This window comes from Glycine max, chromosome 20, assembly GCF_000004515.6.
Source record: "Glycine max cultivar Williams 82 chromosome 20, Glycine_max_v4.0, whole genome shotgun sequence".
NCBI lineage: Eukaryota > Viridiplantae > Streptophyta > Magnoliopsida > Fabales > Fabaceae > Glycine > Glycine max.
The window spans coordinates 37103969-37172708 of NC_038256.2; the positions used below are offsets into that span (position 1 = coordinate 37103969).

The 68740-nt window shown below is 32.6% G+C and overlaps 10 protein-coding genes across 31 annotated transcripts in view; 4 read left to right on the forward strand and 6 right to left on the reverse strand.

Moving 5' to 3' along the window:
* Positions 1–559: 559 nt before the first annotated feature.
* Positions 560–7664, forward strand: LOC100810387 (alpha-L-fucosidase 2). Of its 7 annotated transcripts, XM_006605916.4 has the most exons (12): positions 560–726; positions 819–1092; positions 1448–1657; positions 2498–2643; positions 2967–3868; positions 4034–4166; positions 4401–4559; positions 5219–5443; positions 5528–5629; positions 5791–5926; positions 6414–6609; positions 7177–7664. In XM_006605916.4, the coding sequence occupies exons 2-12, from the start codon at positions 1056–1058 to the stop codon at positions 7493–7495; spliced, it is 2565 nt and encodes an 854-aa protein (XP_006605979.1). In that variant the 5' UTR covers positions 560–726; positions 819–1055; the 3' UTR covers positions 7496–7664. The 7 variants fall into 7 exon arrangements, with proteins under 7 accessions (XP_006605979.1, XP_006605980.1, XP_003555281.1 ...); XM_006605917.4 differs by lacking the exon at positions 819–1092 and having other exon boundaries at positions 561–726; XM_003555233.5 differs by lacking the exons at positions 560–726; positions 819–1092 and having other exon boundaries at positions 1096–1657.
* Positions 7665–8823: 1159 nt separating this feature from the next.
* LOC100808977 (alpha-L-fucosidase 2) lies at positions 8824–16838 on the forward strand. 5 transcript variants are annotated; one of them, XM_006605921.4, is made up of 11 exons: positions 8824–8963; positions 10959–11291; positions 11708–11853; positions 12178–13079; positions 13272–13404; positions 13639–13797; positions 14371–14595; positions 14679–14780; positions 14940–15075; positions 15563–15758; positions 16168–16838. In XM_006605921.4, the coding sequence occupies exons 2-11, from the start codon at positions 10985–10987 to the stop codon at positions 16220–16222; spliced, it is 2361 nt and encodes a 786-aa protein (XP_006605984.1). In that variant the 5' UTR covers positions 8824–8963; positions 10959–10984; the 3' UTR covers positions 16223–16838. The 5 variants fall into 5 exon arrangements, with proteins under 5 accessions (XP_006605984.1, XP_014628327.1, XP_006605983.1 ...); XM_014772841.3 differs by having other exon boundaries at positions 16245–16838; XM_006605920.4 differs by having other exon boundaries at positions 16273–16838.
* A 1144-nt stretch (positions 16839–17982) lies between these two features.
* On the forward strand, positions 17983–20436 carry LOC100809521 (uncharacterized). 4 transcript variants are annotated; one of them, XM_003555925.5, is made up of 4 exons: positions 17983–18326; positions 18495–18601; positions 18924–18993; positions 20145–20436. In XM_003555925.5, exons 1-3 carry the CDS (start codon positions 18169–18171, stop codon positions 18944–18946), a joined length of 288 nt encoding a protein of 95 aa, XP_003555973.1. In that variant the 5' UTR covers positions 17983–18168; the 3' UTR covers positions 18947–18993; positions 20145–20436. The 4 variants fall into 4 exon arrangements, with proteins under 4 accessions (XP_003555973.1, XP_003555970.1, XP_006605986.1 ...); XM_003555922.5 differs by lacking the exon at positions 18924–18993 and adding an exon at positions 19575–19592; XM_006605923.4 differs by lacking the exon at positions 18924–18993 and having other exon boundaries at positions 18495–18643.
* Positions 20437–23773: 3337 nt separating this feature from the next.
* On the forward strand, positions 23774–25348 carry LOC100811125 (zinc finger protein 4). Of its 3 annotated transcripts, none has more exons than XM_041013282.1 (3): positions 23774–24875; positions 25026–25115; positions 25210–25348. In XM_041013282.1, the coding sequence occupies exon 1, from the start codon at positions 24147–24149 to the stop codon at positions 24720–24722; it is 576 nt and encodes a 191-aa protein (XP_040869216.1). In that variant the 5' UTR covers positions 23774–24146; the 3' UTR covers positions 24723–24875; positions 25026–25115; positions 25210–25348. The 3 variants fall into 3 exon arrangements, with proteins under 3 accessions (XP_040869216.1, XP_040869215.1, XP_040869214.1); XM_041013281.1 differs by having other exon boundaries at positions 25081–25115; XM_041013280.1 differs by having other exon boundaries at positions 24999–25211.
* A 10-nt stretch (positions 25349–25358) lies between these two features.
* On the reverse strand, positions 25359–31089 carry LOC100811660 (TIP41-like protein-like). Of its 3 annotated transcripts, none has more exons than XM_006605316.4 (8): positions 30919–31089; positions 30584–30769; positions 30273–30363; positions 29963–30073; positions 29540–29599; positions 29395–29436; positions 29009–29137; positions 25359–25689 (listed from the first exon to the last, which is right to left on the reverse strand). In XM_006605316.4, the coding sequence occupies exons 1-8, from the start codon at positions 31059–31061 to the stop codon at positions 25684–25686; spliced, it is 768 nt and encodes a 255-aa protein (XP_006605379.1). In that variant the 5' UTR covers positions 31062–31089; the 3' UTR covers positions 25359–25683. The 3 variants fall into 3 exon arrangements, with proteins under 3 accessions (XP_006605379.1, NP_001240980.1, XP_040868998.1); NM_001254051.2 differs by lacking the exon at positions 25359–25689 and adding an exon at positions 25770–26127 and having other exon boundaries at positions 30919–31076; XM_041013064.1 differs by lacking the exon at positions 25359–25689 and adding an exon at positions 27175–27198.
* Positions 31090–32978: 1889 nt separating this feature from the next.
* Positions 32979–40913, reverse strand: LOC100811458 (homeobox protein HAT3.1). 2 transcript variants are annotated; one of them, XM_003555234.5, is made up of 9 exons: positions 40745–40913; positions 39344–40266; positions 37282–37447; positions 37070–37193; positions 36871–36983; positions 36265–36786; positions 35751–36029; positions 33790–33879; positions 32979–33704 (listed from the first exon to the last, which is right to left on the reverse strand). In XM_003555234.5, exons 2-9 carry the CDS (start codon positions 40201–40203, stop codon positions 33396–33398), a joined length of 2463 nt encoding a protein of 820 aa, XP_003555282.1. In that variant the 5' UTR covers positions 40204–40266; positions 40745–40913; the 3' UTR covers positions 32979–33395. The 2 variants fall into 2 exon arrangements, with proteins under 2 accessions (XP_003555282.1, XP_025983369.1); XM_026127584.2 differs by lacking the exon at positions 39344–40266 and having other exon boundaries at positions 40745–40905.
* Positions 40914–45123: 4210 nt separating this feature from the next.
* LOC100812190 (uncharacterized) lies at positions 45124–49161 on the reverse strand. 3 transcript variants are annotated; one of them, NM_001254165.2, is made up of 7 exons: positions 48828–49087; positions 48420–48625; positions 47822–48101; positions 47435–47542; positions 46079–46323; positions 45732–45851; positions 45124–45604 (listed from the first exon to the last, which is right to left on the reverse strand). In NM_001254165.2, exons 1-6 carry the CDS (start codon positions 49008–49010, stop codon positions 45734–45736), a joined length of 1140 nt encoding a protein of 379 aa, NP_001241094.1. In that variant the 5' UTR covers positions 49011–49087; the 3' UTR covers positions 45124–45604; positions 45732–45733. The 3 variants fall into 3 exon arrangements, with proteins under 3 accessions (NP_001241094.1, XP_025983063.1, XP_006605382.1); XM_026127278.2 differs by having other exon boundaries at positions 45214–45577; positions 48828–49161; XM_006605319.4 differs by having other exon boundaries at positions 45214–45604; positions 45727–45851; positions 48828–49161.
* Positions 49162–51608: 2447 nt separating this feature from the next.
* LOC100812734 (thioredoxin domain-containing protein 9 homolog) lies at positions 51609–53086 on the reverse strand. Its single transcript, XM_003555929.4, has 3 exons — positions 52613–53086; positions 52312–52470; positions 51609–51962 (listed from the first exon to the last, which is right to left on the reverse strand). Exons 1-3 carry the CDS (start codon positions 52910–52912, stop codon positions 51780–51782), a joined length of 642 nt encoding a protein of 213 aa, XP_003555977.1. The 5' UTR covers positions 52913–53086; the 3' UTR covers positions 51609–51779.
* Positions 53087–60249: 7163 nt separating this feature from the next.
* On the reverse strand, positions 60250–60848 carry GASA36 (gibberellin-regulated protein 36). The gene is made up of 2 exons (NM_001250396.2): positions 60710–60848; positions 60250–60621 (listed from the first exon to the last, which is right to left on the reverse strand). The coding sequence occupies exons 1-2, from the start codon at positions 60795–60797 to the stop codon at positions 60437–60439; spliced, it is 273 nt and encodes a 90-aa protein (NP_001237325.1). The 5' UTR covers positions 60798–60848; the 3' UTR covers positions 60250–60436.
* Positions 60849–63617: 2769 nt separating this feature from the next.
* The window catches only part of LOC100811988 (uncharacterized), a 7487-nt gene continuing 2364 nt past the window's right edge, over positions 63618–68740 (reverse strand). The window contains exons 5-10 of one of the 2 annotated variants that reach the window (XM_006605927.4): positions 67073–67699; positions 66198–66638; positions 65687–65878; positions 65312–65368; positions 64472–64534; positions 63618–63844 (exon numbers count right to left, since the gene is read on the reverse strand). In XM_006605927.4, coding sequence (XP_006605990.1) covers positions 63758–63844; positions 64472–64534; positions 65312–65368; positions 65687–65878; positions 66198–66638; positions 67073–67699 — 1467 coding nt within the window. In that variant the 3' untranslated portion in view covers positions 63618–63757. Of the gene's footprint in view, positions 63845–64471; positions 64535–65311; positions 65369–65686; positions 65879–66197; positions 66639–67072; positions 67715–68740 lie in introns of both variants that reach the window. The other variant, XM_014773026.3, reaches the window with a different exon arrangement.

Genomic DNA, 68740 nt, shown 5'->3' on the forward strand with positions numbered 1-68740 from the left:
TATATACGAGTTCTGTTATTAAATTATTATTTTTATTATGTACTTTAGGATGATTCATTCATTTGACTTAAAAGAGAAATAAAATAAAATTCACATTTTTTTCATCTACCTTAATTTTAAGTTAACATTTTATTTCAATTTTTTTATTTTACCGAACAAATCCTTAATCCGAGAGTTGAAGGTTTTTTAAATCAATTATTATTATTAACAACATTAACAATTTTAATAAATTTCATATAATTTAATGTGTAATTATTTGGGTTTATTTTTAAAATATAATTACTTTTTTACCCTAAAAATTTATTTTAATCTTTTTAAAATTACTAGTTGCATTACTTAATTTTTATAAAACATCTTTAAATAAAACCATTGAATAATTAATTAAAAATTAAATAGTAATTTTAAAGATTTAAAAAAATATAAATTAACGATAATATTTGTTAGATGCTGAATACTTGCATTGCCTGGTTCCTAGAGAAAATGGCGTGAGTGTGGGCCTGCAAATGCGTGTCGAATTTAAAGCAATGTCTGGCGCTCTGCTACTTCATTTTCATTCACTGCCAATTTTGATGGGTTGCTTTCTCATTTTATGTCATATTAGCAACTTGTTTTGATTAGTTACTCGTTGCTGCTTTGGCCATTCACTTCAAGCCACATAGGAGGACCAAGATCTAACCACACACACCTACAATTTGAACCAAGCTACACATCATGTTTTGTTGTTAGGTATCACTCTTTCTCTTTCTCCTCTTGCTATGGGGTTATGGGCTTTTTGCTTGTGGAAGCACATTTCTTTATTGGAATCATATTCTTCTTAGATCTAGGTGGTTGGGACCGCTCTAGGTCTGCATAGTGATGCTGCGAGACTGGCCGCTACAGGGATGGCACGTGGGCCAAAAGGAGAGTGGGGTCAGAGGAGGTGGAGAGTAGAAAAGGACCCATGAAGTTGTGGTTGGAGAAGAAGGAAGAGAAACGACAATGGCAATAGAGAAACAATGAAAAGAAGAAAAAAATGAAACATTGTCGTCAATAATCGCCTATGACAACAACGGTGAATGCTGGTCAAAGGAGAAGGGTTTGAAATTAAGTGTGGTATGACCTACAATAATAAGATCAATCTAACTGTTAAAATTTATGGTACATAATGGATAACTTATTAGAAACAGAGCAATTTAAAAAAACAGGGTAGAAAAAACATGAAAAATCTGTGTAATTTCACATAATTGAAGTATAATTTAATTTACTCTTTTCATGCAGGCAATAAAACTTAGAATAGTAAGGAAGAAGTAATGTCTTGTAAAATGTTGTGTTGTATGTAAAAACTCTTAACTATTGCATTGAGAGATGCCAACAGCTAACAGGCACAGCTCTGAGCTTCTCCTACTCCACAGACTTCTTCTTTACTTTGTCGTCTCATGCTCATTATCATTATCATTATATTGGGCAGTGAAAGATGGAGAACGGGTTATGGTGCGCAACACCCCACAAAAGTACTGGTGGAAGCCAAGTTTAACGAATGACGAGCCTCCTCCAAGGCCATTGAAGGTTACTTTTGCTGAGCCTGCAACTCACTGGACCGATGCCATCCCCATTGGTAATGGCCGTCTTGGTGCCATGGTTTGGGGTGCCGTACCCTCAGAAGCTCTCCAGCTCAATGGTATTGAAAAACTCTCTGTTTAGTAGCTGTTACTTTGATCCAAATGCTAATGAAAGAGATGTTGTTGGCATATGCTAGTGATTACACAGAGTTAAGTGCTATTAATAAAAATAGAAATATACTATATTTTTTCATTCACCATTTTGTTTTATATCCTTTATCACTAAGTTTGACTGTATACAGATATATTCTTTAAATTCATTGAGTTTGTGATTAACAATGTGAACGACACCGGACCTGTAGATGTTGTTCTTAATTCCTTCAAGATCTTTGTTAGGATCCAATTGTACGGTATGAGACTTGAGTCCCAATTAGAAGTATGGGATTCTGGTTTGTGGTTCATAAGGTCGTAGCTTCTGTATCTAGAATGGCTAATTTTGTTGGTATGGTTTTTCTAAAGTTCTTATCAATCTTTGTTGGAATCAATGGGAACCTGTTTGGATAAACTACTCAATAAGCACTTCCAGGATAAGAAAATAATGAAGAAAAGTGGATTAAGCTTCTCCCATAAGCCCAAATAAGCTTCCTTAAAAGTTTATTTTAACTTTATGTGTAAGCTAATTTTAGCTTATGAGATAAGCTTAATTCACTTTTTCTTCTCCTATGAATGCTTATAGAAAAGTTTATCCAAACAGGGCCTAGGGAGAAATTTGTGGTCTGAAAGTTCTTTTTATTTTTTCATAAATGGCGATACTATAGGCAATTGGATTTGTAAATTTTTATAATTGAGATGTCAAGGACATGGTCATGCTGCACCATGTTATGAATAGCGAAACCAATCAGCTATGTCTTTCTCTTTCATGAAGCATGCTAATGTGAAGATTTAAATTTGTTTTGTAGAGGACACACTTTGGACTGGGATTCCTGGAGACTACACCAACAAAAGTGCTCAACAGGCACTGGCTGAAGTCAGAAAGCTGGTTGATGATAGAAAATTCTCTGAAGCTACGGCAGCAGCGGTCAAGTTGTCAGGAGATCCTTCTGATGTATGTAATATATCACAATTAATATAACCATCTTTGCTCCAAGTTTTAAGAAATTATGCTATTTATTAATTAGACTGATGTTAGGGGTTGTAAACCCAGCAATATAATATATGAACAGAGGAATCTCAGTAGGTGCTATTTTCTACAATACAAATCACATGATTTTATTCAACTACTATTCTTATTCATGGTTCCCCCCTCCCGCTTTTAAATATGTGCTTATTGGTGTTCCTTTGGATTATGGAGTTGGTGAATGAGTTAAGGAAGCTTTATAAAATGTTGGCACTCATTCCTAATCTTAACTGTTATTTCTTGATACGAAGGTATACCAACTTCTCGGAGATATCAAGTTAGAGTTTCATGATTCCCATCTTAATTATTCAAAAGAGTCATATTATAGGGAGCTGGATTTGGATACTGCAACAGCAAAAATAAAATACTCTGTGGGTGATGTAGAATTTACCAGAGAACATTTTGCTTCTAATCCGGACCAAGTGATAGTGACAAGGTTATCTACAAGCAAACCTGGGTCATTATCATTTACAGTGTATTTTGATAGCAAAATGCATCATGATTCAAGGGTAAGTGGCCAAAATCAGATAATAATCGAAGGGAGATGTCCTGGCAGTAGGATCCGACCAATAGTGAATTCAATTGACAATCCACAGGGAATTCAGTTTTCTGCAGTTCTTGATATGCAGATTAGTAAAGATAAAGGGGTTATACATGTTTTGGATGACAAGAAGTTAAGGGTTGAAGGTTCAGATTGGGCTATTTTGCTTTTGACAGCTTCTTCTTCCTTTGATGGCCCATTTACTAAGCCCGAAGACTCTAAGAAGGATCCTGCTTCTGAGTCCCTAAGTAGAATGGTGTCTGTGAAAAAAATTTCATATGGTGATCTTTATGCACGCCACTTGGCTGACTATCAAAATCTATTTCACCGTGTCTCATTGCAACTCTCTAAAAGCTCCAAGACTGTTTCAGGAAAATCTGTTTTGGACAGAAGGAAATTGGTTTCCTCCCAAACTAACATCTCTCAAATGGGAGGGGATGATACCATTCCAACTTCAGCAAGAGTCAAATCTTTTCAAACTGATGAAGATCCTTCCTTTGTGGAGCTTTTGTTTCAATATGGTCGATATCTTCTAATCTCTTGTTCGCGTCCTGGAACTCAGGTGGCAAACCTACAGGGTATCTGGAACAAAGATGTTGAGCCTGCATGGGAGTTTGTCTTCCCTTCTCTTTTCATCCCTCTTCTAGCTATAGTTTTTACGTTATAAGGTGGCTTAGGGTTTTCAAATGGCTATGGAGAATTAATTATACATCTAGAAGTAACTTCATGAAGAATTCTTGAGAGTTTGTAATTTGTTTCTTTTTTTATGTCGTCCAGTGGTGCTCCTCACTTGAACATTAATCTTCAAATGAATTATTGGCCATCCCTTGCTTGCAACCTACACGAGTGTCAAGAGCCCTTATTTGATTTCATTTCCTCTTTGTCAGTCATTGGTAAAAAAACTGCAAAGGTATTTTGTACTTTTGCCTCTTTCTTTCATATTATTCTTGGCATTTTATTTAAGAAAGAAATGCATCATTTATGCTTGTAACTTATTAATAACGTCATAGCCTGCTCCCCATGCCAGAAAATCTATAGCAAAGCAAAAAAGCAAAAGAAAATATAGTCTAGCATATTACCATTTGCTCAACGTGTCATGAATTTTATATGTTCAATCCAGATTTTCCTTTGATTTTGCATACAGGTGAACTATGAAGCAAATGGCTGGGTTGTACATCAAGTTTCTGACATATGGGGTAAAACATCACCAGATCGAGGTGAGGCTGTTTGGGCTTTATGGCCAATGGGTGGAGCTTGGCTTTGTACCCATTTATGGGAGCATTATACTTATACAATGGACAAAGTAAGTTCTGGTTTTTGAGTAAATTATCTAACCCTTGATTTAAAAGTATTGACTCAAAACTGATCTTGTGAAAAGAGCTGTTTGGGGAGATTCAACAATTTTAGTTTTCCTCTAGTTATCGAACGTTCTGATGATGAACTGTCATAGTTTGTAGAGTTGCCTTTCATGCATGCCTAACTGATCTGCTTCTATTTTCATGGCATAACTATATGTTGGACCTGAAATATTGGAAGATGTTATTCATCTTCGTGTTGTAATAGGGTTCTATATAACTAGTTGATATATTTTTCATTTTTATGTTTCATGTACACAATAAGATTTGAAAATTGATACTAATTCATACAATGCCTTGTTCAGCTATGATGATTAATAATTCCAGGGAGCAAAATGCTATATAAATATTATAAGGTTCAAATGGACTTTGAAACCACAACCAGAAAATGTAATTATAGATTTGGAGTTTCATTTAAGGATGCAACTTATTTACTGTCATTGTTACCAATGAACCTTTGGGGTTATAAATATAGACTAGCTGTTAGATACGTCTACTGAGGGATGAAAAATCTGATATTTTATCATCTCATATATCTATATTTTTATTTGTGTATATTATATTCATAAATTACTGTAATTAATGATTGAATTTTCTTCTATAATAGGTTTTTCTTAAAAATAAAGCATATCCTTTGTTGGAAGGATGCACATCATTTTTGTTGGATTGGTTGATTGAGGGCCGTGGTGGATTATTGGAAACTAACCCATCAACTTCACCAGAGCACATGTTCACTGCACCAGACGGAAAAACTGCTAGTGTGAGCTACTCATCAACCATGGACATTTCAATCATAAAAGAAGTTTTCTCTATGATCATTTCTGCTGCTGAGGTGAAAAATGATCTTAATACTCGAGCCAATACTAGCTTCATATTATCGTAACTTTGTCTTGGTCACTAAATTTCTCAAAACCAGGTTTTAGGAAGGCATAATGATACTATTATCAAAAGAGTCACCGAGTATCAGTCTAAACTTCCTCCGACAAAAGTTGCTAGAGATGGTTCCATTATGGAATGGGTATGCATTTATATTTGATATATGTATTTTTTTCCTTCCATCACTTTAATGTCCACTTGGCCAGTTTTTGTCAACTGAGATCTTTTTCTGATTTGCAATGACCAAGTTCTACTGTAGGGTAGCAATTACAAGTAAACTATAACACCTTACTCATTTGGTAGGCAGAAGATTTTGTGGACCCCGATGTACATCATCGACATGTTTCGCATCTGTTTGGACTGTTTCCAGGACACACAATTAGTGTCGAGAAAACTCCAGACCTCTGTAAAGCTGTGGAAGTTAGTCTAATTAAAAGAGGTCTTTTATGAGAACTTTAAGAGCTACACTCTTTTCAGAGATAATTGTTCTTTTTTCTTGCAATATGTATGGCACTACAGCTCTTATTTATTATGTAGAAATTTCATATTCTTAGATGAACTGGAACAGCCATATCTAATTATGTAGAAATTTCATCATCGACTAGTATAAAACACTGTCAAGTGGTACCATGTGTTTGTTGCTTATGAATAGCTGAAGTGATTTTGTGTGTTGAGACTTGAAAGTACATTCAAAGTTGATAGACTATGTGCTGTCTTAAAAACCTCTAGTTAGTTTAGTAGACAATTATAATGGTACTCCACGAATTATGTATACCTTTATCAAATCAGGGATTGCTATGTTTATGTTTAACCTTGTATATATGACAGCATGACTGAAATCTGTATTCTTTTTCCTCTTGAATACTAAAAAGTAAAAATAAATAATACAATCCAATAGTAGTTAACATTCTTGCACTGTATTACAGGAGAGGATGGTCCAGGGTGGTCAACAACTTGGAAAGCTTCACTTTGGGCACATCTTCACAATAGTGAGCATTCATATCGCATGATAAAACACTTGATTGTCTTGGTGGAGCCTGATCATGAAAGGGATTTCGAAGGAGGACTTTACAGCAACCTGTTCACAGCACATCCCCCTTTCCAGATTGATGCAAACTTTGGGTAAGATCGATCTTTATTAACTGTAATAGCTGTGTATCTTGCCTATTTCATTTTCATCATTTAAAAGCTCGAGCTAAAGTATATTTATCCTCATTTCTGGGGAAGGATGGGGTAGTTTTGCTATTGCAGAAACTGTTAAGCTTAAATATCATGAAACTCTTAGTAGAATTTCAATTTCTATACGTCATGCTAAGGCTTCAACTTTTGTTTCATGAATTTCATTGTTATTGATAAATCATTGCACGGCGGATGCAAGAATTTTTCCTTTTTCTGATTTTAAACATTTGTGCAATTATCTTATTTTGTTGAATCTATTGCATCTTATCCACATTATAACCCCAAACTTTTGGTTCTTAAAGTGTGGAGAAATTCATTGCATTCTAAATTTTTAATTGGACCCTTGACACCATAGTATTTTTTTCATTAGTTCACCCACATGTTTGCAAGTTATATGCAGAAATAGAAACCTAGTCTGTGATGAAACTGTTGCTTTGGCATCAACAACTTGGTGACATGCTGATTATTCTGAGTTAGCTTGGCTGAGAAAAAAGCATTGTTTGGTGTCAGTTTTTCAGGAGCAGTTGCAGAAATGCTTGTTCAAAGCACAATGAAGGACCTGTACTTGCTTCCCGCATTGCCACACGATAAATGGGCGAATGGTTGTGTGAAAGGATTAAAAGCTCGTGGTGGGGTGACAGTCAACATTTGCTGGAAAGAAGGAGATCTGCTTGAATTTGGGCTTTGGACAGAAAACCAGAATTCCAAAGTGAGACTACATTATAGAGGAAATGTGGTCTCAGCAAGTTTATCACCCGGCAGAGTTTATTCATATGATAACCAGTTGAAGTGTGCGAAGACATACTCCCTTAGTGAAGTGAATCCTTGAATCTTTTGCAATAAATCTTCTGAAGAACATACATTGCTTTTTGCAATGTTTGATGTAGTTTTGTGGAACAAGATACATTTATCTTGTTTCCTAATATTATTCTTCCAGAGTCATTTAGTCACCGAGAATGTAATTTTTACTAATTTAACGGATAAGTTGTTTTATTGAAGCATTTGTTCTACGGTTTGCGGTGTAAAACCCGTGTAATATTATTGTCATTCTGTAATTCAACTTCACACGAATGAATCACGGATGTTCTGTCTGGCATAAATATGTTTTTGACGTTGTTCTTTAAAATTGAAAGTTCTTTTATGGTAAGGTAGCGATAACAAAACCTAATTCTTTAATTAAAAGTTCAAGTATTGTCTAAGTAATTTACACAAACTATTAAGATAAAATTTTAATGTTTCGTTTAGATGTGAAGAGTAGTAAAAAGGAAAGATGTATAAAGATGTATAAATTGATTGAATTTAGAGAAATAGCAAAGAAAAAATAGAAGAAAAGGAAAAAAAAAGTTGAATTTTTAAAATTTGTTTGGATAAAAGAAGAAAATAGTTTTTTCCTTAAGACGTTTTTTTATAAAATTCCTCATAAAGACGATATGACTTTGTTTAACTGATTTATAAATATATTTATTTTTGCTTCACTAAAGGCAGTTCTAGCTGAACGGGATAAAATTGTTATAGCAACAATATACAAATTTATTTTCATGTTATGAGTTGTTTCTACAAAAACATTCATCTTTTAGGTACATTTTCTTTCGTGAATATTACTCCTTTTTTGTTTTAAAATTAGCATATTCCTTTATTTATGAATAAATAATATATATTGATGGTATTAACTTTTTATATTGTTATTATATATCACTATTTACAATACATTTGTTAATTTTTATAATAATTTTTTTTAAAATTATATCAAAGATGATTTTTATTGATAGTGTAAAAACGTTTATATTGACATTTATTAGTTTATTTTATTTATTTCTTAGCATTTTATACATTTATCATTGAAAATACTAGAATAAAATTTTAAAAGGATCAGCCTAATAAGCATTACATCAATTACAAGGAAGTAATTTTATGAATTTAATCATAAAAAAAATAGAAAAAGGAAAAGAAAAGTACAGGCTTAAAAGATTGAAAGTAAACTAAAACAACATCATTGTAAACTAAAACAATATTCACTGTTCTTTTCCCCCTTGGGTATACATTTTGTCAATCCATTGCATGTGATACTTTATTATTAATTTTAGCATTGATATCTATGTCCAGCAGTTATTGTATTCCTGCTTATTTTGCTTTTGCAGGAATACAATAGAAACATAGACAATTTCCGGTGGAGCATTAAGATGCGTATAGATTGGGAATTTTCGACTGAGTCGACATTACACTGAGAGACAAAAGCTAGGGGAGCCAATGGGATTAGCAATCCAGGCTTTAATCCACTCACCCATCTCTCTCCCCAAGTAAGCCATCTCTCCCCAAGTACTACATTCCTTTTTGATTCCTGAGGTGAAGTTCTAAATCCCCATTGATTATCATGGTTTAACTTAAATGACCTTCTTGATCCAAACTACAAATCCTTTGCTTCTGAACGATGTAAGATTTTTATGCTAAAAAAGTTGCTGCCTTGATATTCTTCCCACCAAGACACATTGAAAGCCCAGTGAAACTAAGAGTATAATTAATAGCCATGCTTTCAAATTCTATGGTATAGAGGTTGAATTTTAATAGAAGAACTCTTAAAGAACTGTATTTTAAAAAAATAATTTTTTTTAATGTCTTTTTCTTTAATTAATTTGTAAAATATATTTAAGGGATTTATTGTGAGACCAATAAAAGTATTTGAAGAACCTAAAATTGAATCTATCATTAAAATAAAAGAACAGAATTTTTTTTTTTTACATCTTATGTGAGATCTTATGATAAAAAAAAAATCCAATAACCTAAAATAGGTTCAATCACTGGAGAGGCTACAATTTGGCCTCTTATGAGAAAATGCCATCAGTGTGGACCTGCAAATGCGTGTCAGAATTTTTAAAGCGATCTCTGGCTCTATGTTACCTCATGTTGATTCACAGCCAGTTGTAAAGAGTTGCTTTCTCATTTTATGTCATATTAGCCACTCAGGTAACAATTCCTAAATTATTAGAAACAAAGAAGTAAAAAAAATTAATAGATTGTGGAAAGAAATAACATGGCTTTTCATTTTTTGTCCTATTTATACTTTAATGTCATTGCTACTTCGTGTCCATTCACAGCCAATTCTAATGAGTTGCTTTCACATTTTATGTCATATTACCAACTGGGGTAACAATTTCTAAATTATAAGAAACAAAGCAATTAAAAAATAATAATAGATTGTAAAAAGAAGCAAGATTCGCCTCTCATTTTTTGTCCTATTTATACTTTAATATATTATAAAATACTTTTTAGCATTAAATTATAGAATTTTAAAAAAATATTTGAGTTAACTAAATTAATAAAAATAATATCACATTGCAGAAAAAATATAAATATTACAAAATATATTAAATTATTCATTTGATTTTTTTAATCGTTTTCATTTGAAATTATAGTTCTTACGAGAAAATTATAAATTTCAGTCTATATATCTATAAAAAAAAATTAGTTTAGTCTTTTTTATTAATCTCAAATAGCATTTTCTAGCTGTGTAAATCGGCGGTTAAGAAATATATAAACTATCACAAAAAAAGTGTACATGAAATAAACTTTACAATTGATTTAGAGTAAATTGCCTAAAAAAATTGATTTAGAGTAAATTACATCATCTATCTAAGAGACTTTTTTTTTTATTAATATTAACACACAATTTATTTTTAAAAAAATAATTAAGAATTTAGTGTAATGAATAAGAGGTGTTGGTATAATGTTTTTGAAAAAAATTAAAGAGTTAATACAAGAGTAGAAGAAAAACATGAAAAAGTTGTGTAATTTCAAAATAAAATTTACTCTTTTCTTTACTTAGGGATTAAAGGTTAAAACTCGAGGGAGTTGTTTGGTAAAACAATTTAGATGGGAGTTAAGTTTGCAAATTCTTTCTTCACAAACAGTAAAAATCGATTTTTTCCCAAAAGAAATCAATTTTTTAGATAAAAAAATTCTTTGATTTTTAGGGAGAAAAAACAAAATTTTAGCACAAAAAAGTCAATTTTCTTTTACATAAAAATATCATTTCTTAACTATTTTTCTTAAATCAAACAATAAAACATCATTTTATTTCCACTCTGTTTTTTTTTATTTTAAAATTATCTACTAGACATTAATTTGTATTAGTCTTCTTTCCTCAAATATGAATAGGAGGATTAAGACAATTTTTTTTTATCTCTCTTCTACTCTCATTTCTCTCTATTAAATCAAATACAGCCTAAAATAGTGAGGAAGAAGGATATATGAGACGACAAAATAATGTGTCCTATAAAATGTTGTGTTGTATGTAGAAACTCTAAACGAGTTGCATGCAGAGATGCCAACAGCTAACAAGTACAGTTATCAGCTTCTCCTACTCCACCGACTTGTTCTTTACTTCATCGTTTCATGCTCATTATCATTATCTTGGGAAGTGCAAGATGGAAAACGGGTTATGGTGCGCAACACCCCACAAAAGAACTGGTGGAAGCCAAGTTTAACGAATGGCGAATCTCCTCCAAGGCCATTGAAGGTTACTTTTGCTGAGCCTGCAACTCACTGGACCGATGCCATCCCCATTGGTAATGGCCGTCTTGGTGCCATGGTTTGGGGTGCCGTACCCTCTGAAGCTCTCCAGCTCAATGGTATTGAAAAACTTTCTGTTTAGTTGCTGTTACTTTGATCCAAATGCTAATGAACGCGATGTTGTTGCATTTGCTAGTGATTACACAATGTTAAATGTTATTAATAAACAGAAATATACTATATGTTTTCTTCCGCATTATTTACGTTTAAGCGATGTATTTTATACCCTTTATCACCAAGTCTGTATAAGGGTATATTCTTAAAGAGATATAGGGTGAGTTAATTGTTTAAGAGAGAAGGGAAGAGGAGAAAAGTCACGGGTTCGCTTCCCTTTGCTAACAAAACTAACATTCTAACAAACTAATATTTGCCGGAAAAAAAAAGGTGTATTCTTAAAATTCATTGAGTTTGTAATTAGAACTGTCTTTCTCTTTCATGAAGCATGCAAATGTGAAGATATAAATTTGTTTCGTAGAGGACACACTTTGGACTGGGATTCCTCGAGACTATACCAACAGCAGTGCTCCACAAGCACTGGCTGAAGTCAGAAAGCTGGTTGATGATAGAAAATTCTCTGAAGCTACTGCAGCAGCTGTCAAGTTGTCTGGAGATCCTTCTGAGGTATGTAATATATCACAATTAATATAACCATCCTTGCTCCAAGTTTTGAGAAATTATGCTATTTATTAATTAGAATGATGCTAGGGGCTATCAACCCAGCAATATGATATATGAACAGAGGAATCTGAGTAGGTGCTATTGTCTACAATACAAATCACATGATTTTATTCAACTACTATTCTTATTCATGGTCCCTCCCCTCCCCCTTTTAAGTATGTGCTTATTGGTGTTCCTTTGGATTATGGAGTTGGTGAATGAGTTAAGGAAGCTTTATACAATGTTGGCACTCATTCCTAATCTTAACTGTTATTTCTTGATACGAAGGTATACCAACTTCTCGGAGATATCAAGTTAGAGTTTCATGATTCCCATCTTAATTATTCAAAAGAGTCATATTATAGGGAGCTGGATTTGGATACTGCAACAGCAAATATAAAATACTCTGTGGGCGATGTAGAATTTACCAGAGAACATTTTGCTTCTAATCCGGACCAAGTGATAGTGACAAGGTTATCTACAAGCAAACCTGGGTCATTATCATTTACAGTGTATTTTGATAGCAAAATGCATCACGATTCAAGGGTAAGTGGCCAAAATCAGATAATAATGGAAGGGAGATGTCCTGGCAGTAGGATCCCACCAAGAGTGAATTCAATTGACAATCCACAGGGAATTCAGTTTTCTGCAGTTCTTGATATGCAGATTAGTAAAGATAAAGGGTTTATACATGTTTTGGACGACAAGAAGTTAAGGGTTGAAGGTTCAGATTGGGCTATTTTGCTTTTGACAGCTTCTTCTTCCTTTGATGGCCCATTTACTAAGCCTGAAGACTCTAAGAAGGATCCTGCTTCTGAGTCCCTAAGTAGAATGGTGTCTGTGAAAAAAATTTCTTATGGTGATCTTTATGCACGCCACTTGGCTGACTATCAAAATCTATTTCACCGTGTCTCATTGCAACTCTCTAAAAGCTCCAAGACTGTTTCAGGAAAATCTGTTTTGGACAGAAGGAAATTGGTTTCCTCCCAAACTAACATCTCTCAAATGGGAGGGGATGATACCATTCCAACTTCAGCAAGAGTCAAATCTTTTCAAACTGATGAAGATCCTTCCTTTGTGGAGCTTTTGTTTCAATATGGTCGATATCTTCTAATCTCTTGTTCGCGTCCTGGAACTCAGGTGGCAAACCTACAGGGTATCTGGAACAAAGATGTTGAGCCTGCATGGGAGTATGCCTTCCCTTCTCTTTTCATCCTCTTCTAGCAATAAGTAAATAAAAAAAGAAATTGTATGCTATATTTCTAGGTTATAAGGTGGCTTAGAGTTTTCAAATGGATATGCAGAATTAAATATATATCTAAAAGTAACTTCATGAAGAATTCTTGAGAGTTTGTAATTTGTTTCTTTTTTTATGTCATCAGGGGTGCTCCTCACTTGAACATTAATCTTCAAATAAATTATTGGCCATCCCTTGCTTGCAACCTACACGAGTGTCAAGAGCCCTTATTTGATTTCATTTCCTCTTTGTCAGTCATTGGTAAAAAAACTGCAAAGGTATTTTGTTCTTTTCCCTCTTTCTTTCATATTATTCTTGGCATTCTATTTAAGAAAGAAATCCATCCTTTATGCTTGTAAGTTATCAACAACTTTGTAGCCTGCTCCCAATGCCAGAAAATCTATGGCAAAGCAAAAAAGCAAAAGAAAATATAGTCTAGCATATTATCATTTGCTCACCATGTTATGAATTTTATATGTTCTATCCAGATTTTCCTTTGATCTCGCATACAGGTTAGCTATGAAGCAAATGGTTGGGTTGCACATCACGTTTCTGACATATGGGGTAAAACATCACCAGGTCAAGGTCAGGCTGTTTGGGCTGTATGGCCAATGGGTGGAGCTTGGCTTTGTACCCATTTATGGGAGCATTATACGTATACATTGGACAAGGTAAGTTCTGGTTTTTGAGTAAATTATCTAACTCTTGATTTAAAAGTATTGACTAAATCTGATCTTGTGAAAAGATCTGTTTATGGAGATTCAACAATTTTAGATTTACTAATTTATCTGCTTCTATTTTCATGGCATAACTCTATATTGGACCTGAAGTATTGAAAGATGTTATTCATGTTCATGTTGTAATAGGGTTCTATATAACTAGTTGATCTATTTTTGGTTTTTATGTTTTATGTACACAATAAGATTTCAAAAATTGATACTAACCCTAATAATGCCTTGTTCAGCCATGATGATTAATAATTGCAGGGAGCAACATGCTGTATAAGTATTATAAGGTTCAAATGGACATTGAAACCACAACCAGAAAATGTAATTATAGATTTGGTGCTTCATTTGAGGATGTAACTTATTTACCATCATTGTTATCAATGAACCTTTGAGGTTCTAAATATAGACTATTTGTTAGATATGTCTACCGAGGGATATAAAAATCTGATATTTTATCATGGCATGTTTATCTATATTTTCATCTGACAATAAAGGTTGAATTTTCTTCTATAATAGGATTTTCTTAAAAATAAAGCATATCCTTTGTTGGAAGGATGTACATCATTTTTGTTGGATTGGTTGATTGAGGGCCGTGGTGGATTATTGGAAACTAACCCATCAACTTCACCAGAGCACATGTTCACTGCGCCAGACGGAAAAACTGCTAGTGTGAGCTACTCATCAACCATGGACATTTCAATCATAAAAGAAGTTTTCTCTATGATCATTTCTGCTGCTGAGGTGAAAAATGATCTTAATACTCGAACAAATACTAGTTTCAATTATCATAATTTTGTCTTGGTCATTAAATTTCTCAAAACCAGGTTTTGGGAAGGCATAATGATACTATTATCAAAAGAGCCACTGAGTATCAGTCTAAACTTCCTCCAACAAAAGTTGCTAGAGATGGTTCCATTATGGAATGGGTATGCAATTATGTTTGATATATGTATTCCTTCCTTCCATCACTTTAATGTCCATTTGGCCAGTTTTTGTCATCTGATATGTTGTTCTGATTTGCAACGACCAGTTCTATTGTAGGTTAGCAATTCCAAGTTAACTATAACACGTTACTCATTTGGCAGGCAGAAGATTTTAAGGACCCAACTGTACATCATCGACATGTTTCACATCTGTTTGGACTGTTTCCGGGGCACACAATTAGTGTTGAGAACACTCCAGACCTCTGTAAAGCTGTGGAAGTTAGTCTAATTAAAAGAGGTATTTTATGAGAACTTTAAGAGCTAAACTCTTTTCAGAGATAATAGTTTTTTTTCTTGCAATATGTATGGCACTACGGCTCTTATTTATTATGTAGAAATTTCACATTCTTAGATGAACTGGAACAATCATATCTAATTATTAATATTGCATTGGAACACAATAGTATAAAATACTGTCTAATGGTACCATGCGTTTGTTGCTTATGAATAACTGAAGTTATTTTGTGTGTTGAGACTTGAGAGTACATTAGAAATAGATAGACAATGTACTGTCTTAAAAGCCTCTAGTTAGTTTAGTCGATAATTATAATGATACTCCAGGAATTATGTATAATTTTATCAAATTAGGGATTACTGTGTTTATATTTAACCTTGTATATATGACGATATGTCATAAATCTCTAATCTTTTTCATCTTCAGTAATCAGTACTAAAAATAAATAATACAATTCAATAGTAGTTAACATTCTTGCACTGTATTACAGGAGATGACGGTCCAGGGTGGTCAACAACTTGGAAAGCTTCACTGTGGGCACATCTTCACAATAGTGAGCACGCATATCGCATGATAAAACACTTGATTGTCTTGGTGGAACCTGATCATGGATTTGGTTTGGAAGGAGGACTTTTCAGCAACCTTTTCACAGCACATCCCCCTTTCCAGATTGATGCAAACTTTGGGTAAGGCCAATCTTTATGTAAGAACTGTAACATCTGTGATCTGTGTATCTTGTCAGTTTCCATTTTTGGGGAAGGAGGGGGTAGTTTTGCTGTTGCAGAAACAGTAAAGCTATCATAAAACTCTCGGTAGAATTTCAATTTCTATACTAAGGCTTCAACTTCTGTTTCATAAATTTCATTGTTATCTGATATCATTGTACTCCTGCAAGATTTTTTTTTTTGTTTTCTGATTTTAAACATTTGTACAATTATCATATCTTGTTGAATCTATTGCATCTTATTCACATTGACTCCAAACTTTGGTTCTTAAATGTGGAGAAAAATTCATTTCATTCTAAATTTTTAATTGGACCCTTGACATCATAGCATTTTTCTTTAGTTCACCCACATGTTTGGAAGTTACATGCAGAAATAGGAACCTAGCCTGTGATGAGACTGTTGCTTTAGCATTAACAACTTGGTGACATGCTAATAATTCTGAATTAGCTTGGCTGAGAAAAAACATTGTTTGGAGTCAGTTTTTCAGCAGCAATTGCAGAAATGCTTGTTCAAAGCACAACGAAGGACCTCTACTTGCTTCCCGCATTGCCACGTGATAAATGGGCGAATGGCTGTGTGAAAGGATTAAAAGCTCGTGGTGGGGTGACAGTCAACATTTGCTGGAAAGAAGGAGATCTGCTTGAATTTGGGCTTTGGACAGAAAACCAGAATTCCAAAGTGAGACTACATTATAGAGGAAATGTGGTTTTAGCAAGTTTATCACCCGGCAGAGTTTACTCATATGATAACCAGTTGAAGTGTGCGAAGACATACTCCCTTAGTGAAGTGAATCCTTGAATCTTTTGCAATAAATCTTCTGAAGAACATACATTGATTTTTGCAATGTTTGATGTAGTTTTGTGGAACAAGATACATTTATCTTGTTTCCTAATGTTATTCTTCCATAGTCATTTAGCCACGGAGAATGTAATTTGCTAATTTAATGGAGAACTTTTTCATGGATACATTTGTTTTACGTTTTGCTGTGTAAGACTCGTGTAATGTTATTGTCATTTTGTTATGGCATAAATATGTTTTTGACATTGTTCTTCAATTGACAGTTTTTTTTTTTGATATACAAAGTTGCAAGTTCTTTGTTGTTATTGTAGCGATAACAAAAGCAAATTAAAAGTTCAACTTTTATATTAGTAATTTACACAAACTAATAAGATGAAATTTTAATGTTTCGTTTAGATGTGAAGAGTAGTAAAAAGGAAAGATGTACGAGGAGAGAAAAAGATTACAAATAGGATGGAGTTCTAAATTTGATTGAATTTAGAGAAACATAAAAAAAAAAAAACAAAAGAGAAAGAAAAGTTTAATACTATATTATTTTTGTTTAACGAAAGACATTTCTACCTAAAAACCGGATAAAATTGTTCCAGACTTCTATGTAGCAATGTACAAATATAGTTTCCGAGCTCTTATTGCAGCCCGTGCTACTGAATCCGCTGCTTTTTTTTTTTAACCAACAATTAAGAATTGTTTTCCCTCACTTGCTACATCAAAAACTAAATCACAAGCTTCTGATAAACCGAGCAGTTCTAATAAGATTTGTAATATGAATATCCTTACGCTTTGCAGATATATAAGGTGACATTTTAGGATTCCATTTTTTTAGTACCGTGGCCAAAATGAACTCCTGCTTCCATCATCTCTTCCAAGATTATGTTTCAATATCTTTTTGTCATTTATATTTATTCCCACACTTTTCTTTCATTTCAAAATCGAAATTCTATAAATTTTTTGAAATGAAAGAAAGAGACCCGATATAATGAAATAGAAATAAGTGTTCCAAAGGAACCTTCTCTTTAAATGATCGGGCCAAGTCATGAGTATGAGTAGTTGCTAAAATATATTACTTCTTATTCGTTTAAAAATTAGCAAATTCCTTTATTTATGAATAAATAATATACATTAAAATTCTTCTATACTGTTATAAATCATTATGTACAATAGATTTGTTAATTTTATAATAATTTCTTTAAAAATTATATGAAAGATTATTTTTATTGATATTGTATGTCTTTTAAATGTTTTTATTATTATTACTATTTCTTAGCATTTTATACATTTAACATTGAAAATACTAAAATAAAATATTAAAAGGATCGGATTAATAAGCATTACAATAATTACAAGGAAAGTAAACATATGGATTTAATCATCCAAAAAAAATTAGAAAAAGGCAAAGGAGAACTACAAGATTAAAAAATGAAACGACATCGTTCCATCTTCTCCATCATAATATATCCTAAGTAATGATTCTCAGTCCCTCAGTGCTACCAGCCACCACCACCACCACTAAACCCTCGCAAAGCCCTAAAACTGAGTTTCTCATCTCTCAGATTAGATTCCGATAGACACAGAAATGGCTTTTCGTTCAGGTTCTCTGTCTCGCTCCTTAATGTCTACAGCTAGGGCATCACTCCGACCGGCGGCGCCGTCGTCAACCCTTCCCCGCCTCCGTCCGCCACCACTCGCCGCCCCTCGCGTCCAGTCCCGCCGCTTTTCCATGCCTGCTTCCAGGTGCTGTTTAACTTCCTTTTTCTTAATTATCGACAACGAAATCGAAATCGTTTCAATACGAATTTCGAATCAGCCGTCGTTTGCATACTTGTGATTTGGAATCCATTTGTGTAATTTTCTTGCAAGTGTAGTGCTTATATTGAGAATGCTTTATTTTTTTTTTAACAGGAATTTGGGGCAATTAGGGTGCACACACTCGCTTTTACCTCTGGGCATAACCTGCATGACGTCACACATTGCTGTCAGTGCGCGTGCTTGCTGCGAGCTGTCCCATGGTACCTTCCGTCGTTCTTGTCAAGATCGCTAGTAGTCTCGTTGTGAGTCTTGCTGGTTTGGTTCTAGGACGCATCAAAAATGTTTTTTTTTTTTTTTTTTTAACAGCTACATGAGAAATGTTCTTCAAATGCGTTTTGAAAAAAAATTATTACTAATGTTCTGGATGATAGAAAACCTTAAATTGTGGGCCTGATAGATGTTAAAATTAGGTAGTCGTAGTCCTGTTTGTGTGTGTTGTTCTATGTGAAGAGATGAGATGGGTAGAATTTGTGAGTTTGTCTAGCTTGGTTCATAAGAAGGTATTAAGATTCAAATTTATAGGGATGAATGGAAAAGATGGGTGATGCACAAGGACATTGATCATCCAATGGCAAGAGAAGAATGCTGCATAGTAGGTTCCCTTTTTTTTTCCTTTGTTTAAAATTATAAATTCAATAATGTTTTCAGTTAATTCATACATAAGTAAGTAATTGGTTATTCTTGGAGATGAACTGAAGCAGTAATCAGATTTCCTGGACATTCATTGTTCCTTTTCCCCTGCTTGGGCATACATTTCGTCAATCCATTGCATGTGATACTTTATTATTAATTTTAGCATTGAAAAATCTATGCTTTGAGCGGTTAGTGTATTGTATCCCTGCTTATGTTGCTTTTGCATGTTTTTCTTTATTAATTTTTTAACTGTATTTATCTTTTGTTTTTAAGTTTCTACATCACCCTGGAAATGCTAATACCTAAATAAAAAATAATTTATGGTTCCCAACAAACAAGTTTTACAGAGGCATTCTACAAAAAATCACTTGAATGGAACAATTTGAGCCTTTTTTATCAGCTTATTGAATTCCATACATAAATTTGCTTAGTTTACCAGAAATAAAATCCATGCCAGAGTCATCCTTGAAAGGGCTGTATGTACAGTCCTTTCATCAGTTTTCTAATACTACTAATCAGTAAACTACATTCCTTTCACAGGTGATCCTGATTCCTGAGGTGAGGTTCTAAATCCCCATTGATTATTATGGTTTAACTTAAATGATCTCCTTGACCCAACTTCAAATTCTTTGCTCTGAAAGATGTGAGATTTATGGTAAAGTTGCTACCTTGAAATTCTTCCTACCAAGACACTTTGAAAGCCTCAGGCAGCTAGGCATGGGAGTAGTAAAAAAACTACAGTCTGTCCTTTCATGTGAAGGATGATTACAACCTTTGCCTATTCCTTTTTATGTTAAATCTTCTATAACTATTTTTAACGTAAAAAAAAAAAAAATCAACATTGCTTTCTGCTTTTAGAAGTTGCATTCTTAGTCAAACAAGTATTTGCTGGATATGGTTGGAAATTCCTGTTACTTGGGTGTTTTCAATTTTCAATGTAACAGATACAATGCATGCGCATGAGGATATATAGTTTGTGAAAAGTATCCATTATGTGTAATGTAAACTCGTAAAAATTATCTGATGAGGAGTGTAGCAATGTTGTCTAAAATCTTAAATGCCATGTAATCTCTTATGCTTATGCTGCTGTGATTTCCCTTGCTGTTGCAGGTACGTGAGGAAGCTGTTGGATTTGCATAGTGTTGCCTTTGATGGTACTGGTGACCAATAATTTATTAATAGTGTTATCTGCGAAGTAACGGTTGTAGGATTCTTGAATGAGGCTCATCTGTTATGCTATTTTTAATTTGTGTTATTTCTTACTCGAGAGAAAATCTCTTCTTTCTTTCCAAATTGGAACAGCATTCAGGATTAGTTCTTGATTATTCTTGTATCTGGTTTCTGGTTGAACTCTGTACATCTGTTGCCTATCTTTCAAGTATTTTGAAATAATTTGTGGATCGATCACTTATCAACTAATGCACTAAATTAGTTCAGGAATGAGTACCTTTTTAACTTCTTTTTTTAATAACTTTTAACCTTTATTAAAAATATAAATTAACTTTACTATTAATCTTATACGTCAATGTCTGTCTTTTAGTAATCTTTGCTTGTCATTATCATTATACTATAACTTTTGCCAAATTATAAAAAAATTTAAGTTATGATAATCGAGGTTAATCAATGGTACTCTACAACATTGAAAGATTGCAATTTATTTAAAGGGATCGTATCACTTTATACAAGTTGTACAAATACTTTTTTTTTTACTAATTTTGTAAGACATTATCTTTGTGTCGATTGATTTTAATGTCAAATGCGAATTAAACTTTAGCATCTAATTTTCCCTTTAAAAACTTTATTTTATAGAACATTAGCATTTGATCAAACAAGTATAAATGTATACATAAAAACATACTAAACATGTTAATTTACCAAAAAAAATATTAGTCTTTTTTTAATTTATTTTTCTATTATCAAATTTTATTCTATTTGCAATTCTCCTTCCTTCAACTCCTATAGGTGTTATCCTAAGAAGGAATTGTTTTGTGAATTGAAGATGGAGAGCCTTCTTCGACGTTGCTTCCTTGCTAGACACAACTGGTTCAGTCTTGACGGGGCCAGGGTGGGGGTGGCGTGGTGCAACGGCTTGGGATGGGAGGCGTATGAGGAAAGGGAAGGGTGTGTAGGAATTTGGGCATAAGAGGAATTTCACACAAGGGTTGGTAGTGACAATGACACTATTGGTAGGAAGAATAGTAGTTTTCTTTTGGACAACATTTTTCTCTTGTATTTTTTAGGAGAATATTTGATAAACATTCAAGTATGTTATCATACAACTAGAGTGAGAAGAAAAAAAAAAGAATTAAATATATGTATCATAAAATTTATGATGTGATAAAAAGAAAGAGATATAAAAAAAATAAAAAGAGAAAAAATGATGATTTGTGTATCATTATTTTTTTAATGATATTTCTTTGTTTTTAACTACTGAAAAGGTTTTTGATATGTAGCAAAAAGTGGAAAATTTTCAAAGTACAATCCAACGTCGTGTTTTTATTCCTGTCTTTACATAATTTTTTTTTAAGTTTAATTCAAACTTTCCTATGAATTTTATTAAATTTAATTTTCATGCATTATAAGTAAATATTTTTACGTTTTTTTAACTGTGATAAATATTTTTACATTACAACTAATTAAAATCCATATTACTTATATAATTCTTAAAATTAACCATTTTATCATACATCACAATCTATTATTGGATAACAATACATTTGATATGAGAACATATAAAATTGAAAACATATCAAATGTAACATATAAAAAATTATTACAAGTAAAATAAAACCTACATAATAATAAAGCCTCCGCTCTCTTAGTAAAAAAAAAAAAAGCCTCCGCTATGACAAAAAAATCAATGGTATAAACGAGTTCTTTTAACTGTTTTTTTTTAATGAATTGGATGTTACTGAATTTCGGTATATTGGTCGAAATCTGTACATCAAATCGAATAGTATGAAATATATTTCTTTGCGTATTATCCCTATCCCTATCCCAATCCTAAGTCCCAAGTTAATAGATTTAAGAGCAGTTGGTGTATATTTCTTTTGGTTAGATTATAAATAGCGGCAAGAAATATTATTAAAAGAAAATTTAATGATAATGTAAAATATTTTTATATTGTTTTCAAATCATAATTTATTAATATGATTTTTAAAATAATTATCATAAAAGCTAATAAATTTATTATACATGATGATGAATTATGATTTAATGACAATATATAATTATTATTTTTTTTGAAAAAAATTAGTATATAATCATTGATATCATATATTATTACATTTATTAATAATTTCTTTCCTATAAGTAGTATATATCTTATTAATTATTATTTTGTTACCCAATAAAAGATAACAGTGTAAAATGCCTTCACACTGTCAGTATACTTCAATTAAAATATTAAAAATCTGTAAAACATAATATTCGTATATGATATGATTTGGCTCGAAGTTAACCCTCAAATTTGAGATGATTATCTGAACGAGAGCGGAACAGAATCATTCCCTAATTTTGCCTAATGCAGCTAGCCTGGAATAATATGCCGTTCTGTTCGATTCGATCTTCCAGCATTTAGGGTAACTATTCCATAGAGATTGTGACGAAAAAGTGGTGTGTTCTTTGATCACATCATGGTGAATGCAGACAAAAAACTAAAGCACTTGTTTAGTTGTTAACGGCTTTCATTTTACCCTTACCTATTCCTTGTAGGTTTATGAAGACACTCTATCTCATCTTTTTTCTTATACAGCATGTGTACTTAGATCTTGTTGGACCTCGATTACTTCATAAACTCATCTTGTTTAATGAATTTAAGTAGGACTCGTTCTTGTTTATCTCTCTAAATTATTATCCAACCGAAAATCAGAAGATAGAAATTATCCATACGTTAAAAATTTAGAAATATCTGTAGCAGAAAACAGAATCTAGAAATATCTCATGCTCCCCTAGTTGTTCTCAAAAGTGGCCATGAGACAGAAACCATGACACTGTTCCTTGCATTCGGTGTTATGCAATGCACGACCAAGGACCAAGCACTTTCTATCTTCAATCTACATACACTCCACAAAGCTGAGCTGTGATTGGTTGGTGATGTGTCTTTTTCTATGGTCTGTTTCAGAGAGAAAGTGTGAGGACTGTGGACAACCAGCTTTACATAAAAGGGAAACGGTGGAAATTTCCCATTATGACTCAGTTTAATGAGGGAAAGAGTGACCAAGTAAAAAACAAGTGGCTTTGTATAATAGGACCATTGAAAAAAAAGATAAACTAAGGGCAGGTGCAAGTGCAACTGGACCCTTGATGCATTTCTTCCTCTGTACATATTATTCACACTCTAACTACAAAGTTTGGAGAGGAACACGAAAAGGCCCCAACAAGAAAACACCCACGTAGATGCCCTGGACCATTATTGGAAATAAGAACCCAGAAAACATCAAATCAAAAAGCAATGAAAAGCCAGCCCAACCCAACCCCACCTTACATATGCTCAAACTCAGAAGTCAGATCCTACTTTCACTATCAATAGGAATATAAAAGGTGGGAAATAAACAAATCAATTAATACTAGCAATAGCAGTGACCAAAGTGGAAACCGATCATATCTGATATCTATCCTACTCAAGGAAAAAAAGTATAGCATATAGATTTGTTACATGATGGTGTGAGGAGCATACACATGGCAGGCAGTTCAAATAAAATGAGAGATTTGATTTTGACAAGGGATGGAATGATTTATCATTTTCAACCTTATATTTCTATAGCTATTCCTAAGATAGCCAGGAAAGGATAGAACTTTGCAAGGAGAAAAGAGGAAAAGAAAAAGGAGAAAAGATGATAGTGGAGAATCCTAAGCTTGAAGGGGTGCAACAGTGAAGATGACATAAGCATTGTTCCCTACAGAACCAAGCATCAACAGGTGGGGTTACTGATTAGGATGACAAAAAAATAAAAAACATCCCATCTCACTTCCATTACACTTTGATGCCCTTGTCCATTAGTGTTTTTTTTTTCTGCTTTTGATCTAACCTTAAAAGGATTCCAATGAGCCTTTTTACATATATGCAACTTCCCTTGATCACCGGAACTCTTCAGAGAATTTAGGGAGAAAATGATGATCACAGAAGATGAAACAACTCTTACAACAGGCAAAGAACAACAAAGTGAAGTGATGAACGGAGACAAGGACAATCATGGAAGCGAAGATGGCAACCCCAAAGAGTGGTTGAACCTGAGCATAGGTGGAACTTCTTCACTATCAACATCTGGAGACACTGATTCACAAGCAAGACCACCAGCCACTGCCAAAGTTTTTTCATGCAACTTCTGCATGAGGAAGTTCTTTAGCTCACAAGCACTAGGAGGCCATCAGAACGCGCACAAGAGGGAAAGGGGAGCTGCCAGAAGATACCAATCTCAGAGATCGATGGCAATAATGGGATTCTCCATGAACACACCAACTATGTTTCGATCACTTGGTGTTCAGCCCCATTCACTTGTGCACAAGCCACGCAGAGGTGGTGGTACCATGGTGACACCGGGCTTTCATGATGCAAATGCACATGCAAGACTTGGGATGGCATGGACACCTTTCTCGACCGAGGATCAAGCAGATATGGTGTGGCCAGGCAGCTTTCGCTTGGTTCCACGGGAGCCACTCAAGCTTGATTTAGGCCTAAGACTCTGACAACAGTATTTGGGCTCAGTTTGAAACCTTATCCTCCTTTTCATCCTAAAGAGCTAGCTCGTTAGTCTAAGCAGGAAAAAGAGAACAGGGGTAGAAGATCCTTGACCTGGAAGAGTCAATAACTCAGATGAGGATGGTACTGCATAGTAAATGGTAGGATATTTGTAGTTTCCATTGTCTATATATGATTACATGTTTAGCACCAGAAAAACCCAATTAAAACTCCTGGCTATCTATTTTAGTTCCTTGAAGTTTGATATAACTCCTGATATGCAGTGCTCACTTGACATGTTACTGACTTAGGGACATTTTGCTTTTCGACATGAAAATCCTGATTTTCATCCTGCATGTACTTTAGAACAAGGACTACCACAAACAATTAGTGGATGCAAGGTACGTTCAAGATAGGATGCTTCCAGCATGTGTAAAGCCACAATTCTAATCTTAGGATTTTAATTAAAGATGACATTTGAATGGAACTTTCCAGGATGAAACTTTCCAACAAGACAGTTGATGCTGTTAATGTCCATGTACGGAGAAAATTTCTGGTTTATAACAGTACGCTTAGGTCACTATGATATTCAAACTTCAAAATTAACAGGCTTTCACAAACCATAGCTGTGCCGACAATACAAATCTTGGAAGTGACTCTGATCAAAATACGCTTATGTTTGTCAACATTAGAGTAGGAGATATTCCTACTTTGCTCAACCTACGTCTTGCTTAGTTATCTATCGCCATGCTTTTCTTCGAAATAACAATCTATTTGGGTAGAAAGTGGCATCTGCTAGAAACATTTCACTTGCTTTAAAATAGCGTTTCGTGAGCATAATACGAAACATACAAAGACAACCCGGAAAAGCCTTTCCAAAAGGCAATTGCAAGTGAGAGCGTCTGCTGGGTTCCATGCATTTTCTTTGGCCCCATTGCCCCACGAGTTTAGCTCCTTTAAAATGAAAGATTACTTCTGAGAGGAACGTGAAAAGTTATAGCTATTAGAAATTAACAGTTAAAATTGTGACCAAATGCATAAGTTCGTATCATAAATTATAGAATTAACTTCAACCTATATATAAGTAATAAACTTCTCAATTTTTCATGTAAAATGAATCCCTCGCATATTAGTTAGATCTCACCCCAACCCTCCCTCCAACCTTTCGTACAAGAACAGAACATGATTAGCATGCATCTATGAGCTTATCTCATAAGAAGCAATTTATGGTTCCAAACAGCCATGGTAAAGATGAATAAATATGAACAAGAACCCTTTTGCATTATGGGGATTTACAGTCTTATAACTTTAAGAGGAAATTACAAGCTTTTGGGTCTTATGCATTATGATGGGGAGCTTCTGGCTGATGAAACTCGGATCACCATACGCACCAGAATCAAAAGGGTGCCCTTTCTGCATCAATCAATCAGACAATCAAGAACAATTACAAAGGTGCTCAACAATAAATTATAACTAGTAAATGACAGCCACGCCAAAGCAAGTAGACACAGATAAAAGCAGTAAAAGGATAAGACAAAAACATGGGAACTAAAAGCTAAGGTGGTGCTTGGTTTCATCATTTTCTGTTTTCATTTTCAAAGAAAATAGAAAATGCATTTGAAAATGTTTGTTTTAATTTTTAAAAACATTTTCAGACAAAACATTCTCAAAAGAGGATGAAAACTGAAAACAAGGATTTGTCATTTTCAACGTTTTCACTTTGTTTTCTCTAAAAGTGAAAACGTGGTGGCACGAGACATAATTATAACCAACTTCATTAGCAGCCTCGTCCCCCCAACCCTCTCGACCCAACCTTCCTCTACTTCTCCTTCAACCTTCATCTCCCAAAACCACCACCACCTACCTCCAAACTCCATCATCAATGCATCAAACGGCCACCACCCCCACACCTCCAAACACCACACCATAACCCAAATCCACCACACCACCATGTCCTCCACAATCACCAGTGCAAACTCCAGCGACCCAACCTCCACCATCAAAACGCCGCGCACCGCCACCTATCGCAACCACAACCCAACCTTCTAAGATTTTGTTCCCTTTTAGGTAGGTTTCGAGGTGTCCTGATCCGATTGTTGGTGGCAAGATTCAACACCGGCAAAGGGGGTGGTTCAATGGCGCGGTGGAGGGTGGTTACAATGTTGTGCGTTAGGGTTCAAAAAGGTTTTTGTTGTTGATAAGGTGTTTGTTGAAATGCCTCAACCAGTTTTTCAATATTTTCATATTTTGAAAATAGAAAATAACAAAGCAAAACAAACATGTTTTCTAAATCTAAAACCTTTGAAAATGAAAATTGTTTTCAGAAAATGAAAATGGAAAACAAGGACTCAAACCAAGCGCCACCTAAAGCTAATATGATACTAGAAAAAACTAAAACAAAGGAACTAAAACAGAGTCTATCACTACCACCAGTCACTTGGTCGGCTGTCATTGTCACAAGGCTTGAAAACAGACTCATTTGAACTGTACAGATTTTAAAAAGAATGAGAAATAATTGAGATTACATGTTTTCTCAAGGGAAAAAAACCTCTCTAAATTAAATAATTAGAGATGTGTTCATCTTTAAGTTTTAGTATATTAAGATAATGTTGTATTTTAAAATAAACTATCATAGATACACCACTGCTCACTAAAGAGGAGCCCTGTCTTTCCTTCTGTTTATTAGCAAAAAAGACCAGGGACAGGGCAGAGAATAAACAAGAAAATATGACAAGTTTGTGTGGGACCAGGATTTTTTTATTTTATCATTTTATGTAATAAACAAATTGATGATTTTATAAGATTGACATTTCCCTTTTATTATTTACACATCTAACAGAACTTATAAATCATTTTATATCTTTTAAACTACACCAACAATTAAAAAAAAAAAAAAACAAATCAATTTTGCATTTCTATTTCATTCCCTTCTTGACTCAAAGTAGCTTGCCCTCTATTCAGTAGCTTCACAGGAGTGGTCTCTTTCATACTCAATTAACTATTTGGTTAATCTCCTCAGTTACTTCATTAGCAAAATCTTGGTAATCAAAATCAAGATATTCAACATATATCTCTCTGAATTATTTATTCATATATTCCAGTTACCATGCCAACAAGATCTCCCACCCAAAAGTTAGAAGCCCAGTGAAAATTAGTGGTTCTCTTACAACAATAAGTATTATTAACTATTCCTATTACCTATAGGATTGATATGGGTAAATTAGAACTTACGAGATAGAAATAGGTTCAGTAGTGTTAACCCAAAAAATCACCATATGTAGAAGAAAATTATCTCAATAAGGATCTCAAGAAGAGTTTTGATGAAGACAATCACTTGCAAGTACAAGAGATCAAACTTCAAGCTCATGAATTAGCTCTTAAAGACATAAAATCAATCATTTAAATGGGTAATAATTTACTTATAATCTATTATCTTAGTTGCTAACAGATTAAAGCTTCAAAATGATAAACATGCCATTCTGTCATAGGAACTAATAGATTACAAGATGCATTTAACAAATTCAATTGTTCTTGATGATTTCAAAATATCACATTAAATTGATTTAACAGATTACACTCTTTATATAGTAGATTATCTAAAAACATGCTCTGTGTTTTTTATTAAATTGAAAATATTCAATTCCAAAAAGCTTGAATCAAAATAATCAATTACTAGCTTATCATAATAGATTATACTCTTTATATAGTAGATTATCTAAAAACATGCTCTGTGTTTTTGATTAAATTGAAAATATTCAATTCCAAAAAGCTTGAATCAAAATAATCAATTACTAGCTTATCATAATAGATTATATAAGCCAAAAAATGGATTAATATCTTGACATAATTAAATGTCATTTTTCTTGAAGGACAAGTGACCATATCTTAACCAACTCAGTTACGCATGATAAAATTGATGTTTCTAATGGATATATAGTCTTACATCAATATATATCTAGGGACTTAAAATGACAACACAATTAATTTATTAAAGAATTTTGACTTCATAACTGAATTAACCCCTCCTTTTTGAGTTGTTGAAGCCATTTGGTTAACACTATAGCACTTCATCCATGATCTTATACAACAAAAAAAGAAAGAAACAAGTATAGGGAAGTAAAAAAGCAGTGGACAAACAACCTAAAGTCCTTATTTTATACTAGCTCAGCACAGAGAGCAATAGACAAGCATCCACTCACTTTGTTTCTGTATTTACTACGGTCAACAACAGAAAAAGAGTATCATTCAGAATTAGTGTAAAGAACATAGCACGTGATGCATAGCACAAACTTACTGCAGACAAAGCTTGAAATGTAGATTCTCTCCAGCAACTCTCTCGAAGTATAATGGGATTTGTACTTCCACCAAATACACAATGCATACGTGTTTCTCTCAGTCTAATCAACACTCCATCAACTCTAAGCTGTATTAGTACCAGAGTAATCAGTTAAAATTACAAGTTTACGGAAAGTGATGTGAAGCAAGTAAATGTGCTGACACAGTGACGCTAATCTCAAAGTTTGTCAGGTGCATTATAGATCCTTAGCAATAACTTCAGTATTTTATAAGATCAAACATGATTTAGCAGATCAACCATCATAAGAGTAATTTGGTAGCCAAACTTTACTTAAAAGACAGAAGGAATTTACTAATTTAGTATACAAACAGGGAGTAGCTCACCCAGAAACGCAACAGAAGAAACCAAGAGCTAGGCATAACTCTCTGTAAAAACCAAAAGGCGATATCACCAGTCATTGGTAATCATATTAATTTGCATAACAAAATCGAACCCCCGATCAACAGAAGAAACCAAATTAGAGATTACCACTTTTATAGTAAGAAGTGATACTCCATTATCAGCGAGTTCATCCTCATATAACACCACCTGTTCACGATGAGGATTCATTTAGGATGAAAAGTAAATACCATCAAGGAAGATAATATGAACAATTTATTAGGTCAGACACTCAGACAAGTAAAAACATGAACATATCTATTTTGATTTTTGGTTCTTCACTATCATTAATATAAACTATTACACCTTTGCAGATTTCACTAAACTATTACACCTTTGCAGATTAACAGCATGATCAATTCTTAAAAAGGAGCACAATGGTAAAGAACTTTCTTTCACTTGAGCTCTTTCTTCACAAACAATGCAAAATTGTTTCACAAAAAGATTAGCATGCAAAAACAATTGTGTGCATAGAGGTTAGCTCAGAAATCATTCAAGGTACTCACTACCCACCTCATCATAGAAAAGTATGGGCTCCTTGGATGCAAGTGCAACTACATCAATTTGATCCTTGCAGTCTTCCCAATGGATATCACTGGTTTCCTTAGAAGTCTCTCCCTCATTCTACCATACAAAAAATAAATATCTTAATAAAGCATAAATAAGAATATTAATGCAATTTTCCTTATTTTCTTATAACAAAAGCACCATTATATAGCTCCGCATCAGAAACTCATACTGCAAAATTGTACATGTGACTCATATGAAAAAAGGCATTTAGGATACCAGATTAGTCTGTGGAGAACAAAGAAGGAACGCGTACCAGATCTTTATCAATCTCAATAGTGCCACTTCCACAATAAGGTGTTGTAAATGTATAGTCGTAATCTAGTATTACTTGCTGAGAGGGCTTGCTGCACATTTTTCCCAAAAAAAAATGAGACTAACAGCATGGTCATTTACTTACACATCCTATTCAATAGGAGGGTTAGACAGCGCAAGCAATTACCAGGAAATTCCATACTAGATAAAAATTTCTTCCTAGAAAGAAAAGATGTCAAATAAATCTAAACAAAATTAACAGTATTTTGAGTTACACATAAACACGAAAGTGCACATGCCAATAGCTCTCACCTTCTAAATTTCCATTTAGCCGCCGCAGGAACTTCAACTGGCGGCAAGGCTTCCTGTTTCCAGCCACGTAGAGCATCAAATGCATTAAAATGAATGTTGGTTCCACTGCTCAAGTGTTTTAGAATCAAAGTGTTTTCCCCAAAAACCATTTCTGGTAAATGAGACGTATCGAGTTTCTGTTCCCACCTGCAAGGCACACACAACCAACATCAAAACAAAATTCTCGGATTTCTCATACGCCAAATCAATAGCCTACATAATAAAAACTCTTAGTTTAACTCTCGAAAATTGAAATTAGAGGAGCTAGGGTTATGTGTGATGCGAGAACAGCTCACTCTTGGAATGTGGAAGAGTTCAGTATGGAGTGCCTCCGAGTCTCGATCAACCAGCCATTGATACGAATGCCTCGCCGGCCACCTTCGGCGAAGAGTTCAGCGCCGGCGGCTTTCAAGTCGTTCTCGTCAACTTCCAATTCCATCGTCACCTTCACTTTGAGTTTCAGTCACAGAGACACGGTATTAAGAATTGGGTATTGAATATGGGCCCTTTGGACCAGGCCCGGCCCACCTAACCTCACAGACGCCATTGCTACGCCTGGATATGCGGGTCGGGCCGGTTATTTTGAAATTAACAAAGTTTGGATCTAGGCCTTTTCATTCTGCACCCTACAGAAACCAACCTACAGCCTCTTCTCACTTTAAACTTTGAGAGCGTTTGTTCCACGGATATTTTTTTTATTAACAGTAATATGGGTTGGAAAATTCATTCCCGCATTTGTTAGAAAGTAATATAATAATTATTGTCGGGTATATTTTGTTTCTGAGAAAGTCATATTCTCATGTTCACTCATTATTTATTCTTAGAGGAGGGGTTGAGAAAGTCATCCTTGTGAACAAAAGTTTATTCCCAATTAATAGTTAACTAAAAACATTTTTTAAACGTACCCAGGAATAACATTCCTGTGTTATATTCCTTGAAATATTATAAAAAAATAACTAAATAATCTGTAAAACAAACATCCTCTTGTGTGTGACTCCCACAATATCCCTCGTTATTGTTCTGAATTACATGTTCCGTAATTGTTTTTGAATGTATTATAGGATAGATATTTCAGAAGTATGATATTTTAGTTATGAAATGAGTGTTCCAGAAGAAAAACACTTATTCATGAGGTGTTTTGGAATATCTCTTTTGCAATTATTGTTTAATATATTATGGAATAGATGGAAGTATGATATTTTAGTTACAAAATAGGTGTTACTGAACAAATACACTTATTCGTAAGGTATTCTAGAATACTTCTTCCGTAACTCATTTAAAATACCAGTAATGATGTGGTAATTCTAAAAGAAGAGCAAGTCGACAGAAAAAATGCTTAGTTTAGAAATTTTGAAAATATTAAAAGAATGGGGTGTAGGATGATTTTTGAAGAGTACAAGAAGAGAAGGCCTTGGACCTATGTTTTCAAAACCCGTGTTAATGCAGGCCAATTAGCACAATGTCCAATTTACTAATTTTATTAAGAAGGAATAGAATGTCTATAAAAGCAATTGTCCTTTTTGGTGTGCAGATTGTTTTCATTTCTTTCACACATTGTTTCCATTTCTTTCATAATCTTCAAAACGTACGTGATGTCATTATTTTCTTCAACTGTTTTTTCTTTTTTACTTTTTAGTTTGAAAAATACAAAGAGAGACATAAAGTGTCTCTCTCTTTCAACTAGTCACTATAATGTAAATGACTTTAACAACACTATTCAATCACAATTAACTTTTTGTTGATAAATTTATTAGGTTTTTTTAGTAATTATTTTAAAGGTCACGTCAAAGATTATTTCTTTTCAGTAGACTATAAAGTTGCTGCGGTAGATCACCTTTTAAATTGAAGGCAAGTCATCAGAATAGCCAAGTTTAACTCTTGCCAACATCGTTCTATGCGTATTTTCCCCCTTCTAATGTTGGCTCATTCCCAGTTACCACTACCAGATTATATCACAAGCCCAACTTCGGCATTTACAAAAGACTATAGCCAACCAAAACTATCAACCTCTCGTGCATCAGTGTGTTACTTCCATTCCTCACATAATAGTAAGAGGTTATTAAGTTAATCAACGTGCATGCAGCAATTGGAAGATATGATGTCCCATCCCACTCTTTACTCAAATCACAGATCCATAACAACAAAGTTTTATTTCAAGGAAATGGGGATATTCCCAAAAATCGACCAACTTAGCAGCTTTATCATTGCCGAAAACAACCACCTTGAATGTCGAACTATACACAATCAATGCAAGATGAGAGCCATATCCATATGTTCTGAACAGTCAAACACATAAGTTGCAATATTTACTAAGGTTGCCTGCAGGTTAATACAGTAATGGCATTGAATCCAGAGGTACAAAAATAAATTTTCCCCCTATTTTCATCGTTTTTTTTTCTTTTCTTTTTTGTACTGTTAGTAAACCCCCTTAAAAGGAGGAAAAAACATCATTTGGAACAAGGAATGGGGTTTCTGTAAATAAAACAAAAAAAAACAAAAAAATCTAAAAATTTAAAAACTGATAACTAATAACTGAACTATTTTTAGTTTAGTGTTTGCAAGAGAGGCAACACTAAAACAACTCACCAGATCAATACCTGGAAAGCTATTTTTAAAAAATACAATGGCACATATTTTATGATTACCTTCCTAAATGGAAACAAATCCATCGAGATCCTAGCCGATCATCTCATGGGATCTCAATCTCACAAAAGGATGGATACTGTAATTTGAAGCCTTAGGAAAAGGTTAAACAGGGCTCTTGCATAAAGTATCATTTCCTTTTCCTTGTCTTCATTTTATTGCCTACTTGCGTTTGATGAACATTTGGTGAACTTGTTGCTAAGCCATTGATATCCAGCTGTGCTTCAGATAGGGGTTCTGACAAATGCTTCCGTTTTCTAGAGCTTGTGGTTTTAGAGTTTTTTCCACTGACCTCCGGAGACATTGATTCACATTGCTTCTCCCCCTCATTTTCAGCCCTGCCATCGGTAGCTTCCGGTGAAGCATTTCTACCAGAATTGGTTTCCATTTGTGATGAATGCCGGAAGCTCCAACGTGTATTGTCGAACCATTTGGCAACCTGAGTGAAAAACAATGGCAAATTCCGAAAGTCACAATAAAAATAAAAATGTGTTCGCCGAACATGAAAAGCTAAAAGATATGACCTGCTGATAAGTAAGTCCAAGTTCTTGTGCCAGGCTTTCTTTTGTGCTTCTATCTGGATACTGATTTTCTTTAAAAGATTTGTGAAGTCTCTGAAAATACAAGAATAATCATTCTAAGGTAAGCCCTTTACCATAACATCCATGCAAATGTGTGCATGTTGTTCGCCTCCTCTTGAATGGAAAGATAGAAAAAAATATATATAAATCAATGGTACAAGACAAGCTGCTATGCAAGCTGTAGGTCAATTCACACTGAGACAAGCAGGTCATTTAAATAAAGAGATGCAGGCTTTAAAGCATCCAGAAGGCCGATGATGGCTTGATGCAGCTGTAGCATAAAGGTGGCTCATTGCAATGATGTTTGAGTTTTGGAAAAGACTATGGACACTCTCTTTGTCTACTAATTTTTCTCTCAAGTCTGGGATGATTTGTTGGAAAGCTGCCTTAATTGCGGTCACCTAGCAAGCCATAATTGCAGCCTCTTTAGGAGCTGCCTTAATTGCAACCTCAATGGTGGTGTTTAATCTCACATTGACAAAAGATATAGCTTAAATAAAATTTATAAAGCTTCGGCAGTCCTTGCGTTACAAGTGGATTTTATAGGATTGAGTTAGACCTCATGCCAAAATTCTAAGATGATATTATTGCATCCTAGAATTTTCCTAGAAACCTATTTGTACTTTCACTATTTCATTCATATTTTCTATATACTTGTACCCATTTTAAATATTTTTACCGTTCTAACAAGTCAAACAAATAATTTTGTCAAACAAGACCCACTATTCTCTAGTACTGTCCCCTGCAATTTCTGAATTTTTTCCAGCACCTTCCTGGTGTTTCCACACCTGCTCTGTTTCCTGGCACTATCTCGGACATTCTGTTCAACTAATTCTGTTCAGTTCATTCTCTCACTGTTCCCTGCTCTCTGAGATTGTTCTGCCTTTCATTTTGTTGCAGTAAATGTTCTCTCACACAGGTCTTTCAAGATTTCATCCGTGTTCTCTGTTCTCTATTGCCAGTATATGAAATGTTATAATTGTAGTAGATTGTTTATTATGAAACCAAAATCTGATCAATCTATCAAGCTATACATATAAAACTGAGTTCAGTTACAATAATTGTCATTAGCAATTTTTACACAGCCCAAAATTCAAGACTTTAGTATTTTCATCTATGATTTCAAGATATTGAGCACCAACTTGAATCAGATTAAATTTTAGTTCAGTCAATCAGTAACTCTAATCTCTAAGTAGTTCTAATTCCCCTTCATCATATCAAAATAGATACGTTAAACACAACCCCAATCAAGATGGAACTACTATTTGTAACCTAATGTTGTTTCTCTTTTAAGCAAATTAATGGTTTATAACCGTATATGCTCTTGAAAAATATATAAATTATTAATGCAACTACAATATAATGAACAGGATTTAATGAAACTACAATGTGAAAAATGTTGAGAAAAACTCAACAAATTTCAGCACTCATTTTTGAAATAATTTTCATGTTTTACTTATTGATATGTATCATGGTTTGGATAACAGCCAATTTAATATCTTTTTTATGAAATTACAAACAAATACTATATGAAATAAATGGTGTACTGCACCAGGGATGATAACTAGTATTCCCATAAAAGGACCAGGTATGTGTTGGTACAGTAAAACAAAATATTTTCAACAACATTATTCCAATAGACTTTCTGTATTTCAGGCAAACTCCGGAGTTTTTACCCAATAAATTCTAAGACATCCACTGAAAGAAAAACAATACTCCCCCAGCCCCCTCACAACCAAAAGTCTTTTCCACACTTTGATTTAGCATGTGGGTATTATCAATTTTGAATATAACTATAGGACACTATAATTGAAAGACAATTAGGAGGTAAGTATGCAAATTATAAACTGGATTGAAAGATTTTCTAAACAGAATAAATTTAGAAACCAAATTTAATTACTTACCTGAACTACGGCTTCTCCTAGTCTTTTGTGTGCTGAAGATCCAGACCTTTTATCCCTGGAACCAGATTTCGAACGGCCATCAAGGGATTTAGTGGGTGAACTATTTGTATTTTCAACTTTATTCTGATGAGCATTTCTCTTAAGAGTATGTATAGAATTATTTGAAGCATTTGCATTTGGTGACACTGGAGTCACATTGCCAGTGAGTTTCTTTTTTCTACTTGGAGCAGCTGCGTCATTCCAATCTTCATCATCACTAGTATCACTGTGGTACGTCTCCTACACAAGAAACATGGCTGCCTAAAATATTGGGAGAGGGATGAAGCCAAAGAACGGGACAATAAGTAATGTTGACTCTACATACTCACCCATGTATGCTTACTCTACAAGCATTATCATTATGTATCATTTGTCAATTTATGTAATGCATATTCTACTTCAAATGAGAATGCAGAACATGCACGTAGAATCACAGAGTAGTATTTTAAACCTTATGCCATGAAAATGAACTTACCTCATACAGCTTTTTGTAGTCCAACCTTTCCACATGTCTTTTCCCAGAAACAGGAGTGGGACCCCCTTGACCAGAATCTGGCTCTAGTAAAGATGACAGTTCATCAGCCATAGATAGCTTACCAACTTTACCCTTTTTCTTGCTAGAATTGATGCCACCATCCTGTCCAGGGGATGTGTTATCCTCAAATGCAGCAGCAAGATCCTCGGAATCAGATGTGAAATCAGAGCTTGAACTTTCTTCATTGACCTTACAGTCAACATCTGGAGCATCAGGATCATAATCACCATCATCAGAATCTTCAGATGGAAGGCCCAAGTATTGATCCTCATGTGAACCACCCTCCAATTTCTCAGAAGCAGAAGCATACTCGGATTCATCAGAACTTGACTCATCCCCTTCAATTTTCACATCATCTGAACCATTAGGATTATAATCATCATCATCAGAATCATCAGAAGGAAGTCCCAAGTTGTTATCCATATTATTTCCAGCAAATGATGCTGCTTCAGGAAAGACTCTCTAAACAAGAATCAGACATGTAATCAGGAAAAGAAGATCCAAAACATTAATGATTGACAGAAGAGACTAAAATTGTCCACTGACCTCCCAGGTGTCACTAATAGAAAGACTTGTTCCAAAGGAGTCGTTAACAAGGTCCATGCAGTCATCTTTGCAATCACATCCTGGGCATAACCAACCCTCATCGCCAGGTGGAACTGTAAGCCACAGAAGTAAATACATAAAAGATAAATAACTTGACATAATTAAGTTACCAATCAATTTAGGTAGACCAGGGGATTACTGTCTTCAGTTAACAACGGAGGATCCAAACAGAGCTGGTGAAATCCACGATCACAAACACCATCACAAAGAATTATATCATTATTAGTGCTCAACTCTTTGGACTGGCATTTTGCACAAAATATCTGCACCATAAAATTTAAAGTACTCAATCTCCAAATCCTAGAGAAATGAATACTAAATTCAGGAATTAAATTTAAAGGATTAACCTACATCCTCACTGTCAATCTCTCCTGCGGAATCAAACAAAGATTCTGGAAACTTTCCTTCAGCACACAATGAATCCAAATTTCGAAATAGATCCCTAATTTTCAATTTGCGTCGAAGAATTTCAGACTTAGCCCGCTGAAGCTCCTTCTCAGGCTTTAACTTTTCCATACTGCAAAGTTATCACAATCAAACCAATACACACAAAATATCCACCACAAAAACAAATAAAAAAGAAAACAACTTCAAGCATTTGAAGTTTCACAAATCCATGATCCAACTTTTTAGTAGTGGAACTACCTTATACTCAGGTTCACAAGAAAACAGGAGCAAACAAACCCCTAGAAGACAAGATCAAACAAATTCTTAGCGAAGACTACAACAAAAATACAGAGTGATCTAATATAATCATAATATCATCAGCTCTACAGATACAGAAAGGATAGGAATAAAGAATCATGATAAAAATACAGAAGAGGACCTACAATTACAAATGCTTAATGCAGCATAAGAATTGCATGTGGATTAAACTATGTATGTATGTGTGTGTATATATAATTTCCAAAATATCTGAGTAAAAATATTTTGTTCAGCAACACAAATAAAGATGTAGCACCCAGAGGATAAGCTTGAAACAACTGATTTACCAGCTCAGTAGCTTAATCCTGTAGTAAGATTGTGATACTGCATAAAATTTTTGTTTCGAGCCAATTTGTTTAGTGATAGAAAGGTAAGAGAAGAAAACAGCAAGGGACCAAATTGAATGAATCCCAAAGCACATGAAGCATTAAAGATAAAATTCAAATCATACAAGGTTGCATATAGTGATAGACATTAGTAATTGTTTTTTTACATAATCAAGAAAAAATCCAAATGGTATACTTTTGTCACTCAGAAAACTCATGCATGAATTGTATTGTCAAAAACCAGATTTTATTGAGGATTGGGATGGGGTGAATGATTGTAACACAGAATGTAATACAGATCATAAGATCTCACCAGAAGACTCAAAATTATACATATGTTAAAAATGACATAGATAAGGGGAAAAAAGGTAGTAACAGTAGCTGCAGGCCCACTTGTTGACATATTTTGTTCAGAAAAACAGTGGCAAACAGAGGAAGAACAACAACAACAATGTCCAAGCACAGCACAATGTTAAAGGAAGAAGAACTAAAACCAGTGCAGATGGAAAACAGAGAGGAGACGACACATAACAATGCTGGAGCTGAGAGCCTGAGACTGCGAGATAGGGATTCAAGCCGAAGCAGACAGGGAAGTGAGAACTGAAAAGCAAGTTGTGCAAATGAGTGGTCAAAGAAGACAGGGGAATACAGGGGGAAAATGATTTTATGGTTGCAAGACAGGTTGCAATCTCGGGTTCAGACACAAACCCAACCCAGAGAGCCAGTCTCTAGGATTAGCAGTGTGGAAATCCCTTGATTACACAAGATCACGATCTTGCTTGTTCCCGATCATATGTCCGATTCAGCACGCAATTACAATCTTAATTGCAATCTTGACAACAAGTTGTTGCACTCTTTAGCTGGAAATTCAAGTACAGGGAAAGTAAGGTATTTATAAAAATTAATTTTCTTACATTTATTTTTGGAAAGGATTTAATTATCAAAATAATATATGATATATTATCTGAATACAATGTCAAAGTCAAATCCAAATATCTAAGATCCCATTATTAAACTATTTTATCCAAATGCAACAAAAGGAGTTGTAGCCTACATTCAGAACACAATAGCTTACTGTTTCAGAACTCATAACCTAATAATAATCCTGATACTTAAACACAACAGTTAAAAGACTATAAACATTCTAACCTGTAAAAGGTAAGTTACAGGGCATCTTATCCTGAAATTTTAAAGTAAGGCCTCTAAAGCACTAATGACCAGAATATTCCAGATGTAGTTCCATTTCAGTTTCCCAGCAATTAACCAATAAAGATGATATTAATAAACATAAGCTAAGATCTAAAATAGATCAGGATGCAAATCCAATGTAGATTACAAGTCAAACAAAGCACAAGCACAAGATAATGATAAAATATACATACCTGTATCCTTTCCAGCCCTCACCAGAATAAGCATCAATCAAGCTGTTTTCATAGCTTATTCGATTTAATAAATATCTTAAGTGAGATCTGATTCTAGAAAACTGATCAGTTATTCCCTCTTCTCTTCTCTTTTTCTTCTTCCTACCACTTTTCCTCTTAACTCCATCATTACTATTACCATCAACCAAATTACTAGTTGGTTCAGGTTCCTTGGGTTTTTCTTTTGTTCTTGACCGCAAAGCTCTGCCACTGCTTCCTAACGACCTTAGCATATACTTCTTCTTCAATAATTTAGAGTTCCTTTTACCCTTGCGCCTCGATTGCGAATGACTTGGGCTATTAGACATTTTTTCTGAACAATTGGTAATATTGTTCACAACATCTCCAGAAGGTTGATCCAACAATTCATTCACAGAACTCATATTAGCTTGAGCTGGACTGGATTGCATTTGCCCGTCAACGACGAAGGCAGGAATGGATTCTACGGGTTCACTTTGAACATTTTCAGACAATGGCTTGCATTTGTTTTCAGATTTATCATTAGATAAATCAACAGAGACTTGTTCGACGGTACTTTGTTCAAGGCATGACCCTTCTACAGTCTGGCAATTCTTTTCAAAGTCATGTTGAGGCGGTGCAGGCAGTTGAATAACAGAATTCTCCGTCACATCAGCAGAAACTTGATTTGATTTTTCGTCAATAACAAAACTGGTTAACTCGGTAAGAAGCTCCTTTTGTTCCCTCTCTAAACCTTCAGATCCTATCTGAGGCGTTTTTTCAGACAATTCACATTGTTCAGTTGCCATCGGCTCAGCGGTACTGTCGTTATGGCTTGTCAATTCTCCAGTTGGACTAGCCATAGTTCTGAGAAAACACGAACCACCGCAGCATTCACGACTATAGTCTGAATGTGAGCCTAACAACTACCCAAAAAAAAAAACAAAGAATAATCCTTGAGCTTTTCCACAACGTACATGAACAGGTTACATAACTGAAACAAACATTAAAACCAAATAGCACAGCCAAAACATTCACTCGTACAATTAGCCAATTGTTGATTGAATTCAACTAAAACAACATCGAACAAAGTAAAAACTAACAGCATTAGCACAATGAAGTTATTTTCATTTCCGAATCTTCTTCACAACTTCCGAAACAACGACCACAACAACATAACAATTTCACGTAAATATTTAAGCAGTTGGCTCCGACCGAGGAAAGAACCAAAGCCCTTGAGTCGAGAGAGAGTATGTGTAAATGATTGTGCTAAGCTAGGGCAAGTTGAAAGAAGAATATGAAATACGAGATGGAAGGTTTAAAGAGGAGAAAGCAAAGCAAGTCGGAGAAACCAGAGACGGTGAAAACGAGAAGGAAATGAAGTGGTGCGAAAGAGGAACTTACGGTGTGGGTGTGAGTAACTCCGCAGCGAATGGGAAAGGGAGTGCGAGGAGGGAGAAGGGTTCGATCTGAAATGAAATGGGGGATGGGGTGCGAGCGAAGAGGGTGAGGCAGAGAGAGAGAGAGAGAGTTGAGTTTCGTGAGAGTTCCCTTTTCTCAATCTCAGCGCCAAAGAGAGAAAAAAGCGGTGCTTCATTTATACTACTCCTTACTCCTCTAAATCTGGGCCACCGTTCGAACAAACACCGTAGGGCATGAGTTTTGCGTCTATTGGACCTTCTGATGGGCTTCTTTTGTGGGAAATGGCCCAGTTTGGCGCTTCTCAGCTTCACACTAAAAAATACAACAAGCTAATATTCAAGGACTGTTGCTTCCTGCGCCTCCATATGTTGCTCCCTGCACCCTATTGCATTACGGGTCATTCCGTAATGTTAAATATTCAGGTGCGGGAAGTTTCACTCATATTCACGTATTGCCGTATTTTTTTTTAAAAAAAAATAGTGCTAATTTCACAAAGATTTAATTACTGTTTTGGCCAATAGAGTTACAAGTTACAGCAACTTTCTCTTTTAACCTTTATAATAATTTAAAACATCACATTTAGTTCCTAGAGTTTACCCTAAAAAGAAGTCTCTATAGTTACAATTTTTTACTATCTCTGTAGTTTTTGTTAATGTTTCTTCAAACTATGTCAGTCAAAACTTGATGAGGAGGACCAAAAAGATATTATAAAAAATATAACTATAAGGATCAAAGTCCAATGCTTCAAACTATGGAAATTAAAAGAAAAAATTGTAACAACAATACAGATCAAAAGATAATTAAATCTTTTATAAATTAAACTAGTATGATAACTCATACAATTGTACAAGTCTTGTTGGTGTCCACGCATTTTACAAAATGATTGCTAGATATCCAATCTTGTATGGAAAAATTAAAAGAAATTTGACTTATTAATTGCATATTTTATTATTTAACTATTATTATTTTATAAATTTCACCAGTCATGTATTTTTGCATATTTTATGTTTTGTTGAATGTGTTGGTGTGTGCCTAAAAAATATAATAAAAAATCGAATGCTGTAATTTTTTTCATTTTTTTTTTGTAAAATGACATTCTTTTTTCATCAACATGATAGTAAAATGTGTGGGGAAAAAAATTGGGTAATAAAAGATAAAAAAAAACTGAAAATATTGTGATAAAATGCGTGAGAAAAAATTTAGATGATAACAAAATATGCAATTAAGTTAGTTGAGTAATAAAAATGTGCAATTAAGCCAATAATTTTTTTTGAAAGAGTTAACACTTACACAAATGAGAAAATTAGAGGCGGAGGGAAACCCATTGGACACGAGCGACAAGGTATAGTCCGGTCTATTTTTTCCCAGGGCCAGCAAAATTACTGGTACTCCAACAATTACACGATTTTCATATCAAAATTAATTGTAATAAAATTTATTATTTAAATTTATATATATTTTAAATATATATTAAAAAATTTAATATTATATATAATAATATTATTTATTTTATAATATAATTAATCTATTAGTTGTGTGCTAATAATGTAAAAATCTAAATTTAGAGTCAAGTTTTACTTTAACTATTGGTTATCTTTTCTAAAACAGAAAAAATTGCAATTTTTATTAACCACTTTGATGCACCGATAGTTAGATTCATGACATCTACTCATAGATTCAATTAACATATGCACCAAATCACCACCCGACCTAAATGAGTCACTGATATTTTCCACTCACCGTCGTGGCCAACAAGGAATCCTTCGACAAGAAAGATAACCGTCGCAACCTCATCAAGCAAAACCACCGCAATCTTGTCATGCAGAACCATAACAAGAGTACTTGCATATCTGAGTATCAAATATGATAATTTTGGTTTTATTTTGGAGGGGGATATATAGATTAAGGCTGAGCAGATGGCACTCCTTCATTAATTAATACAGGGAGCAGTATAATCTGCTTATCATCAACACAAAACACTACATTTGTGCCTCCTCAGGCAGGTTCAGGATAAAGGACTTTTGTTGTTTGTTCAAAGTGGAAACTCAACCCCAAAAGCAACATCATAGTACAGTCTCTATTGGGACGACTCTTTCTCTACTCTACGCTGTTCACTGCACAACGGCCCAAAAGGACAAATTAATTATCAATATCATAGCTCCTTCATTTCACAGCTGCCTGCTCCAGCCCCCACATTTGATTAATTTCGCCCTAGCTCTCACCAATCTTTAACAAAATGAGTTAATAGATCGAAGACATGCATGTGGCATGTTTTAATTTTTAGTATTTTTTAAACTAATTTACTACTATACGATATCTTGGGAGCGAGAATGAATCCCCCAGTACAGTCTCTACTCTTTCAATTAGAAATTTTGAACACTATGTTCCCTTCTTGTGAAACTCTATCCCCCTAACTAGCCAAAAATATCTCTCTTAATCATCTTAAAATACGTTCTTTTATCTTTATTTTTATATACTTGTTTGTTCATTTTAATGTAATGATAACCTTATATTACAATATAAATTATTTATTATAAATTTAAAATATAATTGATAAATTTTAAAATACTTTTTTATTATTAATTATAATTAAAATATACAAACAAATATTTATAAAATCCAATACACACTCTACACATATTAAAACACTAGTTTTAAAATATATCATAAAACATTAGACTCTCTTTTTTGTCATAATCTAATTGACTATTGTCATTCTTATCATATACTTGACTATTTATTTATATTTTATTTTTAAATTATTTCTTTTTCTTTCTTTTCCTCTATCATATTACTCGCCCTTCTTTTTTCTACATAAACTTATAAGAATTAATAAAATAATAATTAATTAAAAAGTCCTTCTTTTGTCTATCATTTTCAATTTTGAAAAGGACAAAATTCAGTTAAGATTAAAATGAAGAAAAAGAATATAAAAAAAAGAGAGAGTTATTAATAACCATAATGAAGAAGAAGAAGAAAACAAACTTTTGAAAAGACTAAAGGGACTTAAAGAGAAAGAAAGAAAAAAAATATATTACAAAACAAAGGATGAATAACAGTAGTGATTGGCTATACTGGGTATGCTCCCAACTCCCCTTTTGTGTTGTTGCTTACTTTTTCCTTTTCGGTGTCATACAACGGGTACATGGTACAGCGCCCCGCAGCATATAGCAACAGAAAACAGAGCATGCTGCAGCATTTAACAGTCATATTTTTGGAGGAGGAAAATGGCAATATGACACGCATGCTCACAAAACAATCTTGGAAGGCACACTAACACTATCATAGTTAAGGAGATGACCGAGAATGGGATAGTATATGTCTGGACTTGCTTAATTAAGGATATTGAGGCTGTGGCATTTTTCGCAACTTTGGGAGAATTGGGTGTTGAAAAGAAAGAACATTGGCCAAATTTATCTAAAACAAAACATGTTAATTAACTGCCACATAAGAACATATATATTATATAAATGTTATTATTTAATCTCAGTTTCAACTGGACAAATATGGCACTCCTTCATGGGTGCCACAATGAGCCTTGCATGCAATTGTACGTGTTTGTCTCCTTCATGGAGTCTACTTGTACCTCCTCATGCAGGCTTCAGATAAAGGATTTTTGTTGTTTCTTCAAAGTGGAAACCCCCCAAAAGCAACATCTATGCGTGCATGGATTTGGAGAAGGTGAGAACGTGGAATGTTGCATTGTAGGAGGGTGGCGAGGTTGGTGGGGTCTGCAAGGAACACGAAGACGGAGAGTGAAGAAGAGCAACAATGGGTTTGAACTTGAACTTTTGGGTGGTGGGAACGACAATCTGATGAGACAGTGAAAGCATGTTTGTTTGGTTGAATTTTCATTTGAAATTCGTTGCAAATGTTACATGTTGTTTGGTGTCAACGAATCCGACGTTTTGTTACTCTTGAAAGTTGAAAGTTAACGTACGATCTGTTATTTTGAGGTGTCCTCCTCAACCGTTGCAGCTATCTAACGAGAACAAAAATGAAGAGCATCTTTTGATTAGGATAATTATTCTCTCGTGCACTTTTAAGTGTTACATCTTAATAAGATCGAGGCAAAGGCATGTATAGAAAGTTGCACATAAAATCTCACTAAAATATCTTTCTACAAGTCCTCCTATTATTTTTTATGATAGACTTTAATTGCATTTTATATTTTCAAGACATTAGGCGTATACTGATTGTAAACACACCTTAAATGATAGTTTGGAATCGGCGTCTATTACTCCGTCCATGCCCTTTAGATGTGTTTTCTAGCCTCAGCTATTTTGATCTCCACAAGAGTTTCTTTTTCTAACTAAAAGGAAAAATTGCAGAAATTTTTAACATTTTTCTAAAAGTACTAATACAATGTGTTGCTTTAATAAAATTATTTGCTCTTTATTACCCGGATCAAGACATCAAATGAGATATAAGTGGAAAATAAAATCTATAGATCACCTAACTAAATTGTTTTATTTAAATAGAACTGCTACTGCAGAGTTCGTCACAACATTTCCATATTCTATTAAGATATTATCACCCAGCCAAAACAAATGGCTACATGCCAACCATCTTCGATCCTACCGACGCTCTAACACTGGAAGAGACCGAGAATTGGTACATGGCAGGAATGCAATATTCTTCAGTAAGCAAAGATAACTCCTTAGCAGAAGTGATTGGTACTTGAGTCTGTATCGCAAAAATCAGGTTGAAACAACACGTCTATATACATATTGAACCACCGAACTTTGATCTTCATTCTCAGGATCACTTGCCAAGCAAAGCAAATCTGTCAAATCCAATCGACACTCAAGGCCTCTAAGATAGCGTCCCAAAAGCATGCACCTTTAGGAAAGGTGTCAGTAAGAAAACGTTAGTTTTGTTTCTTCAGAACATCAGCATCAATAAACACTACAATGATAAATAACTGCAAGCATTCCAAAATAATTCTTTATCCCCTTTTATACCATACATTCAAGTAATCGGTTGACTGCCAGAAGCATCATTCTCAGGATCACTTGTCAAGGAAAGCAAATCTGTCAAATCCAATCGACACTCAAGGCCTCTAAGATAGTGTCCCAAAAGCATGCACCTTTAGGAAAGGTGTCAGTAAGAAAACGTTAGTTTTGTTTCTTCAGAACATCAGCATCAATAAACACTACAATGATAAATAACTGCAAGCATTCCAAAATAATTCTTTATCCCCTTTTATACCATATTAACCCTAATTACTCATTCTTGCTTATTAAAGAACAAATATAAATAAGATGTGTGTGTGTGGAAGTCAAGGAATGTAATCAAAAGAGGGGAGGAACTGACCAAAAGAGCAGGCGAGCAAGATAGTCCCGAGTTAATGAAACAACAGGCTGAAATTGATGAGCAGAGTTCTCAACAACCTCAGCACAATCCTCATTCCCAACATTTGTTGCTCCAACTGTTGTATTTTCTGAGATGGTGGAAGGTTTAGAATGCATCTTAGGAGAAAGGGTAGCAAGGAGACCATGGACAACAAAGAGGATGGTGTCCTTAAGCTCAGGGGATGTAAATTCGGAAAGCTGAGCTACCTGCTCCATAGCCACACCCAACTAAATTACTAATATAAATTGAAAATAAACTGAAAATATAGTTAAATGAAATAGGCATGCACAAGTTAATAATGTCGCAAATACAATTACGAAGGAATACAAGAGAACATGCTTCTTTAAATGTTTGAATGAATACTTGGATTTATCAAATCCTCAAACTTCCATTGTAGCAATGGAAAAGAATACAAGTATTAAGGGGGCGGAAAATTATTAGAATCTTCCAATTCATGATCAGAAATCCTACAATTCAGCGACCTACTGATTCATATGGTAAGATGAATCTTAAATGAGTTTGTATCTAACCATGCAAGAATTGTTAAATGAAAAGGAATTGAAGGAGCATTTTTAAACTTTTCCTATTGATTATTCCACTACTTTATTTGTCGACCATTCATTCAATGCATGTACTCTATTTGGCTATTTCATTGCTTTGTTTTCATTCTTCTAAAATAAAGGGTTCACAAACTCACATATAACTTATAATTTTGTTTTATCTATTTGTAGTTTAAATTTATTATATTGAACACTATATAGCATCTAAATCTTACAGTTCGATACAATTATACACAGAGAGAAAAGGCTATGCACTAACAGTGTAAAAAGTTTTTCACAGTCATCTAATCACAACCCACCATGTATGATAAGTTTGTTAACTTTAAATATTTATCTTAAAGTAATTCAAACGGTGATTTTTTATTGGATAACAGTGTAAAACTGTTTTACACTGTCAGGGCATAGGTATTAAATTCTTCTACAAATTATGCTCCACAATTCAAAAATCAGTATGGCAATTATCAATTTGAATCTCGATTTGATAACCTTCAGAACAACTAAAAACCTTTTCCCACCACTTAGGATTGGTTGGATCAAATGGTTTCCAAATATCATAAAATTGATTGTATTTTAAAATAAGCAGCAAAAACAAAAGTTAATCGAAGTACATTTCCAAGCAATATTTGAAGACAAAATGACAAATCAAGGCCAGAAATAATTGCACTAGGCTAATACATAGCCATTACACAAGCATATACTGAGGGAAAAAGGGTCAAATGCAAAGACAACTCAGGAATTTTCTGAAAAGGGGCAAAACCTGTTCAGGTTGAAGAGATCTCAAGTAATCCAATAAATCGTTCTTTTCCTCTCCAACAAACTGTTGCATTTGAAGAGCAGCACTTTTCCTCTTTACTTCATGCAGCTCCTTTAAAAATGTCCCAAAAAATGGAAAAGAAATCAAAATAAGAAAAACAAGTTTATTGTATTGCTAACCTATTTGCAATTAAGGGACTTGAATGCAAATCAATCATTAACAAGCACACAAATAAAAGAGCATGTGCAAAACCAAAGGATGAAGCTTACCATGAGATATGTGACAATCAAGAATTAACAATGTCCAATGCAAAATACATTTCACTGACCATTCAATGCATCATGAATCCCATGCTTAAACTCTTTCAAATATCAAGAAACTAAAAAATACCTTTTTCATGGAAGACAAGCGAGATTGCAGATTAAAAATATATTGCAGAGCTTCTGCAGATATGTCACCAAGTTCTTGAATGTCAGCGTCCTCATGAAGCTTTTCAACTTTAGAAGACAAGCTCTTATCTCTACCAAAGTCAATTACATTTACACTGTCATGCATCAACCCTTGTAAGTCCACTTTCGTACTTTCTGCCTTTGGCTTCTCTATATCTCCTTCAAACATATCAAGGTTTTTCTCAAGACAAAGTCTATATTCAACATTGTGCAGCGTATACCTGCAATATAGGAAAAAAGGTTTCCATGTTCCCTCTGTATTAACACTACTAGGTCATGCATAAAAACTGAAAAAAAGTGTTTCAGAAAAATTGGGGCATTTATCAATGTAGATTCATTCAAGTAAACAGTAGTGACATATTCTCCCCTTCTCCAAATCCGTTTTACACAAGTCGGGGAATCAGAGAAACTAATAACAGGTTTCGAGATAGCAAAATTCATGAGATTTTAAAGCAAAAAATACTGCAACAACCATACTAACAGTCCTATGGACTCCAAACAAAAGTGTTTTTGACATAAACTACAGAAACTGAACTTACCCAGTCATCATTGAAGAAATTAGTAACTTGGAAAGGGGTTCCCACAAGGCCTCAATGACAACGTGAAACTGATCAGATGGAAGCAAGCCCAGCATACCAGATATAGTCCTTTTCATGGCATCTGTTGTAGTTGGCGGAACATCTTTCTGGATGTGGCTAACATCCAGAGGTTCTATCTCTTGTATCAACTCAGTGAGCACTGATTTCTAGAAGTATAGTAAAACACTCAGTACTCAAATTCATCATCATATCAAATGCCACAAAGTAAGTCCACGTCATGAAATTAAGAAACGAAATTATTAAGAAATTGAACTCTCTAACTAAATTTGCACTCCAACATGAAGCGAAGCTATACTAACGAATTCTAGTATAAGACGGAGAATAAGAGAATTATAGAGGAAAGGGTACCTTGGAGTTGGAGGTGAAATCGTGGGAAGAGGAAGCGAGAACGAGAAAGGGGGCACGACGGGGTTTAGTGCGAGAGAAGGAGAAGGAGAGGGAAAGGGAGGGGCGAAAGAGCGAAGGATTAGGGTTAGGGTTAGGGTAGCGATGGAAAAGAGGAAGAGAGGAGGAGAGGGTTGCCATACCCATGAGGAGGGAGGAGGACAACCACCAACACCCACTCTTCCTTCCCTTCTCTCTCCGTGACGCTGTCTTGCAGCCACAATAATAAAAGAGTAATTGGTATGTGGGTGATAAAAACAGGTCAAAACAACACACGGGGACACGATAGATGCCTCCTTCACCAATTGAAAACGTAGGACGTTTTCCTTTTCTTCCTGCTTAATAATCACACAACATTTTTTCTGTTTTTATATAATTTAACTTATGCATTACTCTCTTCATCTTTTTTATAATATGTAAATTAAAAAAATAAAAATAATGTTGCATCTTTTTTTAAGACTCAATTTATAATATTTTTTATATTAATTATTTTTAATAAAAATATCTCTTATTAAAATTATTTTTTTCTTAACTCGATAACTAGTTGATATAGCACATTGACTACAAGCACTTTGTTAATGATAGAAGTTTGTTTTGATATATATAAAAATTCAAGACAGGTTTAATACTATCAACTAAATTAATTAATTTTTTAAGAAAAACTAATCAATTTCTTTAACAATTATGAATCAGTTAATTGAGTGTATAGACAAAAAAAATATGAAAAGCATATACAATGTTTTTTTTACTACACACAATTTTTTATGAAAAGTATATACAATGTTATGCATATTTATTAGTTACCATCTACATCTCGGGGGTAATGAATATCTTTTCTTCTTCTTAAATTTATGATTATTTATGTTCTAATATGACTGTGCTGTGAAAGCAAAAGCATAGGTAAAAAGTATTTAAATTCTATAAAGGTAAAAATAAGACTGTTAAAAATACACCTTAAAAAACTCAAAACTCCAAAGTAAGCAAGACTCATGCATATATAATGATAAAATATTTACAAAAGATTCTCTGTTTAAATTTCTCAGTATATTGAATAATTGGAGCTATTAAATTGAACTTTTTTAAAAAAATTATAACTGTATTATTTCATAGGTTGAATTGTAATTGATCTTTATATATTTTTTCACGAATTTAATTCTCACATTTTAAAGAATTTACAAGTTCAAGCCTCAATTTTATTCAATTGAACTCTAAACAAAAAATATTTACTTAAGTTACTATCAAAAAATAATTTAATTAATTAAAATATAAAAAAACAAACATGCAAAATTAAAAATTAAACTAAAATTATAAATTTTTAAAAATGTGTGGACTAAAAATTGTAAAAAGAAAAAAGAATCAATATCACAACTCAAAAATTGAAGATTAAAATTACAATTGAACCTATTTAATATTATAAAGAATAAATAATATTTTTATAAAATGATAAATTTGTTAACTTATCATTCAATATCATTGAATCACAAAACCATTATATGATAATTTTGTTAACTTTATGATAAATTTGTTAATTTTTATAATAATTAATTAGTTTAAAAATTATAACAAACATTACTTATGATTAGTTGATTTGTTTTTTGGCATGCAATAAAGCTCCGTTGAATACTCATTATTCATGAAGTACATATATAGTTCCTTTTTTGGAGAGGACAGTCAAATAGTTTTTTGTGTAATACAAGGTAAACTCTACTACCACTAAGCACTTATCTTAGTACATTCAGATATCAAATACACGGTGAAACAACTTGCCGGATTAGGATTATTCTTGGTGGAAACTAAAAAAATGGCAACGTTCTTGGCAAGGCTGTAAATAGAAAGATAAAGAAGAGAAATTTAGTATTCTAATGCCAATTAGGTCAGGAAGAGGCTCGCACTGATCAGATATCTTGAGCTGAACATTTGATTAGAGATTGGAGTCTTAACATGACGACAACACAACCGTTATCACAATTTAAAACCCTGCTATAAATTTGCCTCCTGATAAATCATAGAAAGTATGATGTTATGAACTATAACTTCAATGTGTTAAGAGTGTGTTTTGGATACATGTCGTGCTCAAGTTGAACGTGAAAATTACACATTCCAAAGCAAAAACGCTTTGACTTGAACGTTAGTTTTCGTTGGATACAACTGCTTTCCAAAAAGTTTGTTACCATGCTCCAATGGGATGTTGACATTCAAGACCTTCGTCAAATCTGTGAAAGCTCGAGACTACATATGCACTCTCAGTTTGTCTTAGTGTAAAATTAGGAATATTTCCTTGAAATTATAAAGGAGTTTAAGCTTAAAATTTCAAATGTTTTAGTACACAGCCAATCCAAACAATTCAAATTAAGAAAATGTACCAAAACATTAATATTATGAAAGGTTGTTCTTTGGAATTAATATGAAAGGTTTAGCTTTCCTCTTAAATTTCATGAATTTCCCGTGCCCATTTAAGAAGAATCCGTAATCTTTTTAGAATGATCCAAATTCCAACCACAATATATAGCCATATATGTTCCCCACGTAGAAACATCATCAGCCAACATTTACTTTATGGGTACACACTAGACACTACAGGAAGCACGGGACTGTGTATAGTAATACTCGTAGTAATACCAATACATTAGCAAAACACAATAATTAAGCACTGTATCAAAATCTCAAAACTCAAAAAATAAAATTATTAACAAAGATGAATGAAGTTACTATAATCGGGGGAAAGGGGGGGCTAACTCAAAAATATTACTGTAAAAAAAGGATGATCTCAAGAAGATCTACTAGATATAGAATCATGATAAACTCTTACAGATAGAGACACACCACAAGACAGTCATTGAGACCAAGTTTAGAGTGTATAACCCGGTTGCTCAGGAGAGTGCGGGTAAATAAAATAAACATATCAGGAAATGCAGGTTACTCAGAATCTGATGAGTCTGCTCTGGAGCTCTGTCGAACACTTCTTGTGGTTTTGGCACTAGACCTAACATGATTGAACGATGATTCACCCTCATAAAAGATGACTTGAGCTTTAGCCAATCTTTCTTCCAGCTCCTCTGTGCTAAACTCATCAGTCCCACCAAGCTCATCAAACCCCACCTAATAACACACATACCACCATAATCATATTGCCTGTACAGTGGTACTAAAAATTTTCAATAAGCACTTCTAAGGAAAGTAAAATGAAGTAAGCTTCTTTCATAATCCATAAGCTAATCTACAGAAGTTCTCTCATTTAGATTCTCCCAAGGCAGAATTTAACTTACGCACAAGTTAATTTTAACTTGTGAGAAAATTTTAATTCATTTCACGTTCTTATTTTCTTCTCTTATATCGGCTTATTGAGAAGTTTATCCAAACAAGCCTAAAGAAATAAATAGCCGAAACCTTATCTAACATTGATGGCAAACAAACAAATATGAGCAAGTGGTTGCTATCATATACATACCACATAATCATCGACTTTGGCGTTTTTGATGAGGGCAAGGGTTGGAAGAACAATGATCTTGAGCTTCTCAGCGAGAAAAGGACTCTTCTCAGCGTTGAGTTTCACAAACCGAGTCTCGATATGCTGCTTTGCCAAAATATTTAAGTGTTTGTCCATAACCTGCAAAAAAATCGCGAACAACAACATTGAATCCTCCTTTTCTTCTATATATAAAATTCAATCAGCGTTATAATAAGTCATCGAAATTATGAATTGAAAATGAAAAGTGAGTGAGTGAGTATGTGTTTATGTAGAAAGGAACCTTGCAGGGCCAGTTTTCGCGGAAGAAGTGGCAGACGACGCGTTCGCTGGCCTTGACGACGGAGAAGAAGTCTTTCTCGGAGGGAATCTCGGAATATTCGGAGTGGCCGAGGGAGATCCAGCGGGAGCGCTTCTCCGCCATCTTCTTCATCTGCTGGAGGCGGCGCTCGCGGAGGGCTTCGATGTCGTCGGCATCGAGGCGTTCCAGGGCGGCGATCTCATCGTCGATCTTGTCCTCGACGGCTTGCGCCACCGTCAGGACTTGGTTCTCGATCACCTCTTGGATCTTACCCTTATCCATCTTCCGCTACCAGATGCCTCTCAAATGGATGAACAACGAGTCGATACGACGCCGTTTGAGTTCGCCGCTAGTCCCTTCTTCTCCTATTGTTTGAATTGATTTACGATGATCTAAGTTTTGCCGCACATTTCACTTAAAACACAAATAAGAAAAGGAAATATTGACGGTGCAAGGTCTGTATAAGGGAAGAAAATTTTTAAATAAAAAGTTTGAATTAAAAATAATTATATATAAGATTTTTCTTGGATAATTATAATCACACAACAAGTAAGATTAGTTTATTAAGAAATATTTGTAGTTTTTTTTCTCTTAATCATCCCGGACAAGGGATCCAATTAATTCAAAATTTGACTATGAGATAAATAAAACTTGATAAAAATTATTTTCATTATGAATCAAACTTAATTAATATATGAACAATTAAATCTTAATTTCAACACATTTATGTCTAATCACTTAATTCACACAGAAAAAAAAAAACATGGCTTTAAATGTTGTTTGTTTAATAGAAGGTTAAAAGTGTGTTGTATTTTTGTTTTTTTTATCAAGGTAACAGGTCTCCTACTGGGTCTGTGACTTATATTTTTAAGGGGGGACTTCTTTTTGCATCCTCCTTTTTTCTCTCCACACGCTCACACTTTTCTTTAACAAAAATATTTTTCTTGATAACTAATTTTCAGAACATATTTTCAGAAAAAGTGTGGCTAAAAAACTACTAATTACATTACAGAAATTAGTTCCGTAATGCCATTTATTATAGAAACTAGTTTTTCATAATATAAAATTTACATTAAGAATTTTTTTGGTAAGATCTACGAAAAGCAGGAACAACGGAATACTAAGATGACCCAATATGACTTTGGAGAGAAGAAAAAAAAGAGAAAAATGAAAGTTGTAAGAGGTGAAGAGATGAGAGGAGGAGGGTGCAAGGAGGGATATCAGAGGGAGAGAATGGATTTTATGAGAGGTGAGTAAGAGTAAAGAAGCTCTCTTTTTTAATAGGTAGGTTACCAAAACAACTTAAATTTGAACTCTTGCCAATCCAATCTTTATACTTTCACTTGTAGTATTTAGAAATTTTAGTGGTGTGAGAAACTTTTTATAATATAAATTATTAATTTTCATATTATTATTTTTTGGATTTTTTATTTATGAAAATATTTATTAAAATTTTATAATTAAGTCCTAACATTTTATCTTTGGTAAATAATATGATTAATCCATTCAAATCATCTACTAATATTGTTGATCTAAGATATGAGTCAAGTAATTTTAATTTTGAAAAAAAAACTTTAACTAATAACAATTGTTCTAAATATTATTAGTAATATTTTGTTAAAAAAATACAAATATTCCCCATGACCAAATTATACACCTAACGCGCACGTAGTATACATCATTGCAACACTCACATCACAAACCAATAGAAGCCAAACATCTATAATTAACCTTAGCCAACGCAACATCTATACAAGAAACTAACTTATGCATCCGTGACTGTTGAGAAAAGATTAAAGAATCTGTTAGACTGTAATTACTGCCATGAGAATCTTACAATCCCAATTCCAAACCATAAATTCAAATCTTACTGTTCTTTATTTATTGGTCATGATGACATGTTTTCACCCATACAACACGTGAAAGGCCACACCAAGATGCCCCTAGGAGAAGTATTTGATAGTTAGCCAAATCTCTCTATAAATCACTCGCCAATACGTACTTTGTTAACCAATATTGTGGACCTAGTAAACCATTAGCAAGTAGCAACCATACTTAGAACCTTCTGCAGTAAAAAAGTTGCTGCAAAACTGTTTAAAGTTTTTGCCCATTGCTTGCAGCGTGTATGATTTAATGATAGGTACACTTATTTTAATGCAAGTTCTCTGAGAAATAAAAATTAAAAAATTTTAATTTAACGTTTATTTATGATTTTTCCAAAAAAAAAATAAACATGCAATTGGTTAATACTTATCAACATTCAATAAAAAATAATTAACCCAAAAGGTTAGTGAAGTAATACAAAATTTTATTAGATTTACATTAGTGAGATCGATCTATTTAGAAAAAATATATATATTTAACTTTTATCATATTTAAAATTTTCTTAAACCACTCATATAATAAGTGAGATTAAAATTAATCTAACCCGATAGATTGAGAAGGGAGATTCATAATCTCAAAATTACGATAAAAATAAAAAATAATTACTGTATAATATTTTTCTACTGTGCAATATAATACATAGTACAATACATTAATTTTGTAAGTTAGAAATATTTATAATGTTATTGACATGTGACAGCCGTGATGCGTGCAAGTGAGTTACGAGCCTACGACGGTGCTTTAAATTTTGAACTAAGAACTATTTCATCTAGGAATCCCTTGGAGAATCCTAGGTAATATCAAATAAACAAGAAAATGTTTCTCTGAAATGTCAGTGATCAGTACTTAGTTGTATATATGTATCATACATGAAATATATATATATATATATATATATATATATATATATATATATATATATATATCGATTGATATAATAGTAAAGTAGAGTCTAATTCCTTATTATAAAATTTACACCACCATCAAACACATAGGATAGATTAATGATACAGTCATTTTAGCATAATTAATATTTTTGTAGTTCTTTTTTTTGGGTGTTAAGATCCGTCAAATGAAGAAAAAATGAATTTAAATTTATTCTTGGATATTCTATTGTATTAAATATTTAGAAAATTAATTTGATTGCTCGAAATAATCTCGTCTGACAGTCTAGTGGAAAATACTTATAAGCCTAAAGTAAAGAAGTATATAATTTACACGTATGCCAACCAATTTTTAAGATAATTTATAAAATTGATAAATTTACATTTGCAATTAGATAGATTTAATTATATGAATTAATAGTGTAAAACTTTATATATATCAAATGTAAAGTTATTCTTTTCATTTATATTGAAAGTGTATATAAATAAAATAAAGACTAAATGTGATTTTTCATCTTTTATAATTTAATATTTTTTATTTTCCTATATTAAGTTTAAACGGTATATTTGATCATTTTTTCAGTTTTCCGTTAACACTATTTGTTGTTATGTTCATCCACTTCCTCTGTACTGCACCTTTTGCTACTCTAGTTCCCACAAAATCAGAACCTCTTCATCCTCCTCGCAACCAGATCAAAGAAAAAATGAAAACCCGCACATGGATGGTGTCACCACGAACCTCTTTGTCCTCCCCACAACTATATTTAATGTAAAATAATAAGTAAATAAATAGATAACCAAGATAAGTAATGTGAAGTAATTTTTTAAAGAAAAAATAACACAAATAATTACTTTCTCTTAATGCAATGTGTCACTTCTTAATATTCGGTAAAATATAAAATAACACAAACATGTCGGTATATAATTAGATTAGGTGACAGAGGCATTGAAATCCTCTAAAAAGAAGGGTACTGAAAGAATGGCAATTTTTTTTTAAAAAAAAAAAAGATTTAAGTACTGTTTTCACCTTTATATAATTAGAAAATAAAAAACAAGTAAAAAAAATATTATTAGAGTAGAATGAATGGTTTAGAGTTTAGACGAATTCCACCTAGCAAAAAAAATTACAAACAAAACTAAAAAAAAAATACTAAATTACAAAGACGAAACAAGTATTTAAATAATTTATTTTCAAAATTAACTTATTTAAAATAAAAACGTGTAAAGTGAAAAACTAAAGACATATTCTATTCAAAGTTAATTTAAGCATATTATATTTAAATCTACTTTAATTCAACCTAACGATGAATAACGTCTCACTTTATTATGCTACATATCTCTTCATTTTAAATATTTAAATTTTGTTTGTGAGTTTATTTAATTAACTTTGAAAATAATAGTCAAAGAATAAAAAAAATATTTTTTCCTTAAAAAGGTTTTATTTAATAATCAATATTTTAAATTTATTTTTTTATCATATATTTGTGAAGATTTTTGTATTCAATATTATACATTAAAATGATTAAATACATTTATGTAAGTAAAATACATATTATCATGTTGAATGTATAGCCCGTGGATCGAATAAATTTTGTATTAGTGATAAAATATATTTTTTATTAATTATGATATTGGTACGAAATAGTTTGAAATAATTTATTTTATACTCATGATTAGATTTATTCTTGTAACACTTATTAAATAATACAAATCGTAATTATTTATATCAATTGTTGGTATCAGTGATAAAATAAAATATATTTTTAAGAACTTTTAAATTATAAATCTAACTTATTTAAAATTAAAAAAAATTGTAAAGTGAAAATTAAAAATATACCCAAAACCAATTTAATCAAGTTAGATTTAAAAATTACTTTAGCTCAGTATAAAAATGAATGGTCTTTTAGTTTGTAATTTACTTATCTATTACTTTAGCTCAGTCAAATAATAAAATTAATTTTTCATTAAAAATTATATTTAATATTTTAAAAATATATTCTTATCATTATTTCAATAAAAAAATAACAAAAAAAGGTTTATCAAATATAATAAATTATTTATGATATTCTTGATGTGAAACAAAAGGAAAAATATATATTAAAGTAGTGATCTCATTTACTACTCAAGATTTTAAATTACCTTTTTGATGCCATATATTTTCAATATTTATATTCAAATTTAGCATTAAATACATTTAATTGATTAAAAATCGTAGAGAAATTGCTAATAAGTTGGAAAATTAGTAAAAAAGTGAAAAAAAAATCAATTTGAAAATGTTAAACGTTGTTAATTAACTTATATATTTTTAATAAAAATATTTTGATAATTAATTTTTAATTAATCTTGACAAACCCAATTGAAATGTTATTTTTTCCACACGCATTTTTCGTAAATAATCATTTCAAATTATCATTTCTTATCTTTATCTCTCGATATAAATTATTTTAAAAAAACAAAATAATTAAAAGTAATATTATATTACAATTAAATGTTTGTTATGAATATAAATTATAATTTAACCCACAAGTCAAAATACTAGTTATATTAATTTCATGATAATTATTTGTAATTACGATTATTGATTTTGTTATTCTTTTAATATTACCAAATATCGATACTTAATAAATATTTAATCCTTAAAACTTGAAATAAATAATATTTCATATCTTTAACACATTAAATATTTATTTATATTTAATGTTTTTTCAAGTCAAACTATTTTTTAATAACTTTGACTAAAAAGTAAAAGAAATCCTCAGTAAAAATCTCACTAGCTTTGGAAGAAATGCATAAGTGAATCTCATTACTCTAATCCCATTTAAAATTGGAAGAAGATCTTCTTTTCTTTTCTTTTATTTTTTTATTCATTTTCAAGCTAAAAAAGATGGGTTTGGTAAATTAACAAGATTTGATCATAGTTAAGAAAAACACTCACCCACCCATTTTTTATATTTAATCACACTTTCAAACTCAACCGCAGCACATATACACTCTGATTTCTATAGGCACTGTTTTTTTTTTTTTTTAATTTTCTCGAGTCTTTTCCTTCTTTTAACATTTCAACTTTTTCCATGGAGTTCAATAATCGCGTTGATCAAAATCAAAGGGCACCATGACTAATGTTACATCATTTTTCTATTGACAGCCTACGTATCCAAAAACTTATTGGGAGGTAACACTTGATTTTCTTTATTTCCTTTCAAGATACCCATTTGTTCTGTTGTTTAATTTCTTTTTTCTCACATTAGTTCATTTATAGGGTAATAGTTTGTGCCAAGTTGTTTTTTCGGTAATGTTCCAACATCCAATGTTGTTTCCAATGCCGATGTTTGTTAATGGCAATGAAGCATTCCAACCAAAGTTGGAAATAGGATGGGAATTGGAGAATAAAGAAATACGTAGAAAGATATTTGCTGACAAAATGACATTGGTACGACGACGAAAATTGGAAGAAGAAGTTAGGAGAAAAATGATGTTGGGGACCCCATTATGAATTTCATTTTGCCAATAAGTTCTATTGCCATTCAATCAAAGATGAAACAATCAGGTTAATAACAAGAATGTATTTGGTGCGCCATGATCCCAGTTAGCACCCCAATTTGATACCAAACAAGCTTTTACGATGGCTAACAATGGCAGTAACATGTTCATATTGGTTAGTATACTTGCATCATGTTTGTTTGGTTGACTACTACTCAACCATACATAGTATACTCGCATTATTGTAACTTTAGCGCCAATGAAACAATGTTGGGCGATCATAATATTTTTGTTAATCCCATTGTAAGCTCAGCCAGATGCTGGTCTTTATGATGTAAAACACAAAGCAATGACACTTACAATTGATGATAGTGACAATTTTTCATTGAATTTTCTGAAGAAGTTCAAACAAGAATGGAGTTATACATTATGTCAGATTACTACTATAATTGAAAAAGATAGACGAATCACATTCAAAACAAAAAACATTAGACTAAAGAAGCATCTTTAAACTGTTAGAGAATTAATGAATTTATATTTGTTTTTAGATAGTAAATTTATATTTGTATTTTTAATTATACAAAGATGATCGAAATATTTTTACTTTTTAACTCAAAGAGAAAACTTCACAAGATTAAAAAAATTAAAGACTTCTTATGATTTGGCTCTTTACCTTTGTTCAAATTTATGGGAGAAATAGCCAAAATATCATGGGTGTGTTATTGGTATAGGATTTTAATACTTTATAACGATGGTATAGATGAGCAAGTTTGTGGTAATATAACTCAGTTTAGTTTATCCAAATACTAAAGATATTTGATTAAAAATAAATTTTAAAGAAATTAAATTTTAAAAACATATTTAAAAAATTAATATTGAAATTTGTATTTAGAAAGAGTTCCAATGTTAATTAAAATAAAGTTATTAAATTAATAAAATAAAATATATAACTTTTTCACCACAATAAAAGGGACAATAATCAAAGACTCAGGAGCCTCTAACTCTTTGTGTCACTTTTGATAGTCTTTAATTATATTTATTAGACTCTCACATTTTATATATATATATATATATAATGTGATTATTTAATAAACTTGATAGATCATAATAAAATTATTTAAAAAATTAAAAGTATTAAAACAAAATCATTTAAAAGCATCAAGGATAAAATTAAATCATTTAAAATGATGTCATTGAAATTAAAATACTACATCATCATCTTAATCAAGATTAAGAGACACATTATATTTTTTAAAATATATTTAATGTTTCAAAAGAGAGGACTAAAATAGAATTTCTCAAAAACAATCGAAATAAAATTTTTAAAATATAAAAAAAAACAAAGCTAACATTTAGCCTAAAATTAATTATAAAACAGATAAAAAAAATGTTTATAGGTTGATGAACAGGTCAAAAAGTCGAAACTGAGACAGAGAGGATGTGTAATTTATTCCTGTTCAGATCTAACATACCCAACAGACATTGAAAACAAGAATACAACCACATGCAAAAACTACTACTCTTAAGTCTCTATTCGACTTGGTGTTTGAGTTGAAGTTCAAGGGCATTTGGGCTTGCCCTTCTTGTTGAGCTTGTCCCTGTAGCAAGGACACTCGTGCTTGTTCCCATAGGTCCCAGAAGGAACACATTTGCACTCAGCACAGCATATTCCACAGTACTTCACACACCTATCCTTAACCCCTGCCGATGAGCATCTGTCCGCACACTTGTTGCTGCAATAAGCTGCCATCAACACACAAAATTATACATCACATCAAAATATTCACTCATTTTATATTTCTTTTTTATAGCAGTCACAGAAAAATCTTACATGAGTCTTCATAGGCTATGACTGGCTCCAAGAAAGAGAAGCTTAGAAGAAGAGAACATAATAGTAGGGTGCCAAAGACAAGCTTCATTGTTGCAAGTAAGGACTTTAGCAACTGTAGTAGGTGTGTCTCAAGAGGCTTGCTATGGTATTAGCAAGAGCATGTATTTATAGTGATGAACCTTCAAAATTAAATTGGGGATCACTAGTGAGTGATTCTCCTTAGACTGATTCAGTGAATAGTCTTTTATTTGTATTTTTTATTATTATATTATTGATATACAATATTTATTAATTTTATCAATAATTAATTTTGATCAGAGTAACTATTGGAATTCTTTCTTCCTATCACGGTTTCTGAAATTTTTTCTTATTTTCATTACTTATCTTCAAATAACTTCCCATGTATATTAATTCTCAATTTAATTTCTGAACTGTACTATCATGTGAGAAGTCTTATTTTTAGCACCCGATTTCCCACCTTTGTTTTTTTTTAATTTTATTTTATTAAATTTAAAAATGCTATAATTAAATAAAATGATAATAATTAAGTAAAAGTCTTAAAATAAAAAAAATAAAGTGATTAAAAAATATATTGATTAAAAATGAATATGTAATTAGTACATTATTATATGAAGAAATTAAGACACTTAAACAATAAAAAATACTAACAATTAGAGAGACAAACATAATAGATGAAACATAATAAAACAAAGATAATGAAATGTAGTAATAATAATAATTAAAACATAAAAATGATGAAACTAATCATAGTTTAAATGTTGTATAGCTAAGATGTCTCATTCCAATTAAATCATTCTAATGCAACATCTATATGGATTATTACAACATGTTGATCGGTTATTAAGACTAGTCGGGTTACTAGTTTGTTAAAATAATTAAAATTTGTATTGGATAAAAACAATTCTCATAATTAGATTCTGCCAGACAAATTAATGTGTATTAATGTGTTAAAAATATGAAAGAGATTAATTGGATCTTGATTTAAGGAAAAGGAAAAATGTAAAGATTATATTTCTACTGAAATGAACAAAGAAATATTATAAAAATATGAAACATATAGACAACAAGATCATAAAAAAAAAAATAATTATTCCAACCTACGTTGATATTCATTTTTTCATTAGACAAATATTATTGTATATATATACATTCATATTCATTTTTTCATTAGATAAATATTATTGTATATATATTTTATTTATGAGTATTTTGATATAAATAAATTATTAAATAAAAATGTTATCTTTTTAAAAAATTAAATAATATTTAAAAAAAACCAATACAAAAAGCTGGTTGGGTCAATCCAACTTCTTAACTAAAAAAAAGAAACGAAAGTGAAAAATCATATTCTAAAAACCGGTCTTCTAAAAAAATAATATAGTTCAGATATTAAATTAAGAATTAATATATATTAAGAATTATTTAGAGAAAAAATAATATCAATAAAAAAAACTTAAACTCAAAATATTATTTAAAAAATTGAATCTCGGATCACACATGCATAAACTAATTCTCTCTTTTTACTAAGAAATGAAAAGAATGCGGTAAATATGAATTGTCATTAAATATAGGCCGAGTCGGTGCCTCGGCGGTGGAGAGGCAGCCTTAAATATTGATTAAGGCGCTCAGTCACTATTACGCGTATTCTGACAATCCTTCTTTGTCGCTTTGTGCTTGTTGCCTTGCCCTTCCTCTCTCCCACTTTTATTTCTGCTACCTGTATCCCACTATTCAAGGTACTTTCCTTTACAGTACTACTAGTTTATTCCCTACAACACTTTTTTTGATATTTTTTTTCATTACTATATTGCTTCATTAATTTTATCAATTTTTTTTCTTAATTTCTATGTATACTTCTTTGCTATTATTGATTTTTTTAATTTTATAACAAGAGAAGTTATATTTGTATAATATTTTTTATAAGATAAAATGATTAACATCATCAAATATAGAAAAATAACGTTATAAATATATTTTAAAAATATTATACAAATAATATAAGTCTTGTAATAATTATTTTGTATTATTTATTAATAAAGAGATTTTCATTTTCATAAATAAATTTAAAATAAAGTTATATATGTATATGTATACCGCTTTTTTTTTTTTTAACTTACAATGTACTACATGTACAGTAACTTATATAAACTATTATACTATAAATATAAATTATGTTTTTTATTGATTTAGTTCGTTAGATTATACCTTTATATTATCTTAATTATTGTGTTAAATTTCGTGAGTTTATTAATTTAGTTTATATTTAAAATAAATTTTGTTTCATTTTGTATGTATGTTATTACAAAAACACTCAAATCTTAACATTGACTAGAAATAATATTAAAATAATATATATAAATGGAAGATAAATTTTATAATCCAATCAGAAGTTGAATTAAACCTAAATTCAAACTTAAAATAATATAAAGATTTATCCAATATTCGCTATTAGGCCACCTACAAACTTATTTATGTGTGAAGCATAATGATTTTTGGCATGAAAAGGTGTATTAAAAATAATTGTAAATATAACATTGACGACTAATATATATAGAGAGAGAGAGAGAATGTTCATTTCATAAGCTAAAATTTAGAAATTATTATAGGTTCAAATCCAAACTTAAGAGGAATGGTGATGAGCAAGAATTTTTGTTCTTAGAGATTAACTAAAAATGCCAATGGATTTTAAAAAAATATATCTCTTAAGAGTTAAAATATAATCCGTAAAAAAAAGGTTAAAATATAAGGAACGGACAATTTTTCTCCATTTCATCATGTTAAAAAAAGATTATTCCCAACGGGAATCACATGAGATGTTGGCTTTCATCATATCATGTCATCGTGCAACGAAGCTTTCACAAGAACTGTTGTCAGATCAATGCAACTATTGAGTCATTACAGATGCTTTTTATTTAAACTCATTGAATTTTCATTACAAGTAAGCAAAGCTTAGGCCATGCCGCCCAAATTATAATTCTACAAACACAGAGTGTAAGCTCTACACAAAAATACATACAAAATCGTACATCAACCTCCCATACTGTGGAACCGGCAAGGTCGCAAATCATCAGAATCATCCTTGTTGGCATGGCTACTAGATGCTAGTAAGTTTATCTGCAAAAATGAACAAAAATTAAAATTTGAGAAAACTGAACTCCTGCTTAGTAAATCTTTCATCCCTCTCAATTTGAGAATGCAAAATTTTTCTTGCATTTCGACGGAATGGAAATCCGTGGAAATTGAAAAATGAATGTTGAAAAGAACATTTTACTATATACCTGTGAAAAAAATATAGGGAGAAAAACTCAACTGTTTGATTAATAATATATTTTTATTACATCTGGTTATGATATGCATTTTAATTTTAAATATGGTAGTAGCACATTTTACCAATTAATATTAAAGGTAGCTACAACCAAAAACTTAGAGAACCCTACAAATTCTATGACAATTTTTTCGTTAAAATATTTTATGGTAAAAAAAAGAGCAATAAGACTGTAAACTATTTAGTTCCAGAAAATGAAACTCGGTGAATTAAATTCGAAATGTAGCTTACTGTCTCTATTTTCTTCCCACCCAGATTTGGGAGTATTCGAAAATAATGGATCCAACTACCTCAATTTCATTTTCCTTCTTTTTCTACTCACTCCAGATAAGCGAGAGAAAAACTAAGAGAACAATGAACATATCATTGAGATTGTGGTGCTATAGAATAATGCATATAAGAAAATATGGTGCAACCTTGACAATTTTAGACTTGGAGCCTGGCTGCATGTAAGCTGCTAACACGCTCATATTGAAATCCTGTACACAACATGATTTAAAAGAAACAAGGAGAACTCAAATTAAAAAACACCGTGGTACTCAATCCTATTCATAATATCAAAGGAAAAAGAATAGAAATACATGATGCAGAAGAAATGAGTTGTTCGTAAAGATAAAAATATAATTGTTTCCTTCCTTTCGGAAAAGCATTTCGCACCTAGACAATCACTTTTAATCATGTTAAAGTTCACACCAAGAAGGCAGGAAATTATCGCGGTTGTCACTAATCTCCACATATTTTTGCATCAGAAGTAATTCGCATATATAATTTACTCAAATCAGCAATTTCAATTTTCATGCCGTGAATGGATTTTTAGAAACAGAAAACTTTAAGTCATTTTACAAATGGTTATAGAGAAAACTCAGAAAAGACACATGTAGAAGGTCACACATATAGGTGGCTGTCGCAATATCAGGCATGCCAAAATAACTGTCATAACTCTTAACACCATAATAATAAGCAACTGTAAGGTATCCTTAGTTAGGAAAATAAAAATATACAGTAAGAAATTTGATATGAAAGCTACTTGAGATTTTGATAGTTTCACCACAGAAACAACAAACCAAAGTAGGCGAAATTTAAGAAGAAATATGTAAAAAAAAAAAAAAAAGTGAAAAAAATTCATAAAATGTCCAAAAATGATAGTGAAATACATTTAACTATAAAAAAGCCACACAGTGCTCATAACCCCTATAAGCCTTTTACTTTTCCTTTAACCTAGAGAAGGCTGGGAAAAGCTTAAAAAAGTAACTTACTCGGAAAGGATCCCCCCTCAAAGATTGAATAAAAATGGAATTTCCTAAGTTTCTTCCCTGCATAGAAGCACACAAGTAATTTTAGTACAATGAAACAATAGTTCAATAAAATGAAAACACAATAATCAGATATTAGTTATTCATGTTCGTTTTTCAGATGGCTTTTGAGACGCTTCTTGTTTGATAGAAAACATATTGGAGGGAAGGGAATATAAACAGGTAAGTTACGAAAGTGTAGCTTCAAAAAATGGTGCAGTCTTATCATGTAAGTGCATGTTTGTAATTTAGATTTTTTACCCTACCCCCCCCCCCCCCCGGGGTAAATGTAAAACTCTCTTATCCTCCATTTTGTGGATGTATAGATGATTGATTTACCTCAAGGGATATATCTCTCAGGCGCCTCCCTGTTTGAGCACAGCAAATACGGATATGTTCATCGCAACTCCCACTTATGATGTAGTCCCTCCCATTCATGTAATAAGAACGGGTGTAATTTTGAGAACTTTCAGTGGGAGCTATATCAAAAACTAAGTGAAGCCTACCATCAACAGCCTGATATTGTCTAACCTGTATAAACTTACATGTCAGCCTGGACAACAACAATGTGTTCTTGAGATAAAATTTTCCAAAGAGAAAGACAGGCATGTACTGAATCAATTTAAGTTAATGTACCATATAGATAACAAAAATCCTATAGAAACTGTTACTGGTTTTAAAGCTGAACCAGATTTCACATTGTTGCAAGACCTACTCTACTGAGTAACCAGTAACTACTAATTAATCACACTACTATATGACTGCCGAGCATTCGTATATATATAACAAAAAATTGCACTTCACATGCAATTACCAGTAACTAATCACACTACTGAGTGAAAATTACCACCTCATTATCAACCGCCGATGCAAGAATATATTGATCATCTGGAGAAAAGCAAACCATCACATTTCCTCTGGAGCTTGAAACAGTGAAGCAAGGGTGTATTGGTTTTTGTCTCAAGTCCCACATCTTGACATCGTGATCAAATGATGAAGTGGCAAAAATTGACTGGGAATGATTAGCAAACTTGACTACATTAATATGCCCACGATGCATATCTGTGAACACTTGTAAGCGCTTCCCGCTGTTGATGTCGTATAAAGCAACATTTTTTGAGTAACCACTTGCAAGAAATAGTTCATCCGTAGAGTTAACATGAACAGATGTCAACTGGTCAAATTCATCAAAGGTAACACAACCAAAATTCCCATGTATGCCAGTAACTTTTCTTGGTATGTGGTGGATGTCATACAATTTCAAGGAACCATTGTCTGATCCTGCTATAAGCTGACATGCAACAAGAAGAAATGAAAAGAATCAGAAATTGCTGTCCAAACAAAAATCACTGAAGGAGTAAATGCTCTAAAACTAACAATGCAGAATGGGATACTTAACTGAATTAATGCCTTTGATAAATAATCTTACAGCCATTTTGATAACGGTAACTAAATATCAATTATCTTAATAACTGGCAAGGATGTACTAGCATTAGAGCAGAAAATCACAAAAATATCAAATCTCTCTTGTTAAAACTACTTTTGCTTTACAAGGCTATGCATGAAAAACAACAGATTCTGTAAAGGCTGATGTAGTACTTTGGGACAATCACCTCAATTATTGCCAGTAATATATATATTGCTACTAGCCACCAGATAACTTAATAACCATACCAACTACCAAGTATAATCTATAAAATCAATTTTTATGCAAAAAACACATACCTTAGAGGGATATTTTTTGAGCCAACAGAGACCCAAAACACTATTCATTGCTCCAAGTGATGGGATATAACTCACAATATGTTCAGTCTCATGGTTGATGACAACTACTTCACCATCTAAAGTTCCAAAGACCATCAAACTAGAGTCAGATGGATGGTACTCAAACTGCCTTGGATGAAAGCCCTTGTCCAATTCACATCCTACTAAAGAAAGGGGATGCAAAATAGGCCAAGTTGAAGACCCCAATTTAGCAGCAGAAAGAGACCTAGTATAAAAATATTGGGACTTTCCAGAAGGATATGATGGCCTATGCTTAGAAGATTGCACCTTATTGTGGCCTGATTTTATTTCTCTCTTCTGTAAGATACTTACAACACTCTCTTTGTGCTTCCATTTATATGGAAGATATTCAAAGTATTGAGAAAATATTCTGGTAGCCCTTTCCTTGTCAATCTTTCTGATTGGCATATTATCTAAATTTTTTAGATTCGGCAATGAAGCTATCATGAACTCTCTGTAATGCTTCTCATAGCATATTGGTGATGCATGACAAGACATATACTTCATAGAAACATCAGCAATACGGTCTGTAAAAGCACCTTGCAATGACTCTTCTCCATCTTCATTCTGTAATGTAAACCACTAAAATTAAAGATCAAGAATGATTTAGAAACTACAAATAAGAAACTTTACAATAACATGGATCATTTTTATGCAATTCAATATTAAGCATTTCATTTATGTTTTCCTTAAAGCATGCATATTATAATTATAATCCAACAAATACAGTCATTTACTAAACTTTCAAAATACAATATGACCGTGAAAACAAAGTGGAAATTGGCAAAACAGAAAGCCAATATACTTTTTAATTAATATGATTATTTCAGTATCCAAGCTATAAGCATTACCACAACCAAATAGCATTCTACACAATACCTAAAGAAATATTAAATGCAAGCTAATGCCATAACCTCACAAACCTGAACTTGTAATAACTGATTATTTTAGAACCCAAACTATTATCTTTTTTTGCAAACTGATAGCATACTATTTACAATCACTTGCAAGGGGGGTTTGCCACCATTGTTCTATTCTATTATTTAGACCACTCTAAGTCTCTAACACTTTTTTTAGATAAATGGAAGAAAGAAATAAGGGAGATAGAAGTGGAGTTGAAATGAAGTAGAAAAAATATGTTATTTGGATGGATAGTAATAAGAAAGAATATAATAGAGAAATTTACCTCCACATATGTGGATGAGAGGCAAAGAGTGTGAAAAAATGAATAAATTGTATTAAATAACCTTTTTATCTATATAATTTTTTTTATTTAACCAAAAAATGATAATCTCAATATTTTTACCAACTTTTTATCTTATATACAAATTTATTTTTATTTTTATAAAAAATATTATCTTATAAATACTCATAATAAAACAAGGCAATGCTGAAACTAACAAAAAATAAACCCCTCTCCCACACAAATCTCTCCATGAGGGGAGAGAAGTTTTTTGTGTGGGCCCCGCCAAAAAAACTTTTCTCCTTCATTATTTTTATCACAATCCAAACTCAAGAAGTGATTTATTTCTATCCCATCCCTCTGTTTCTTTCCTCTCTGATTCATCCAAAACAAAGAGTGTGAAGGGAATCTACTACAAGGGGGGA

Bases quoted from the DNA above. Each gene is read 5' to 3' on its own strand.
- GASA36 (NM_001250396.2), bottom strand. From the start codon at position 60,797: ATGAAGCTTGTCTTTGGCACCCTACTATTATGTTCTCTTCTTCTAAGC. The intron at 60,622-60,709 runs GTAAGATTTTTC...TGTTGATGGCAG, and splicing joins CATAGCCTATGAAGACTCAT to CTTATTGCAGCAACAAGTGT.
- LOC100811125 (XM_041013282.1), top strand. From the start codon at position 24,147: ATGATGATCACAGAAGATGAAACAACTCTTACAACAGGCAAAGAACAA.
- LOC100811660 (NM_001254051.2), bottom strand. From the start codon at position 31,061: ATGGAATTGGAAGTTGACGAGAACGACTTGAAAGCCGCCGGCGCTGAA. The intron at 30,364-30,583 runs GTGAGAGCTATT...AAAAATGTGCAG, and splicing joins GCTAAATGGAAATTTAGAAG to CAAGCCCTCTCAGCAAGTAA. The intron at 29,437-29,539 runs GTAATCTCTAAT...TGGTTTTTACAG, and splicing joins CACTTCTTACTATAAAAGTG to AGAGTTATGCCTAGCTCTTG.
- LOC100808977 (XM_041013279.1), top strand. From the start codon at position 10,985: ATGCCAACAGCTAACAAGTACAGTTATCAGCTTCTCCTACTCCACCGA. The intron at 13,080-13,271 runs GTATGCCTTCCC...TTATGTCATCAG, and splicing joins GATGTTGAGCCTGCATGGGA to GGGTGCTCCTCACTTGAACA. The intron at 14,596-14,678 runs GTGAAAAATGAT...TCTCAAAACCAG, and splicing joins TGATCATTTCTGCTGCTGAG to GTTTTGGGAAGGCATAATGA.
- LOC100812734 (XM_003555929.4), bottom strand. From the start codon at position 52,912: ATGGATAAGGGTAAGATCCAAGAGGTGATCGAGAACCAAGTCCTGACG. The intron at 52,471-52,612 runs GTTCCTTTCTAC...ATTTTTTTGCAG, and splicing joins GCGAAAACTGGCCCTGCAAG to GTTATGGACAAACACTTAAA. The intron at 51,963-52,311 runs GTATGTATATGA...GTGTGTTATTAG, and splicing joins CCAAAGTCGATGATTATGTG to GTGGGGTTTGATGAGCTTGG.
- LOC100810387 (XM_003555233.5), top strand. From the start codon at position 1,345: ATGCCAACAGCTAACAGGCACAGCTCTGAGCTTCTCCTACTCCACAGA. The intron at 2,644-2,966 runs GTATGTAATATA...CTTGATACGAAG, and splicing joins TGTCAGGAGATCCTTCTGAT to GTATACCAACTTCTCGGAGA. The intron at 5,444-5,527 runs GTGAAAAATGAT...TCTCAAAACCAG, and splicing joins TGATCATTTCTGCTGCTGAG to GTTTTAGGAAGGCATAATGA.
- LOC100811458 (XM_003555234.5), bottom strand. From the start codon at position 40,203: ATGGCTAGTCCAACTGGAGAATTGACAAGCCATAACGACAGTACCGCT. The intron at 37,448-39,343 runs GTATGTATATTT...ATAACTTTGCAG, and splicing joins GAGGGCTGGAAAGGATACAG to TATGGAAAAGTTAAAGCCTG. The intron at 37,194-37,281 runs GTAGGTTAATCC...TTTATGGTGCAG, and splicing joins GAGAGATTGACAGTGAGGAT to ATATTTTGTGCAAAATGCCA.
- LOC100809521 (XM_006605923.4), top strand. From the start codon at position 18,169: ATGGCTTTTCGTTCAGGTTCTCTGTCTCGCTCCTTAATGTCTACAGCT. The intron at 18,327-18,494 runs GTGCTGTTTAAC...TTTTTTTAACAG, and splicing joins TTTTCCATGCCTGCTTCCAG to GAATTTGGGGCAATTAGGGT.
- LOC100812190 (NM_001254165.2), bottom strand. From the start codon at position 49,010: ATGGGTATGGCAACCCTCTCCTCCTCTCTTCCTCTTTTCCATCGCTAC. The intron at 48,626-48,827 runs GTACCCTTTCCT...CTATACTTCTAG, and splicing joins ATTTCACCTCCAACTCCAAG to AAATCAGTGCTCACTGAGTT. The intron at 46,324-47,434 runs GTTTTGCCCCTT...GCTATGGAGCAG, and splicing joins GATCTCTTCAACCTGAACAG to GTAGCTCAGCTTTCCGAATT.